This window comes from Chelonoidis abingdonii, chromosome 1 (assembly GCF_003597395.2).
Source record: "Chelonoidis abingdonii isolate Lonesome George chromosome 1, CheloAbing_2.0, whole genome shotgun sequence".
Taxonomy (NCBI): Eukaryota; Metazoa; Chordata; order Testudines; family Testudinidae; genus Chelonoidis; species Chelonoidis abingdonii.
In genome coordinates this window covers 370,351,125-370,423,213 of record NC_133769.1, presented here as the reverse complement: position 1 = coordinate 370,423,213, position 72,089 = coordinate 370,351,125, and the positions used below count along the sequence as shown (strand labels likewise).

The following is a 72,089-nucleotide window of genomic DNA, read 5'->3' as shown; positions in this document are numbered from 1 at the left end:
TCACTCAGGTACCAAGGGGCTGCAAGGATCTGTTGTCCACTTCTGAGAGCTGTGCAGAGCTAGGGCAGGCCAGGAGTCTGCCATAACCCCTGGCCTCAACTGCGCAATTGACCAGACTTTTAATGACCCACTTGGCAGTGCTGACCGGAGCCATCATGGTCCCTTTTCAACAAGGTGTTCCAGTCAAAAAACAGATGCTTGGCAACCCTAATCAAATAGCGAAGTTTTCTCCCTTTGAACTTCTATCTGGGAAGTAACCTCGAGGCTTTCCAGACCTTCTTGAAGAAACATGGAAGAGCAAAGACCCCAGGCAATGAGCATAGTCCAATACATTCTTCAACTAAAGAAATCAAGTCTTTATGGGTGTCTGGTAGAAAAATTTGATAAATTCACAACAGATACAGGAGAATGCCTATAACAAAGGAAAAGCAGCAGAGAATCCTGTGGCACCTTATAGACTAACAGACGTTTTGGAGCGTGAGCTTTCGTGGGTGAATACCCACTTCGTCAGAGTGGGCTTGCATCAGTTCTGGATCAAGTCATTTGGCTTTCACAGTGTGAAAATAACACGCTCCAAAACGTCTGTTAGTCTATAAGGTGCCACAGGGATTCTCTGCATGCTTTTACAGATCCAGACTAACACGGCTACCCCTCTGATACTTTATAACAAAGGAGTCCATCTGTGATTGTTCAAATTGGGTGATTGAGTGTTATTGTTACTATAAAGAGTGCAGTTCAAATTACTGGCTCAGTGGCAGGGACCATTTGAGGTAGTGAGGGAAGTATGAGGTCCAGCACCCAGAGAAGAAAAAAGAGACTCAGAAAATAACATAAAACTGGATACATTGGATCATACCAATGGTCCAGCTAGTCCAGTACTCTGTCTTCTTACAGTGGTAAGTGCCATGTGCTTCAGACAGAAAGAGCAGAACAGGGAAATTATCGAGGGATCCCAGCATTTGGAAGTCAGAGACTAAGACACTCAGCGCGTGAGGTTGTGTCCCTGAACCTCTTGACTAATATCCTCCATAAACTCATCTAGTTCTTTTTTGAACCCTGTTGCCATCTTGGCCTTCACAGCAGCCCCTGGCAAAGATTTCCACAGTTTGATTGTGCTGTGTGTGGTATATTTCCTTTGGTATGTTTTAAATCTGCTGTCTATTAACTTTGCTGGGTAACCCTGAGTTCTTTTGTGATGTGAAGGAAGAAAATAAAATAATAAAAAAAACCCAAACACATGTCTATATTCATTTTCTCCACACCAGTCACAGATTCATAGATTTATATCATATCCCCCCTTAGTCGTAAGAATGGCTACAATGGGTCAGTTCAAATGTCCATCTAGCCCAGTATCTTGTTTTCTTACAGTGACTAATGCCAGGTGCCCCAGAGGGAATGAACTGAACAGGAAATCATCAAGTGATCCATCCCCTATCACCCATTCCCAGCTTCAGGGCTCAAGAAGCTGCTCCTGCCCATGGCACAATACTGTGCTATGGGGGTTTCTGACTAAGCAGGGGCAATCTGTGCTGCCCTTTGTCAGAGAGAAGCTATCAGATCACAGTTCCTATTACTCTCTGTTAAACAAACAAACAAACAAATCCCCTCTCTGTTTGAAATACTGATGTGTGAGAGCCTTTCCATTGCGTGTTTGGGATTCAGGGCAGGGCTCGTCAGCCGGGAGGGGAGGAGGAGATGCTCAGATTCTATGACAATGGGCAGCAACATAGAAATGCTGATAGATAAATGAGTACATCTAGCCCTTTGCTCTTCCTTTTCTCTCCGGGTTTTCGGTAGTGACTGACCACTCTATTGGGACTGCAAGTCTCATTTTTCCCCAATGACCTGAGCCTGAGGTATTAGAGAAGATGAAAAGGTGGAAGTACGCATACCAACAGGAAGAGTCTAATCAATTGAGATGAGCTATCCTCAGCAGGAGAAAAAAAACTTTTGAAGTGATAATTAAGATGACCCATAGAAGGTGCGAGGAGAGCTTAACATAGGGAAATAGATTCAATTAGTGTAATGAGCAACCATTCCCAGTCTCTGTTTAGGCCTGAATGAATTGTATCTAATTTGCATATTAATTTGAGTTCAGTAGTCTCTCTTTGGAGTCTGTTTTTGAAGTTTTTTTGTTGCAAAGTTGCCACCTTCAAGTCTATCACTGAGTGGTTAGAGAGGTTGAAGTGTTCTCCCCACTGGTTTTTGAATGTTATGATTCCTGATGTCAGATTTGTGTTCATTTATTCTTTTGCATAGAGACTGTCCGGTTTGGCCAATATGTACATGGCAGAGGGCATTGCTGGCACATGATAGAGCAATATATCACATTGGTAGATGTGCAGGTGAACGAGCCCCTGATGGCGTGGCTGATGTGATTAGGTCCTATGATGGTGTCACTTTTAATAGATATGTGGACAGAGCTGGCATCGGGCTTTGTTGCAAGGATGGGTTCCTGGATTAGTGTTTATGTTGGATGGTGTGTGGTTGCTGGTGAGTATTTGCTTCAGGTTGGGAGGCTGTCTGTAAGTGAGAACTGCCTGTCTCCCAAGATCTGTGAGAGTGATGGATCATCTTTAAGGATAGGTTGTAGATCTTTGATGATGCGCTGGAGAGGTTTTAGTGGGGATGTAGGTGATGGCTAGTGGCGTTCTGTTATTTTCTTTGTTGGGCCTGTCCTGTAGTAGGTGCTTCTGGGTACTCTTCTGGCTCTGTCAATCTGTTTTTTCACTTCAGCAGGTGGGTATTGTAGTTTTAAGAATACTTGATAGAGATCTTGTAGGTGTTTATCTCTGTCTGAGGGATTGGAGAAAATATGGTTGTATCTTAGAGCTTGGCTGTAGACAATGTATCATGTGGTGTGTCCTGGATGGAAGCTGGAGACATATAGGTAAGCATAGCGGTCAGTGGGTTTCCGGTATAGGGTGCTGTTTATGGGACCATAGCTTATTAGCACAGTAGTGTCTAGGAAATGGACTGCTTGTGTGGATTGGTCTAGACTAAGGTTGATGATGGGATCGAAATTATTAAAATCACAGTGGAATTCCTTGAGGGCTTCTTTTCCATGAGTCCAGATGATGAAAACGTTATCAATGTAGCGCAAGTAGAGTAGGGGCATTAGGGAACGAGAGCTAAGGAAGCATTGTTCTAACTCAGCCATAAGGACGTTGGCATACTGTGGGGCCATGCGGGAACCCATAGCAGTGCTACTGACTTGAAGGTATATATTGTCCCCAAATGTGAAATAGTTGTGGGTGATGACAAAGTCACAAAGTTCAGCCACCAGGTTAACCGTGATATTATCTGGGATACTATTCCTTATGGCTTGTAGTCCATCTTTGTGTGGCATGTTGGTGTAGAAGGTTTCCACATCCATAGTAGCCAGCATAGTGTTTTCTGGAAGATCACTGATGGATTGTAGTTTCCTCAGGAAGTCAGTGGTGTCTCGAAGATAGCTGGGAATGCTGGTATGTTCTCTGTATGTATAAACATCTCCTGCTTGTGTGTTCCATTCTATGCATCCGAATAAGTGAGCTGTAGCTCACAAAAGCTCATCCTGAAATAAATGTGTTAGTCTCTAAGGTGCCACAAGTACTCCTGTTCTTTTTGAGGATACAGACTAACATGGCTGCTACTCTGAAACCAGGTATTAGAGAATAATTGCTTCACTCCCAGGGGAGTCTCTCAGGCTGAAGTTCTCCAGGGTCTATTATCTGCTTTTCCCACTGCTCAAGGAGCTGAGGTAATTGTCCAGAAGCCCAGGCCAATCTGAGAGTCTGCAGGGACTGTACAGGGGAATCATAAAAGTTGCTGCCCAGCATCCTGAGGGTCAGATTCATAAACTGATTCTCAGGGCTCTGCCCTCTTGTCTCTGTAAGCAGATTTCCTCTCTCTGCTGAAAAGGATTATGGTGAGTCATCTGTTTCTGATTAAAGTTAGTGCTAAGGGGCTCAGGAAGGGTCTCAGCGTTAAAGTCAAGAACCATCTAGGCAGGAATTCAGCAATACAGTGACTTGAACTGTATAGTATTGTGGGGAAAAAACCAAGAATTTACCTGGTACATTTGGATTTACAAAATTGCAAATTTTAGGCAAATATTACAGTGACCTAGAGAAATTTGAGGATTGGGCCAAAATAAATCTGATGAGGTTCAACAAGGGAAGTGCAGAGTCCTGCACTTAGGACAGAAGAATCCCATATACCGCTACAGTCTGGGGACCAACTGGCTAAGCAGCAGTTCTGCAGAAAATGACCAGGGGATCACAGTGGACGAGAAGCTGAGCATCAGTCAGCACTGTGCCCTTGTTGCCAAAAAGGCTCACAGCATATTAAGCTGTATAAGTAGGAGCATTGCCAGCAGATCGAGGGCAGTGATTATTCCCCTCTATTCACTATTGGTGAGGAGTGTTGCATCCAGTTTTGGTCCCCAACTACAGAAAGGATGTGGACAAATTGGAGAGAGTCCAGCAGAGGGCAACAAAAATGATTAGGGGGCTGGGGCACATGACTTACAAGGAGAGGCTGAGGGAACTGGAGTTATTTAGTCTGCAGAAGAGAAGGGTGAGGGGGATTTGATAGCAGCCTTCAACTCTCTGAATGGGGATTGCAAAGAGGGTGGAGCTTGGCTGTTCTCAGAGTTAGCAGATGACAGAACAAGTGGTGGGCTGCAATACATTAAAGCTTTGTGTCATTTTGGGGAAGAGCTTCTCATGCTGGCTCCATTTAGTCTCCATGGCCTCTCTCCCTCCTGCCGGGTCTGTCCCTTTCTCTTTCCCTGCACAGGCAGAGCAGCTGCTGGGGTTCCCTTCACTCCCACAAAGGCAGTTCAGGCTGATCTCCCACTTTGCCCTGGTGCAGTCAGACACTGAGTCTCTGGAGATAGTTCTGTGAGCTATCGCCATGGGATCTTGCATCTGGTTTTGGTCCTAGGTGAGGGGCATCATCATGTGGCAGGGTGGAAATTGTGGGGGTGGTGGAACTACATGGGCAGGCAGGCACTGACAGGGGTTATGGGAGTGGGTTGTACTGAGACAAGTGGGTTTTGGGGGCAGAGGGATAGGTGTACAGAGAGAAGCAGGCAGCTGTGGGGTTCTGGGCCTTGGCAGCAGAATGTACATGGACAGGCAGGCAGTGCTGCTGAAATATTTTTTTCTTTGTGATTGTTAATCCAAGGACAGTGCTGGGACCTTTCTTGGCTCTAGGTGCACAGCAGGGGTGGAGGGGTGTCTCGGGGTCTGTTTGTCCAGGTAAGGCACAGAACTTTAGCCTGGGTGTCACAACCTTTATTCAGTTTTGTTTCCAGCTGTTGTTGTTGTTATGTAACTTCAGGCATTTTCCCGGTGGAAAGAAGCATTGATTTTTATGTGACACTGAACCCCATATTCTTCATAGTGATATTATTTTGATATGGCTATAGAATAAATATGATATATTTTATGTAAGATGGCTCATGTAAGATATAATTGGAAAAGTTATGATTTTCCGAGTATGATCCTATTTGTAGGCATGAACCATTTTTTAAATCTGAAATTATGAAAGTTGTCTTCATATCAGTACTTCAAATGTAGTTACATCTGGTAATGCCCAATAGGCAAGATGCTTTCAGTATAGATAGCTGAGTGGGAAGGGTCTATTCAGGCATTAAGCTGATAGGGGAAATGGGAGACCTTCGGAGAAAAGTATCTCCCATCTGGTGAGCCTTCCTGGCTCAGGGCAGGATGTACAGCTCTGGGGTCCTAGGCTAGGGAGCTGATGATTATTGTGGTTATAATCTCACTATTGTTGCTTTAGGCAGTGGCTGGTCAGAGAGCCTGTGAGTATCTGCAGCTGGCTGTGTCCCTGCCTTTGTGAATGCTGGTGAAGGTGAAGTACCGGGAGCTGGTCTGAATCTTGTCCCAGAAGCACATTGACAGAGAGAGCCCAGGCTGGTGAGTCAGAGGGCTCAGTGGTACCCCAGTTCAAGGTGGCATCTTGGGAGCAACCTGTCACACTTTCCTTCTCAGCTGCTTAAATCTCCCATCTTAGATGAATCATAGAATATCAGAGTTGGAAGGGACCTCACGAGGTTATCTAGTCCAACCCCCTGCTCAAAGCTGAACCAATACCAACTAAATTATCCCAGCCAGGGGTTTGTCAAGCCAGGACTTAAAAAATTCTAATAATGGAGATTCCACCACATCCCCAGGTAACCCATTCCAGTGCTTCACCATCCTCCTAGCAAAATAGTGTTTCCTAATATCCAACCTACACCCCCCCCCCACTGCAACTTGAGACCATTGCTCTTTGTTCTGTCATCTGCCACCACTGAGAATAGTTGAGCTCTATCCTCTTTGGACCCCCCCTTCAGTTAGTTGAAGGCTGCTATCAAATCCCCCCTCACTCTTCTCTTTTGCAGAATAAATAAGCCCAGTTCCCTCAGTCTCTCCTTGTAAGCCATGTGCCTCAGTCCGCCAATAATTTTCATTGTTCTTCGCCGGACTGTCTCCAAGTTGTCATTATCCTTTCTGTAGTGGGCGGCGCAAACTGAACACAATACTCCAGATGTGGCCTCACCTGTGAAATAAAGGGGAATAATCACTTCCCTTGATCTACTGGCAATGATCCTGCTAATACAGCCCAATATCCAATTGGCCTTCTCGGCAACAAGGGCACACTGCCAACTCATATCCATCTTCTCGTCCACTGTAACCCGTAGGTCCTTTTCTGCTGAACAGCTGTTTAGCCAGTTGGTCCCCAGCTGCCTACCCTCCAGCATATCTACCTCTTCCCCCAGGTTAGTGTCATCTGTGAACTTGCTGAGGGTGCAATCCATCCCGTCATCTTGATCATTAATAAAGATGTTGAAAAAACCAGGCCCAGGACCAAAACCTGAGGCACTCCACTTGATCCCTGCTTCCCACTAGACACTGAGGCGTTGATCATACTCTGACCTGCTGTCCGTACTCTCCTCCCCCATCCCAAGCTGCCACAATTCCAACTGCACACAGGTTGCAGTGTCTCCTCCATACTCCCCACTCATCCCTGCCTCCTACAACCTCCAAGCTGCCCTATATTCCCCACAACTCTTCTTCTGCAAGGGGTGAGATGCCTCCCATCACGTCTGTTCCTTTGGGGCAATCAGTGACTGTGTCTCAATGGTCAGATATATCAGACACTACTGGCAAATGCAAAGGCAGGCATCTGCATGGCTTCTCTTGTTACACCAGTACACAGTGCATGGTGCTTCAAGGACTGCTACACAGGAACAACTCACAAGCTGAGAAGTTTGCACATTATATAGTGAGAGCAGGCAACTCTGGGACATGTGAGGGCAGGAACCACTGGTAGCTGACTGAACCAATGTGCCACTGGGAGAATGGTGGTTAATTCAGGATGCTCTGGGAAGGGCAGCACCAGCTTTTTTGCTGCCCCAAGTGGGGAAAAAAAAAAGCTGATTGGAGGCACTTGGGCGATGGCAGCTCAATCACGCTGCTTCATACTTCGGCAGCAGTTCGGCGGTGAGTCCTTCAATCCTTCTCTTCCTCTTCAGCATCACTTCAGCAGTAGCTCAAAGAGGAAGAGAGCGACTGAGGGATCCGCCACCGAATTGCCACCGAAGAGGGAACCGGAGGAGCTACCACTGCAGTGCCTCCGAAAGCCGTTGCAGTGCTGCCCTAAGACTGCCCAGGAAGCTGTTCTTTCCCGTTTGCTGTCCCAGACTCCTGCTTGCTAGGCTGGTGCCTAGAGCTGGCCCTGGCTCTGGGGCCATTTACTAGTCAGCTCTGTTAGTCCTTCATGGTGAGGGCTGTCAATTTATTCCTCAAAGTCGAGATTTTATGGGCTCAAGTCATTATTTTTCTCAGCTATAGTGTTCATCCATGCAGTACTTCATGGGATCCCTCAGCCCTGCAAAATATACATTTCCAAGGCAGCGCAGTAGCATGAGATTTTCTCCCCAGAGAGTTAAAGGCAACATGGTCACAAACAGAAAAAATGCCTTCAGTAAGCTCAGGCATGAGCTTGCAGGGGTAATGCCTCCAGCTGACTCCTGGAGACAAGTCTGGAGATTCTGAGGCCAGAAGGGACCTTTGTGATCATCTAGCCTGTATAACAGAGGCCTGTATAAGATAACCCCAAAACTATTCCTAGAGCAGATCTTTTAGAGAAACATCCAATCTTGAGTTAAAAATTCTCAGTGATGAAGAATCCACCAAGACCCTTGGTAAATTGTTCCAGTGGTTAATTTCCCTCACCACTGAAAAATGTACACCTTATTTCCAGTCAGAATTTCTTTAACTGCAACATCCAGCCATTGTATTCTCTTACACCTCCATATGTTAGGCTGAAAAGCATATTATTTTATATTGGTTCCCTGTGTAGGTACTTATAGACTGTTAGCAAGTCATCCCTTGACCATGTTTATTAAATAAATTAGATTAAAATCTTTCAGTCTATCACTATAATCAGGTATTATAATCTTTTACTAATTCTTGTGATATCTTTCTGAACATAGCCCCAGACCTAGCTGGGTGCCTGCAAGATAGTGTCTCACCAAAAGACAAAAGGGAAGTAACAGAGTTGCAGGCCTGTAGCCCTAAATACCAAGACCCTTGTGTCTGTTTCCATAAGGGAATCTTGGCTCCTTTCCAACCTAGGAATTGCCTTGTGCATCTGACCTATGGTCCATCTAGTTTGGTGTCCTCTCTCTGACAGAGATAGCTACCTGTGCTAGTGTATCAAGATATAAGGAACCAAGAAGTGGGCGGATAAAGGGGTGACATAATCAGCTTGAGGATGTCACTATAAGGCAGTATAAGGGAGGTTTTCCAATTATTTAATAATTAATTGTTCTGACTCTTCTCTGAACCATCTTGAGAGCATCAATATCCATCTTCAATCCTGGACACCAAAATTGGACAGAGGATTCCAGCAGCAGTCGCACCAGTGCCAAATATAGAGCTAAAATAAATTCTCTACCTCTCCTTAAGATTCCCCTGGTTATCATCCAAGGCTCATATGAATTCCTTGGTCACATGGTCACACTGAGAGCTCATGTTTAACTAATTATGCGTTCATACCCCATATATTCTACAGATTCATGGTGCTTCCCATGTGTGTCACCTATCACGTAAGCATCACTTACATTTGTTTTTCCTATATGTAGATATCTACATAGCTATCTTTGAACGCATATTGTCTGCTTCAAACTAGTTTACCATCCAGTCCATATTGCTCTGAATTAGTGACCTGTCCTCTTTATTTTTTGCGATCTCTCAATGTTTGTGTAATCTGCAAATTTCATTGATATTCAAGACTGGGAAGGGTTAGCAATTGAGTTGCTGACACATGTTTCTGCTTACACTTGTCGGTTAAGAACTGTATCTTCTGTCTCAGACAAAGCTGGGTGCCTGCAAGAAAGTGTCAAAAAAAAAACAAAAACAAACAAACAAACAAAAAACCACCATAGAAAGTAATAGAGGTGCACTCCTGTAGCCCTAAATGCCAAGACTCTTCCGCCTTTCCATAGCCCAGCATGATAATATCTGTTTCCATGGGGAAACGTGGCTCCTTTACAATATAGAAATTGCATCATGAATCTGACCTGTGGTCCTTCTGGTCCAGTGTCCTTCTCTGACAGTGACAGCTCCGGGTGCTGCAGAACAGCAAGAGTTTGGCTTTTACCCTGAAACATATGAGTGTATAGGCTTTCTAAAATATTTATTTAGTTGTAACTATTGAAGCTGGTTAGTTTTATATCCATACAAATGTCCCTCCGCTTCCTGATTCTTACATAGTTCACAGCTTCAACTACCTCTTGTGGCAATGAGTTCCTCAGTCTAGTTAGGCACTGAGTGAAGAAAATTCTTTTTTTTGTCTGTTTTGAATTTGCTACTTTTCTGTTTAATTGAATGTTGACTTGATCTTGTGTTATCAGACAGGGAGAACACATTCTTGATTTACTCTATACCAGAAAGTATTTTATAAACTTTTCTCATATCCCCTCTAATTCATCTCAGTTGTAAGGTAACAATCCCAGTCTTTTCAATCTCTCTTATTATGAGAGTTTACTAGGGACTTTGAATCTTCTGATTGCCCCTGCCTGAACCCCTCTAGTTCTGCAATATCATGTCACAGGGGTGCCTAGTACTACACAGAGGAGTCTAGAGGAGGGTGAAACATTGACTTAGTGACCACATGGCATTGTATTTTCTATATAATTCTTCATTGCACTCCTCCTAGATCCCAATACTTTGTTCAATTTCTGTCCGTGCTTGCACTGTGAGCAAGGTTTCACGGAGCTGTGTACCATGACACCTAGGTCCCTTTCCTGAGTTCATATAGCTAATTTATTACTTTGAAAGGTGTTTGAGATGTTCAATCTTTTCCCTCCAATGGGCATACACCCTGCAGGTATCTACATTCAAGTTCATTTGTCATCATGCTGCCCATTTACCTGGCTTGGTGATCTCCCTCTGAGGACATCTCTGGACTTGACTCTGACCTAAATAATTTGGTGCCATCTGTAAATCTTTCCATCTCACTGCTCACCTCCATTTCTAGATTGGTAATAACTACAAAATATTTACTGTACATTTTATAATAAAGTATGTAACCCACCTCACTGTGTTTCCCTATCATTACAGGCAACTTGAGTATTTCTGAGCCCTATCGATGCATCAACCATCTCATGGCTGGAATCAACCTCACAAACTCTGTCCCTTCAACATTCATTCTAACAGGCATCCCTGGCCTGGAAGCTGAGCATCTCTGCATTTCCATCCCTTTCGCTATCTTCTACTTTATTGGAATGTTGGGAAATTTCACACTTCTGTTTGTTGTAGGCAAAGAGCAGACCCTGCACAAGCCAATGTACCTGCTGCTGTGCATGCTGGCACTCACAGACATTGGCACGACTACCTCCATCATGCCAAAGGCACTGTTTATATTTTGGTTCAATTTGAATATTATTACGGTGGGTGGCTGCCTCACCCAGATGTTCTTCCTTCATGCAGTTTCCATTATGCACTCAGCCATCCTCATGGCAATGGCCTTTGATCGCTACGTTGCCATATGTAGGCCTCTGAGATACACCACCATCCTCACCAATGCACGGATAGCTATATTAGGGCTAGTGGGTTTGATAAGATCGGTTCTCTTAGCTCTTCCCTTGCCCCTGTTCCTGAGCCAGCAGCCATTCTGTCCTAACCGTATTATTTCCCACACACACTGTGAGCATATAGCTGTGGTGAAGCTGTCATGTGCTGACACCACTGTCAACAGGACATATGGCTTGATGATGGCCTTTGTAGTCATGGGATCAGACTTGATGCTCATTGCCCTGTCCTACAGTCTGATCATCAGGGCCATCCTCAGAATCTCCTCCAGGAAAGCTCACCAGAAAGCCCTTAACACCTGTACAGCCCACATCTGTGTGATCCTGACATCTTATTCGTCCGTCCTCTTCACCACTCTGACACACCGGTTTGGTCAGGGCATCGCTCCCCATGTTCACATCATCTTGGCTGACCTCTTCTTCCTTTTTCCCCCCATGCTCAACCCTATCATTTATGGGGTCAAAACCAAAGAGCTTCGGGACAAAGTGGGGAAATACACCTGCAGGGTGATCAGCCGGGCCACTGAATTTAAGCCTGCCAGACAAGTGGGGGAAATCAGATCTCCCTGTTAATCAAGAGTGCTCTCTCCTATTTTTGCTGTTCTCAGAAATGTGGAAGTTCACAGTCTGAGAAGTTCCTCACACCTAACATTTTATCACTCCATCACCGAGCTCTGCTCTCTCTGTTGCTAAGTTCACTGTCTCTGACCATCACTTGATCTCTTTCTGCATCACCTGTCAGCCCCCTACTCCAATGACCCTGTCACTTGGCCTTTCCATGACTTCCAGACCACCAGAGGATACTGCAGCTTTCTGATACAAGGTGGCTTTGCATTAGACCCTGTGTAACAGGGTTCTTCATCAGTTTGATGAACTGAAGCTTTACTTTCTGATAGCCAAAGAAAAATAAAACAATGCTGAACTTATGACATGTATCATATGTGATCTGGCGAACAAAATATGCCTGATTTTTCTGCATCCAGTCCTTCAGAAAGCCTGGACGATAAACCAAAAGGTTCAGATGGAAATGCAAATACAGGAAAGTTAATGCAGGAATTGAGGACATTCTGCTAGAGCTTGTTGGTGAGAGTTATGAAACTGTGTGTTTTTGTGAAATGCACTGCTGTGACATCAACCTTGAGCCAAATAACTTCAGTTTCAGAGGCAACTTTCAAAATCCACTCTAACCGTTCCTGTTGTCGAAGATGTCAAAAGTAGGTATTGAGATTTCATCTTGGAGTTTGTGAAAGATTCCATCGAACATCCAGGTGATTGAATTACTTGCAGTGCTAAGTCCTACTTGATCAGCCCTTCATTACCTAGATTGTCTGATGTGTCAATTTTGTGATTGTTTTCTGGAGATCTTAAACTATTGGAGCAGCAGGGGAGAGTTTTGCTTGTAGTTCACTGGCCTCATACTCAGAACAACCAAATAGAGCAGTTTTGGGTTGGAGATCTCAAACACACAGATGCTGCTGGGGACAAACAGTTTAGTCAACTTGGCTTGGTTGCTTTGTCATTGCTGTTGCTACACTTAAGCAATGCCACAGTTGAAAGATTATTTTTTCAAATAAACTTGATAAAAACTATACTGTGCAATAAGATGTGAGAGAAACTTTAGAAAACATTTTTAACATTAGGGCGTACAGGCAAGAACACAAAATGTGTTGTGAACATTTTCCACCAACAAAAGAAAAGATTGCTCTAGTAACTGCTGATAAATGACCAGCGGCAGAAGCATTTTACTTCCAGCAAAGGCAGCCAGGGTGAAATAATTGAATGCCATTGCTGAATGCTATAAGAAATAAACAAAGTAACGTTGTTGTTATTGAACTACATAAGTTTTGGGCTATTTTGAGGTCTATTTTTAACATCAACATTTTCAGAGCTTTGTTAGAAACCTTTGCTAATCCTCAGTCAGGATACAAGTATCAATACTGGGGGTTTGATTTTGAATTTGATTTTCATCCCACAGCTTTTATGCTAATTTGGACAAACTCTTGCTGTGGCAAATCAGAGGCTAGGGACACCATTCCTGTCCATTCTGGTGAATAGCCATTGATGGACCTATCCTCCATGAATTTATCTAGTTTTTTCAACTCTGTTATGATCTTGGCCTTCACAACATCCTCGGCCAAGGAGTTCCACAGGTTGACTGTGCATTGTGTGAAGTGTTAGGGGGCTTATTCCTTCACCCTCCCACTTCTCTGGTCCTTCTCACATGAACAGAGAGCAACAATACCTGAAATCCAAAGGCGCAAACAATTCAATGTTTATTGGGGTGAACTTCCAGAAAGCATGATTTCAGTTTCCTTCCTCAGTGTCCCCTTCCCAGCTCTGACACCAGAGAGCCTTGTCTATGTCCCTGTTTCTGGTCCCATCTCCTAACCCCATTTCCCCCTTTAGTAAAACATGATCCCAATTCCCCCATCCCCAGTCCCTGTTCCCATTCCCCTCCCTTACTTCCTGATTGACTGCAGGTTATATAGTAAAACCTGAGTTTTGCTTCGCTATTCCTTAACCAATCATTTTCCTGCAATTTAACTAACCAATCCTAACATGTTGTAATATGGTTATTTAACCAATTATACCCCACCACCTTCACTGGTTTACACTCAACAAAATTAATTATACAGCAGACAGGAACAATCACAGAACCATACAGAGACCATACAAATAAATATATAAAAAAATACAGAAGTGAAGATCTCACAATAACATCTATACAGATATAAGGGTTCTCCAGTTGTGTCTATTGATAAGGGAGTTCTTGCCAGACAGGATGCTATTAAACTAAGTTTCCTTTTACATCTTCTAGGCTCTTCCCTTTCTCTGGAGGTGATAGGAATATCAGGACAGGACTGTATTCCTAATAGCCCAATAGCACCTTATTTCATTGTGACTAGTTTGGAATGTGAGGATGTGACCCTACACTTCCCAGCTTATGGCTGCCTAACTACATCTTAGCTGAAGGCCTTAGCCTGTCACAGTAAGAGAAGGTCATTCTACAGACAGTGATCTTTGATTCTTTCTTTTATATCTCTATAACTAGCTAAGTGATAAGAATACACCTACATCTTAATGTATAGGCCTTTCCAGACAGGCCTGAATATCTATATCCTAACATGAAGAAACACTTCCTTTTATTTCTTTTAAACTTTCTGCCTATTAATTTCATTTGGTGACCCCTACTTCTTGTGTTATGAGTAGTAAACAATACTTCCTTATCTACTTTCTCTACATCAGTCATGATTTTATAGACCTTAATCATATCTCCGCTTAGCCATCTCTTTTCCAAACTGAAAAGTCCCAGTCTAATTAATCTCTTCTCATACAGAAGCCGTTCTGAACCCCTAATAATTTTGTTGCCCTTTTACTGAATCTTTTTCAGTTCCAATATATATATTTTCAGATGGGGCGACCACACCTGCACACAGTATTCAAGATGTGGATGTACCACAGATTTATGTAGAGGCAATATGATATTTTCTGTCCTATTATCTATCCCTTTCTTAATTATTCCCAACATTCTATTTGCTTTTCTTTGTCTGCGCCTGGACTTTGAGTGGATGTTTTCAGAGAACTATGCACAATGACTCCAAGATCTCTTTCTTGAGTGGTAACAGCTAATTTAGACCCCATCATTTTTTAGGTATAGTTGGGATTATGCTTTCCAATGCATATTACTTTGCATTTATCAACATTAATTTTTATCTTTCATTTTATTGCCCAATCACCCAGTTTTGAGACATTGTTTTGTATCTCTTCACAGTCTGCCTGGGTCTTAACTATCTTTATTAATTTTGTATCATTGCAAATTTTTCCATCTCATTGTCCACCCCTTTTTACAGAGCATTTATGAATATATTGAATAGGACTGGTCCCAGTACAGACCCGTGGTGGACACCACTATTTACCTCTCTCCATTCTGAAAACTGATTATTTATACCTACTCTTTGTTTCTTATCTTTTAACCAGTTACCAATCCATGAGAGCACCTTTCCTCTTATCCCAGAGCCTTTGGTGAAGGACCTTGTCAAAGGCTTTCTGAAAATCTAAGTATACTATATCCATTGGATCCTCTTTGTCCACGTGCTTGTTGATCCCCCTCAATGAATTCATGTAGATTGTTGAGGTGTGATTTTCCTTTACTAAAACCATTTTGACTCTTCCCCAACAAATTATGTTCATCTATATGTCTGATGGTATTGTTCTTTATCATAGTTTCAACCAGTATGCCTGGCACTGAAGTCAGGCTTACCGGCCTGTAATCGTCAGCATCAGCTTTGGATCCCTTTTTAAGAATTGGTGTCATATTAGCTATCCTCCCATCATCTGGTACAGAAGCTGATTTAAATGACAGGTTATAGAGAAGAATTAGTAGTTCTGAAATTTCACAATTGAGTTCTTTCAGAACTCTTGGGTGAATACCATCTGGTTCCAGTGACTTATTACTGTTTAATTTATCAGTTTGTTCCAAAAACTCCTCTAGCGATCATAGAATCATAGAATATCAAGATTGGAAAGGACCTCAGGAGGTCATGTAATCCAATACCCTGCTGAAAGCAGGACCAATTCCCAACTAAATCATCCCAGCCAGGGCTTTGTCAAGCCTGACCTTAAAAACCTCTAAGGAAGGAGATTCCAGTGCTTCACCACCCTCCTAGTGAAAAAGTTTTTCCTAATATCCAACCTAAACCTCCCCCACTGCAACTTGAGACCATTACTCAATACCTCAATCTGGGACAGTTCGTCAGATCTGTCACCTAAAAAGAAAGGCTCAGGTTTGGGAATCTCCCTCATATCCTCAGACATGAAGACCAATGCAAAAAATTCATTTAGTTATTCCACAATGGCCTTATCATCCATGAGTGCTCCTTTAGCACCTCTATTGCCTAGTGTCCCCACTGGTTTTTTATCCAGCCTCCTAGCAGAAAGGTAATGAGAATAGGGCATGAACTATAGGGAATCGAAAGAGGATAGACTTATCTGTGTCAGTCAGAAGTTATGCCATAAACAAGCCAGACATAAATTTTATCAGAGGCTATTTCACAAAGATGGGAAAAGATCAGCGTGCATCATTTCCGAGATCTAGGCTCTCTAGCACCTTCCCGTTAGGACTCTGCTTTAAGCTGGAAGAAACCCGTCATCCAGCCATCCAGCACTGGAACATTTAGTGTGGGCAAGATTCCTGACTCACTCTGTACTGCCAATGGCACTTGGTCAAGAGAACTAGGGGTATCTGATATACCAGAGTCTCTTCCTCTCAGCACCAGAACTGTAGGAGTCTTTTCCAATACTCTGTTGTGCACTTCCACTTTCTAGTAGCGAATCAGAAAACGAGCCAGAGGATGTCGTCTCCCACCACTCTTCCCATGCTCTCTACAATGCCCATTGTCAAGGACCTCCTCAGGTATACCCTCACCTGACTTCTTCATCAAGATGGTAGGGCGGCCATGAGCATCCCACTGCCCTAGAAGCCCTACTGGGGTCTCTGGATGGCATATTGCCCCCACACTTCTTGGGCTTCCCCACACCCATGAGCCCCTGAGACATTCTTCCTTTGCTACAGCATCCAGAATGCTGGAACCTCGGAGATTATGGAGGAACAGGACAGCAGATTTGAGGAAAAGGCAACAGCGAGAACCAACATATCTTCCTTCTCTACAGATGAAAGAGCAGTAATACCCCATCACAATCCTTAGCTGATGATTTTTGACTCCTCCAGGACTTGGTGAAAACAGGCTTACACACCATGTCATTAGTGCCCTATCATGAGTAAAAGGAAAGGGAAACTGCAACATCAATTCCCTACCGTGCAGAGGAGCCAGCCCCTCTGGCTCCGGTTATCTCTACAGTGGTGACCCGGGGTGGAGAAACAAGACATAAGAGCAAAGTGTTCTCCTCCAAGAAAGTACAATACCTAAGTAAATGCATGGACCTCTTGACTTGCGAGACTGTGCTGGACTGGATGGCCAGGGTCTCAGCCATACCGGATCTGGTGGCGGGAAACATTGCGGCTTGTCATAAGTAGATAGGTAAGGTAAGGGTTAATTTTCTTTTTCCTGTAAAGGATGAACAAAGGGAACCAAACACCTGACCAGAGGACCAATCAGAGAACTGGATTGTTTAAAAGTCAGGGGCGGGAATTTGTATACTCAGGGTCTTTGTTGTTTCCTCGCGCTGTGAGAAACAAGCTTTCTTCTAACTCCCTCTTATTTCAAAGTTTCCTCCTAAAAGTCTGTGAGTACAAAAGGAAACAAGTACATAGGCTGTTATATGCTTTGTGTTGTTTTTACATGTATGTGATTTGCTGGACTGGTTAATCGGGCATCTTTTAAATCAGACTGTTATTCATATTTTCTATAAGCAAGAGCCTGTATTGAGTTTCTTAATGCAAGATTATTGTTTGTATTTTCTTTCTTTTTTTTATTAAAAGTTTTCTTTTGAAACCTGTGGAAGTTTTTTTCCTAGTGAGCGGAGGGAAGGAATCTCTGTGCCCAGAGCTCTGTCTATATCGGAAGTGACAGCAGAGGGGGAGGCAAAGCCCAAACTCTGTGTCTCACCTTCTTATTGTCCAGCGTACGGAAAAGGCTCAGGACAAAGGGAGGGGAATCTCTTGTGTGAGCCGACTACGTGAATGCATAGCCTCGGGAAGCTAGATTGCCTCTCCGTTTATTACAAGGAGTGAAGTTATACAGCATTGCACACCGACTAACCCAGGAAAGGGGGGGGAAGCTGGAGGAGAGATAGGGAGACCCAGGCGGTCTGGGTCTTGGGGGTTTCTCCAGGGAAAGTCTGGGGGACCAGAGGAGGCAGGCGCTCAATATTCCTGTCTGGTGGCCAGCGAGAGAAAACCCAAGCTGGTATGGAGCTTGGAGGAGTTCAGGTAAGCCCCAGATTTTGGACGCTAAAGCCAGGTTTGGGAAAGGAGGCTTTATTACACGGCCTCTCTCATCAGTAGTGTAAAATCGATAAGATTATCTTAGTCCCTCCCAGTAGAGCTGCAAGCATCCAGTGTCTCTGACCCCCCTACTTATGTGTGAGGAGGTTATCAATTTTCCTTCCCACATAGCAGCCTGATAGGTTGCTTTATTCTGAACAAGCAACGGTAGGTGCATCCAGAGCATTACCTGAGAAGGAAAAAAAATCCTTTATTACTGTCAGGAGGACCAAATTGGAGACTGATGAGTTAAGAAGTCAGTAGTCCAGGGGTAAAAATCCTGCCTTCTTCTCAGGCTTCTTGCTGGGATCGTCTCAGTCCTCTTGGCTCTTGTCTTCTTCGGGAAATGGACACTAATTCGGGAGGGTATGACTTCAAAGAAAGGCCTTCTCTGTTAATACCAAAGGAAAAAGGGTAGCGCCATCACCAGGAGCAAGGAAGGAAATCACAGTTGTGTTTGCCAGCCATCAAAAGAGTAGCCCACCAACCAAGTAAAGGAAACTTCGTACCCAAGGCTCACAGGCTGGACAACATCGGCAGTTTCCTCAGAAGCAGACAACGATCATGAGGGCTTCCGCAGCACTGTATGGAACCAGCTTTGCCCTATGAGAAAAGTGAGATATCAATAAAAAACAGAAGTCCTTGTGGCACCTTTAGAAACTAACAAATTTATATTGAGCATATGATTTTTGTGGCCTAAGCAGCCCACTCAGTGGATACATAGAATGGAACATATATAGTAAGAGATCTTAACATATCTAAGTAGTTACATGAAAAGGTGGAGGTATACATATATCTATGTACATGAAACTCCAAGAGGCTAATATATTGTAGAGAAAAAACTGTCTAGTGATAATCAAGTAACGTCATTACAGACAGTTTGACAAATGTGTGAGGATACTTAACATGGGCAAATAGATTTAATGTGTGTGATGCGTCTCAAGACATTCCCAGTCTCTATTACAAACCTAAAACTGATGGTATCTAGATCTCCTACTGGTTTTTGAATGTATGATTCCTGACATTCACACCTCTCTGGTCACTTCACTAAACGCGACTCAAAGGTGGCAATTTTGAAACAGAAAACTTCACAAAAGACTCCAGTGAGAAAACTACTGAACTTGAATTATAATATCCAAATTAGACACACATCCATCTCTGTAACTGTTCCATTTTCTAATGTAACTTTTTTGAGACTAGAACTGCACACAGTATCCATATTTGGGATTTATAAGTGCACACACTTAGCCGATGTTTCAGAGACACTGTCTATGATGATTCAAAATCTCATTCTTGAGTGGTAACAGCTAATTTAGATCCATCATTCTGTATGTATAGTGGGATTGTGTGTTCTAATGTGCTTTATACTAGCATAGGAGGGTCTACCTCACAACCTCGTTGTGACATGTGCCCCACATTCTCCATGCTTTATATGATATGATATAAATTTGACATCTGTGATGATTATGCACATGATGATCTGTCATAGTATGTGACGTTATTGATAGTATAACTTGAGGTTACCATATAGAACATGGTTTGCAGCCAAGGTCTGTAGTGGCACCAAATCTTATGTAAAGGGGAGTCATATAAGGTGTCTAAGACCAGGTAATGGGTTGCTGTTATGATTATGCTGTCTGTATGTCTGTGTCATTTTGTAGTTGAAGTTATAAGTATTGGCTGTATACTGTCTGTATTTCAAATTGGTGCTGTAGTTCTGGGTAACACCACCAGACAAGTTGGTGTTAGCTCTGCTAGCCTCTGATGGCCATTAGGACCATCAACTTACACAATTGACCCTTGAGAGGAGCAGATACGCCGTAATTCAGCAAAGTATGCAGGGACTTGCCCATATGATCCAGACTCCATTGCTGAAGTAATTCCACAGTAAAGAACAAAGGGGGTTCTTACACCTGGAAAAACCTATATAGGCGATGCCTCATCTCCATCTTGTACCTCAATCCGTTTCTCACCTCTGGAGGGACTTTTGCTACCAACTGAAGCCTGCACAAAGGACTGAAAACCCACCTCCAGCGGGGATGTACTCCAAGACTTGATTGTGAACCGCAGTTTACTCCATCTCTGCTACAAGCCTGAACTAAGAACTTTGCCATCACTGTATGTAATTGATTCCATTTAACCAATTCTAGCTCTCATCTCTATCTTTTTCCTTTTATGAATAAACCTTTAGATTTTAGATTCTAAAGGATTGGCAACAGCGAGATTTCTGGGTAAGATCTGATGTGGATATTGACCTGGGTCTGGGGCCTGGTCCTTTGGGATCAAGAGAACCTTTTTCTGGGGTGTTGGTTTTCATAACCATTCATCCCCAGGACGAGTGGGACTGGTGGTGATACTGGGAGATTGGTATGTCTAAGAAAATTGTTTGTGTGACTTGTGGTTAGCCAGTGGGGTGAAACCGAAGTCATTTTTGTCTGGCTGGTTTGGTTTGCCTTAGAGGTGGAAAAACCCCAACCTTGGGCTGTGACTGCCCTGTTTGGGCAAATTGGTCCTGAATTGGCACCTCAGTTGGGCCCCACCAGAACCCCATCGTCACACACGTGTCAATGAAAAAATTATGATATGCTGAAATTATTTATTCTATTTGTGTGCATGTATCATTTTTGTATGTGATGCTATGAATATTGACTATGTATCTGTATTTCAAATGTAGTTACACCTGGGTGATGCACACTAGGCAAAATGCTTTCAATCTGGAAAGCTGGTGAAGGACCTATCCAGAGAAATGGGCCATTAGGGAAATAATAAGCCTTAGGAGAAGCTTATCCCCAATCTGGTGAGAAAGCTTCATACAGTCAAAGGATACTGGTTCCTATGACTCAGCAGCGCTTGCGTGAGCATGTGACCAGACCACATGATACTGAATTCTATTTTAGGTACCAGTATTTTTTCCATGAACTCAACTGGGAACTAGTTTTGGAACAGAGGATTCCATCATCGATTAAAACTATATGTGGTGGTGTGCGACGTCATTTAGTGGCCTCACCTCCCACAAAAAAGAACTGGAAATAACTGAGGAACAAAGACTAAACTGGAGGAACTGCTGGTCCCACTCCAGAAGGATTTCTTGTTTGTTCATGGAAACTGGTGGACTGCTTGGATCACCAGCCAGGGTGAAAAATTGCTAATCCATATCCAACCTAGCTTGTATTTTAGGCTTAATATTGGGTTTTTAATTATTTGTCAGGTAATCTGCTTTAATCTGTTTACTTTCACTTATAATCACTTAAACTCTGTCTTTCTGTAGTTAAACTTGTTTTTTTTCCCCTTTATCTAAACCAGTGTCCCCTTGAATGAAGTGCCTGGAGAAAATCTCCGCTTGGTTAGCACAGGCTTGTTCCATATCCTTCCCACAATGAGGGAAGGGCAACCTCCACTAATCATCTTACATTGTACAGAGCCATGCGTAATTCAAGAGGAGCTGGGAAATTGGCTGGACTCTGCTGTTTGTACTTGGGTGGCTTAGGTAAGACCTTACGTAGCTCAACTGGAGTTTGTGGCGCCATCTGCTATTGTGTTGGGCGATCACAAGGCCTGGAGAGGCTGAATCACCAGAAAAGCAGGGTAAAAAAGGAATAGCCCAGATGTGTAGTTAGAAGAGCGCAGCAGTTTCCATGGCTCCCAGTTTTCAGCTCGGGGGTAACAAAGCACATACCTTCCAGAGCCCAAATTTGTTCCTATGGTGCTTGTATGGGAGAGGAGCTGTAGCTCAAAGAAAAGATCCAGATATAGTAGTTGTTTGATTTCTTTACCACCATGTTATGACCCCAGCATAACACATTTACGTAAAAAACCACCACACTGAAATGGCCCTGTGGAAACATTTCAGGAGATCTCCACGGCTGTTCACTTGTAAAATGAGAGATTCCATGTGAGATGAACTCCAGGTCATTTTGGCCTGGGATAGGTGAAGGAATCACATAGTGAGTGGAGAAGTTCCATTATGTTAATTCTGACCCAGGATATCAGAACTCATTTCTGCATCGATTTCTGAAAGATCACCACAGTATTGACATTTGATGCTTCTCCAATTTAGAGATTTGATGAATACTGTTAATGTTAGAATCCTGTAAGAAGGAAGCCTTTCCATGTCCTTTGGCTTGCATCAATTCATGATCCTGTCATTTGGCCTTCCCAGGGTGGCAGAGACTTTTTGGATGCTCAGGGAATGGGCATTAATTTCATGTGTGGTATGCAGTGGTACGCTGCTACGATCAATAGAAAATGGGCTTTGGTCCAGTATCTTGTGGCAGCATTGCCACATATAGTGCAGACGGCAGCACATTACACACAGAAAAAAAATTAAAAAAAAGCCATTGTCAATTGCTAGGCTGGACAGTCTGCAAAGCTCAATTTTCCCTGACAATCTGAACCCCTGAGATTCATTTCTTCACTCCCAGGGGACTCTCTCCAACTGAAGTTCTTCAGGGTCTATTTTCTGCTCTTCCCACTGCTGATGGAGCCAAGGGAATTGTCTGGGAGCCCTCTATAACCTGAGAGTCTGCAGGGATTGCTCAGGGGAATCATAAAGATTGCTGTTCAGCACGCCGAGTGTCAGATGTGAGATTCATACGCTGATTCTCAGGGCTTTGCCTTCCTGTCATCATAAGGAGAATTCCACTCTCTCCTGAGCGAAATTTTGGTAAATTGCCTGTTTCGGCATTAAAGTTAGTGCTGAGGTCTCAGGAAGCATTCAAGGGTTCAATCCAAAATCCCTCTGGGCAGGAATTCACCAGCACAGTGACTTGAACTCTTTAGTATTGTTAGAAACATGAAGGGATTTACCTGCTAAAATTTGAACTACAAATGTATTGGGAGTAGTTTAGACAAATATTTGTTTTGAAAATCATTTCCTTGTCTCTTTCTGTGTCCTTCTATCTATCATAGTAGCTTCCTTTTTTTGGGTGGTGTGGTTTTCTGTTGGTTCACTGAAGTTTTCCAATTCACTAACTTCACTGCCATGTTGGGAAGTGCAGCTACAGCCTGTGCAGTGGGTATTGATTTTACCAGAAGGTTCAAAAGAAGAATGTGTTTTGGAATCCCCATTTTTCAGAACCAGTCTCAGAACACCACATAAACTGTGGTTTTTTCTCAGACTTTTTCAGGGCTCTCTGTTGCTGAACCCAAAGCCACGGTTTTCACAACCAGGAGTTGAATGTTAAACACTGAGAGTGAAATCTTGGTCCCACTGTTATCAATAACAAAACTCCCAAAACAGCCAATATTTCACACTAAATCCACATATAGAGAGTTAAATGAATTTCCTGATTTTCACCAGCCACAAGGTTCCAGTGACTTCAGCTGGAGACGTCCTGTGGCTGCTGAGGATGGGAGAGCTCATTTGGATGGAAGAAGAACTGACGGGAAATATCAAACTGACAGACTTGGAGGTTCGAAATCATGAGGATAACATTTTTTTCCAGGATGAGAGAGATCTGCTTTCTCCGTGGCCCTCCATAGATTCATAGATTCATAGACTCTAGGACTGGAAGGGACCTCAAGAGGTCATCGAGTCCAGTCCCCTGCCCTCATGGCAGGACCAAAAACTGTCAAGACCATCCCTGATAGACATTTATCTAACCTGCTCTTAAATATCTCCAGAGATGGAGATTCCACAACCTCCCTAGGCAAAATTTATTCCAGTGTTTAACTACCCTGACAGTTAGGAACTTTCCTTATAAACCTAAATCTCCCTTGCTGCAGTTTAAGCCCATTGCTTCTTGTTCTATCATTTAGAGGCTAAGTGAACAAGTTTTCTCCCTCCTCCTGATGACACCCTTTTAGATACCTGAAAACTGCTATCATGTCCCCTCTCAGTCTTCTCTTTTCCAAACTAAAAAACCCAAGTTCTTTCAGCCTTCCTTCATAAGGTCATGTCTTCAAGACTTTAATCATTCTTGTTGCTCTTCTCTGGAGACCTCTCTCCAGTTTTCTCCACATCTTTCTTGAAATGCGGTGCCCAGAACTGGGACCAATACTCTCAGTGAGCCATAAACTTGAAATGCGCAGAGTAGAGCAGAGAATGGACTTCTCACACATGTCTTGTACAGACACTACCTGTATAGCATATCCAGAATCATGTTAATGCATCCCGTTTGCTGTTTATTTGCAACAGTATCACACTGTTGACTTCATATTTAGCTTGTTGGTCCACTATGACCCCCTAGATCCTTTCTGCCATATCTTCCTAGACAGTCCCATTCTGTATGTGTGAAACTGATTGTTTCTCTAAGGTGGAGCCATTTGCATTTTGTCTTTATTGAAACTTCATCCAGATTTACCTCAGACCATTTCTCAATTTGTCTAGATCATTTTGAATTTTGACCCTGTCCTCCAAAGCAGTTGCAATCCTGCCCCAGTTTGGTTATCGTCTGCAAACTTAATAAGCGTAGCTTTCTATGCCAACATCTAAGTCAGTGTGATGAAGATATTGAACAGAGCCGAGTCCCAAAACAGACCCCTGGCGGAACCCCACTTGTTATACCTTTTCAGCAGGATTGGGAATAATTTAACACTCTCTGAGTATGTTATCCAGCCAGTTATGCACCCACCTTATAGTAGCCCCATCTAAAGTTGTATTTGCCTAGTTTATCGATAAGGATATCATGCGGGACCATATCAAATGCCTTACTAAAGTCTAGGTATACCACATCCACTTGCTTCTCCCTTATCACAAGGACACTCGTTATCCTATCAAAGAAAGCTATCAGATTGGTTTGACATGATTTGTATCTTTACAAATCCATGCTGGCTGATTGCCCTATCATCCTACCACCTTCCAAGTGTTTGAGATGATTTCTTTAATTACTTGCTCCATTACTCTTCCCTGGCACAGAAGTTAAACTAACTGGTCTGTAGTTTCCCTGGGTTGTCTTTAATTCCCTTTTTATAGATGGGCACTATATTTGCCCTTTTCCAGTCTTCTGGAATCTCTCCCGTTTCCACGTGACTTTTCCAAGATAATAGCTAGAGGCTCAGATTACCTCCCTATTAGCTCCTATTGAGTATTCTAGGATTGCATTTCATCAGGCCCTGGTGACGCTGAACTTTGCAGGCATCTAACATTTTCTAAGTGATTTTTAACTTGCCTCTTTTTTTATTTATCTTCTAAACCTACCCCCTTCCATAAGCATTCACTATGTTAGACATTCCTTCAGACTTCTCAGTGAAGACCGAAACAAAGAAGTCATTTAGCATCTCTGCCATTTCAAGTTTCCGGTTACTGTTTCTCCTCCTCACTGAGCAGTGGGCCTACCCTCCTCCTTGGTCTTCCTCTTGCTTCTAATGTATTGACTAAAAAGTCTGTCTTGTTCCCTTTAATTTCCCTTTATTCTGGCCCATAGCCTATAGTTTGAGCTCATTTTGATTGCCTTTCCTTTCTAATCTTGCAAGATTCCCTGCATTCCTGTGCTAGAGTTTGCCCTATTAATTCATCCTTTGTAATCTGACCTAACTTTCCATTTTTTAGTATGACTCTTTTTATTTTGTAGGTCATGCAAGATCGCTCTCGCGGTTAAGCCAAGGTGGTCTTTTGCACATTTTTCTTTCTTTCCTACCCAGCGGAAATAGCTCTTGCTTTTGGGCCCTTAATAGTGTCCCTTTGAAAAACTGCCAAATCTCCTCAGTTGTTTTTGCCCCTCAGTTTTGATTCCCATGGGACCTTACCTATCAGCTCTCTGAGTTACAAATCCGCACTTCCTGATCCATGCTCTCTATTTTGCTGTACTCCCTTCTACCCTTCCTTAGAATTGCAAAACTCTATGATTTCATGATCACTTTCCACCCAAGCTGCTTCTCTACTTTCAAATTCTCAATGAGTTCTCCCTATTTGTTAAATCAAGTTCTAGAACAGCTTCCCCCTAGTAGCTTTTTCAACCTTCTGAAATAAAAAGTTGTCTGCAATGCAGTCCAGAACTTATTGGATGTCTGTGCCCGCATAACTGGTGTGTTATTTCCCCACATATATATCTAGGATAGTTGAAGTCCCCCATCACCACCAAATCTTGGGCTTTGGATGATTTTGTTAGTTGTTTAAAAAAAGCTCATCCACCTCTTCCTACCTGGTTAGGTGGCCTGTAGTAGACTCCTAGCACGACATCACCTTGTTTTTTACCCCTTTTGTCTAACCCAGAGACTCTCAACACTTCCGGCTCCTATGTCCATCTCCACCTCAGTTTCCAAGTGTGTACATTTTTAATATATAAGGCAACACCTCCTCCCTCTTTCCCCTGTCTATCCTCCTGAGCAAACATATACCATCCACACCAACATTCCAATCTCATGTGTATTATCCCACCAAGTTTCAGTGATGCCAACAATGTTATAGTTGATTTATTTATTAGCACTTCCAGTTCTTCTGCTTATTACCCATACTTCTCGCATTTGATATATAGGCATCTAACAGATACTGTTTTTGATTCTTGCCTCCCAGTTTTGCCCTGACCCTCCTTTCTCTCTGCCATTATAGCCCACGCTCCCTCTTGTTTTGAACCCATCTCCCAGGTCTTCATGTTCCCCACTTACCCTGTGGGCTTTGCTCACCTGTCCCTGTCGAAACCTAGTTTAAAGCCCTTCTCACTAGGTTAGCCAGTCTGTGTGCAAATAAGGTCTTTCCCCTCCTCGAAAGGTGAACGCCGTCTCTGCCTAGCAGTCCCTCCTCAAATAGCATCCCGTGGTCGAGGAAGCCAAAGCCCTCCTGGCGACACCATCTTCGCAGCCAGGCATTCACCTCCATGATGCATCTGTCTCTGCCCTTTGACAGAAAAAATCAAAGAGAATACCTCCTGTGCTCCAAACTCCTTCACCCGTGCTCCCAGAGCCCTGTAGTCACTCTTGATCCACTCAGTGTCACACCTCGCAGTATCATTTGTGCCCACATGGCATCTCTAGTTCTGCAGAGAATGAGAAACAGTAAAAGACAGTAACAAGAAAAGTATTTTTCCAACTTAGCAGAAACCAAGAAGAAATCTCACCAGGATGGGCCAAGAACACACAATGGCGGAGGCCAGGGGTGACATGAAGGATCCAAATCATAGTGGTGTGGAGTCCTTAAATCAGGTGAACAGAGAATGCACCTCCTGCCTAATGCACATACCAAACTGGCATAAGAAGGCTTCCTGGGGCAGAGGGTGTCTCAGACTGTAAAGTAACGTGGACTGCATTGAAACAGATTGTTTCTCACACCATCCCCCATCAGTAGCCTCAGGAAGGGCTGTCTGGGTTTCTAATGGGATGCCATACATTAAACTTTGTCATTTTGAGACAGAGTTATTCAAGGTAGCTTCTTTTAGTCTCCACATCCTCTCTCCCTCCTGCCAGGTCAGACTCTCTCGCCTTCCCTACACAGGTTGAGCTGCTGCTGTGGTTCACTTTGCCCAAGAAAGGCAGTTCAGGCTGATTTCCCCCCTGCCCCTTTTCCCCAGTGCAGGCAGATACTGAGTTTAACCTAGTGTAATCACCAAGGAGATGACCTAGATTCCCGAGGCTTTGTCTGCTGGCAGCTCAGGGAGAGGCACTGTCCGTGGTAGGGAGGGGGAACCAAGGCAGGCTTAGAGTCTGCCCAGCAACTGGGGGTGAGATGCCCTTCCCAGGGAGTTCGGGAAAGGGGAAAAGCCATTTTGGAGTCAGTCTGGAGCCATCCAGGGCAAAGGCAGGACTTGCTGTGTGGGGAGTTGGGGAGTCCCAGGCCTGGATGCCAGGTTACCCCTGAGAACTGGCCTCTAGGGACCTGAAAGCAAAATCTCTCAGCTGCTAGTCCAGGGCTGCTTCCTGCTGGGAGTGTGTCTGGACGCTGGGCTGGGAGATGACAGTTTGGAATTTAGTGTAGTTGTGTAACCTTTGTGGGGAGGGGAAATCCTGAGACCGATGCAGCGTGATTCCTGCCTGAAGAGGATCCCAGCCAGCAGAGACCAGCCCCTCTGCATTGACTGAGGAGTCTAGAGTCAGCTCTGACCCTGAGGATCATTCACGGAGTTTGTGAGTGCACCATCTTTTAGTTAGTCAGTCAGGGAACTTGTTTTGGGGACCCCCTACTGCCTGAACTGTGTCCACAAGCCAGGGAGTGAGGGTTGGGAATTTTATAACCTGCTGCATATTAAACCTGTGGAGGGATTTACCATCTTCTCCCACTTGTAAGTCCTTTGGGCTATACTGAATCTGCTAGCCACACGGCTAAACCACAGAGAAGAATTTTGTGATCATAGGTCATCAAGGGCCCCAACAAAGTATGCGTACCAATGGGACACTGATCTTACATTTGCTACATCAAGTCACGTGACTGGGGAAAGTCACAGGTATTAGTCAGACTGGGCACCAGTAACCCTAGAAATAGTGTTTTACCCTGTTATGTTATACTTGTCTCCTGTTTAACATAACTGTTGTGTTGAATATATTGTATGTGTTTGTCTTATTTCTTGGAAGTCTCCAACTATCTGGCAAGTAAGTGAGGATTACCCCATAGTTAGAGTTTTCCTCCCAAGCTGCCCCGATGACCCTGTCAGGCACAAGCGAGTGGGGTGGAGGCACCACCAAGGAAATTCATAGGGGAAATAAAGGAGGTAAACTCTGCTGAGTCGGTGGTGGGATCCAGAAGAACCCAGACCTGTCCGTCAAAACCGTTAATCAGATTGGCATCAAATAAGGTTATTGGGTGGAGAGGAGGCGCTACATTAGTCTGTGGAGATATTTCTGTGAGCTGTCACTGTGGGGTCAGGCCTGGGTGAGGTGTATCATGGCATGGCAGGGCTGGAAGTTATGGGGTTGCAGGATCTACATGGACAAGTGGCCAACATTGGCAGTTGTGAAGCAGTGAACACGTTGTGCATGCGCAGGCAGGCAATGCTGGGGTTTGTGGGGGAAGGCATGGGGTGTACATGGACAGGCAGGGAACACTGGGGGTTGTGGTGGCAGGAAGGGAGATATACATGGAGAGGCAGGCAGCGCTGGGAGCTATGGGTCAGGCAGAGGGTGTGCAGGGACAGGTGAGTGGCATTGGGTGCTGTGAGGCACATAGCGACATGTACACAGACAGGTGGGAAGCACTGCAACATTATTTTTTTCTTTGTGCTTGTTGGTCCAAAGCCAGTCCTGGGAACTTTTCTGGCCTTGAGTGCTTTTGGATGGGTGTTGGTGGAGGGGGGTTGCCCTGGCAAGGCACAGAACTCCAGCCTGGCTGTCACAATGTTACTCAGTTTTATTTCTAACAGTTCTTGTTATTTATTATGTATCTTCACTCTTTTCATCGATGGAAAGAACCATTGATATTTTTTCTGACACTGCACTGCATATTCTTCCTAGTGGTATTATTTTGATAAGATTAGCATAATTATGATGCATTTCATTAAAGATGAGTCACGTAAGATGTGATTGGAAAAGTTATGCTGTCCCGAATAAGATAATTTCATGTGTAGTCATGTATCATTTTTGTATCTGAAGTTTTGAATATTGACAACATATCTGTATTTCAAATGTAGTTACACCTGGGTGACGCCCACTAGCCAAGATGCTTTCAGTCTGGATAACTGTTTGTGATGGGCCTATGCAGGTCACTGAGCCACTAGGGAATATAATGGACCTTAAGTGAAACTTATCTCACACTTTGTGAGCCTTCCTGAGAACAGCCTATAACTAGTGGATAGTACAGGGGTTGGCAGCCTTTCAGAAGTGCTGTGCAGAGTCTTCATTTATTCTCTCTAATTTAAGGATTCGCATTCCAGAAATACATTTTAACGTTTTTAGATGGTCTCTTTCTAGAAGTCTATAATATATGACTAAACTATTGTTGTATGTAAAGTAAATAAGGGTTTTAAAATGTTTAAGAAACTTCATCTAAACTTAAATTACAATGAAGAGCCCCCCGGACCAGTGACCAATACCCGGGTAGTGAGTGTGCCATTGAAAATCAGCTTGTGTTCTACCTTCGGCACGCGTGCCATAGGTTGCCTTCCCCGGGGATAGTATTTTCACTTGTTTTTAGCAGACCAGGTATAATTTTTTAAGTGGCTTCCTTCTTGCTTTTGGGCTTCTGGAAGTGGCTGCTGCTTTTTTTCCCCCAACCAGAGCGCATTATTGGCTTCCGTTTGGAAAATTGCTCCAAAACCAAAAGAAAGAAACTGGAGATTGACAATCTCCAGGGCCGATGGGGAGAGGCCCACAGTCCAGGTGTTTTTGAGAACTGAAATGTTTTACCCTGCATTTGGGGTGTGTGTACCCCAGAATGTGATCAAGCCAGTTGCAACCATATTATGTGCACTCAGTCATTATGAATTACTAAAATAAACACCACATAGTTAGGGCTTAATTGGAAAGTAGTTTTTTTAAATTCCAGGTCAAAATCTAGCTGTCAGTTTCTGCTAATCAGAATAGAAGGAGTGGATAGATTAGTAAATAAGTGATAATGAAAAAAAATAGATGAAAATCTTGGGTCTAGATGCCTCTGATACTAGAGGTTTATTGAAAGTTAGGAAAAGTGATTATCAAGTAGATGATATAAAAATTTGCTAATACAGTGTGCTTTGGAGTAATCCTCTAAAACCATCTTGAGAGTCATTTTTCCTGACACTCTTTCTCCACAATGGGTGAGCAACCAGCCCCTGTATGGGAATGAGGCTGCTTATGGACCAGGAGGCGGCAGAAGAGGGAGAGGCTGCAGCTGGGACAGTTCAGCCCACACCAAGTAGGTAGAGGATGGGATAGTCAGAATCAATTTCAAAGGGGAGCAGATGTGATGTGCAACATCAGTTGGAAGTATATGAAGTTAAGGGAAGTATATATGGACAAATGGGATGGGAAACCCACTGAGGAATAAACCTCTTAAGTTGTTTCAGAGGAAGCTCATTGAGTTAACAGGACCAAGCATACTATTTAAGTGCACAGAACTGTTAAGATGGAGGATACTTACGCTTCTTACAATGTGGCTTTGCACATTTGCCAAAGCTGGTAAGCCACAGAACACAGGTGAGAAACTACCACTTCCAGTTTTAAATGATACGTGTGCAGCGATGTTAGGAGAGAAACAGCATCACAGCTAGATGAGATCCCACTTTCCAACGACACAGGAGTGGGTGGGTGAGATTCTGTGGCCTGCGTTGTGCAGGAGGTCAGACTAGATGATCATAATGGTCCCTTCTGACCTTAAAGTCTATGAGTCTATGAGACACAATCAATCACCATGTTGTGGAGATGCCCACTGATGTAAAATTGCAGCTCGTAGAAATTATTCAGCAGAGCTTTGTGACTGTCAGGAAGGAGTTTAAATTCAGCCAGAATAAAAAAGAAAAACTGCTAAAAAGCAAGGACACTGACAACTGTAAACAATTAATAAGCTTATATGATCTAATGCCTGCCCAGTAACTCAGTTCTTAGAACAGAACAAGTCTTCCCTTCACAGCCCACTGGATATTTGTAAGCACTTATCTTTACATCCCCCCGCCCCCCGCTTCTTCCCCCGCAAGGTAGTCATAAAAGTTTAATGCAATTAGAATGATCTTTATATGTGTGTACTGTTCTTATTTCTATCTTTCTTCAGGGTTCTTTCTTGACTTGTAACAATGTCCTTATGTACAAATAAATGTACATATAAATGCAAATGAATTAATCAAAAATGTATATAACTGACCACTATGGCACCATATTTTTGAAGCTGCTTCTCGGTCTTCCCAGTACCGTAAATAAACTCCCTTCAGTATTCTGAGCTTGCCTGATTTTAGGGGAAAATAATCTTTTTGCCTAACAGTTTTGGTGCAGTGAACAGGGGAGGATCGGGAATCCTCAGAGAGTTTCTCACAACCAGGGATAAAGGTGAATATCTTTTTACTTACCACTCTGGCACACACCTTGATTTGGGACTCCCCGAGCCATCCCTCCATATCCCGTTTTTGATATGAACCATATATAGGATGCACAGGCAAAAGGAGTGAATGGGACTGTGTTTGCGGACAAGGTTGTTGGGATGCAGGGATTGCTAGAGGCTAAGGTTGCACTGCCAGGTACCGAGCACCAGGGCGTGTTCTGCAGTGATTGTTGGGGTGCAGGGATCGCTGAAGGCGAAGGTTGCACTGCCAGGTATTGAGCACCCAAGTGTGTGCTGCAGTGACTGTTGGGGTACAGGGATTGCTGGAGGCAAAGACCACACTGCCAGGTACTGAGCATCCCAGTGTGTGCTGCCGTAAACTGAGTACAAGGGTGTGATCAGTCAGTCTCCCCTGAAGTGCAGCTTAACTGGCTTTCAGGAAACTGGGATACAATGTTTTACGAATTGTCCCAAAATGTGTCAACAATACCCTCCATGGGGCAGGCGGGGGCAGGGGGGTATCCATTGGTGTACCCCAGGATGCACCAATGATACCCTCTACAGAAGGCAGAGTCATTCATTGGCCCTGGGGCACATCAATGATGCCCTCCACAGGAGGGAGACTCATTGATTTATAAAAGGGAAACATAAAAATGTTCAAAAAACAATGGCAAAAAAAAATGCAATGAGGGTATAAGTACGACAAATAGCATGTTGTGGTGGTCTGGTCAAACAAAAAATAGCTTAGGGAAAGGGATCATAATAATGTATTGCAAATATAAAAAAAAATTCCAAGATCTAAAAACACTCCCAAAGACTCTTATGTCAGAGCTAAATCAAAAGACAAATTGCAGCCACAAGCTGAGCGAGCTTAAAGCCAAAAAAAAAAAAAAAGGCTCTAAAAGCAAAACTAAAAGGAACAAAAAAACCCTCCTCTTCACGTCGTATTGTTGCTAGCATGTAACAGAAGGGTAATTTTCCTAACCCCGACTCATGAAAACCAAAATGAAATTAATTAAAAATACCTTTAAAAACAAATTCAAAATTGGAACCTGGCACACACGGGGGAAGAGCAAGATAATTGGCCTCCTCTTCCTGTCCCCCTTTTAACCCAAAATTCATTGGCAGTGCTCCCTTGGCTCCTCTCCAAGAGACCGCTCGGTGGTCAGGGACCGGTGAAAACGGAGTGGCTCATAATACTTACAAGTACACTCCTCTCAGCACAGAGGAAATAAGGGACTTACTAAAAAATCTCCCTAATCTAAAGCTCCAAACCCCAAATTTAATATTCTAAAAAAAATAAGCCAAATGGTTACCACATATACATCACCTCTCAGGGATCTTTATATCCAAACAAAAGCTAAGCGCCCCAATCTATCATGGGCCAAGATCCCTACAGAAGGACACCAAAACAGTGTTTGGGCGTCTGTTAAATTTAAATCTAAAAATAATATAACCAGTGCCTGCACTGAGTTTAAGGAAGCCGTCCAAGAAGCCTTGGGGAATGAAGCTGGTAACTGAGGATTAATCTTGGCTGCGTACAAGGCAAGGATGAGCCTGCTTCTCAATACTGTGAAAGAAAGTGGGAGATGTATTCCAGCCATGCAGGTATTGCAGACCCAAAGAAAACTGACCAGGCATTTTTAAAGATGTTAAAGGAAGGTTTTAGCTCCCACCTGCAAACAGCCCTTAATTTCAGAGTGAACCCAGGCTCTGATTAGGAATCCATCTGTATGTGGGCATCTGAATGAAAAGCCAGACAGGCCGAAGAGATAAGGAGCAAGGCTCCTCGCATTGGTGTGGTAACAGCAAAAGATAATGTAGGCAGCTATAATTGTGGGTGTCTTGGGCATACCCAAAAGAACTGCAGGCGCAAAACCCAAAAGCCTAGTCAGGGACAGAATCATGGCCGGCTGAATCCCTGCAATACTTCACTGACTTTTCAGTCTGGTCTTGGTCCTGCCCCCACTGCTCCCCTACACCTCTCAGTATTTTGTGTGCGCAGACACTGGACATTGGGCAGCTGGCTGTCCAAGCCAAATAGCCCTGGGTAACCAACTACAGCCCCACTCGGTATCTCAACCCACTGCCAACCCTTACTCACACCTGAGTAAAGAGGAAATGGCCAAGCTTTTACTTCCATGACCCGCTAGGACTCAGTGGCCCCCCCCTTGCCTGTCCATACTGCCGATGCAGATATAAATCCCTTGAGGCCACATTTACAACCACGGAAAAGAGGGCAGTCTTGCAGAATTCTTGTGGACACGGAAGCATCTGTTTCCATTACTGACCTCCCCTTCCCCACTACTAAACAGAGTGTTACTATTTCAGGGGGAGGAGGTGCACAGCTCACGGCTTATAAAAGCTCCCCTGTTCTTATAAAATCTAATCGATTCTTCTGGATTCAGTCTTTTTTTATGTAGCTCCAAATGCAGAGAGGACTATGTTGGGCATGGACGTCCTCTGCGACCTTGCAGCAACTCTTACCCTTGCTCAAAGTACAGTTACGAATAAACATATGCTTACTCATACTATCCCCCTCTGCAATGACACATCCCTCTCTTCTGTTGCAACTGCCAAATCTGTGGCTCCTACTTGGGATACATCTAACCCTTTTCAAGAATTATGTTCCAGGTTCGTCTCTGTTTCGGCAGAAAATAAGCTGTATTCCAGTTCGATGCCTGATCATCTTTGCCCACCCATCCAGGTTACCAGTCAACTTCCTCCACCTACCAAGCAACCCCTCTCAAATCTGAGGCCGTGGACTCGGTAGGTGACATTATTCACTCTTTACTTCAGCAAGGCATACTGGTTCCTTGTATAAGTGCACCCTCTTAAGCCCTGGACCCTTCTTGGGTGAATGTACAGGAGGGAAATCAGGTCATAGTATTGGCCATACAAATACCTGTCTGAAAGTGCAAGAAATTCCAACATGGGTACTTAAAACCAAAATTGAAATGCATAAATAAATTCATTTTGCTTATTTTGTATCCTTTTAGGTAACAAATGTGACTCCTCAAGTTAATCCTCCTGGCAAACTTACCTAATGCAGCCCCCAGAGATCTACCCTTGGTACATGTTACGCAAGATCCCTGTTTCAAAGCTGGCCAGTATATGCAACTCCCAACAGGATACAGCAGTGAATGGGTACAGAAACCAGACACTTGGCTTGCCCCTAGACTGGACCACCTGGAACCTTACATGGTTACAGCTCGCCTCCAAAAACATCCACACTCCAAGGTCGCAATCTGACTAGCACAGCCTGGGAGCAGTCTTTGGCTCCCTCCCTGCATCTCATCCCATCTGAACTGTAACTGGGTATTTAGTTTCAGGGGATGTGGGCACACACATATAGGACCCTCCAATTTCAAAATGCAGAATCACAGAATGTTGGGTCTATCATAAGCTTTCCCAAATCTGGACCTTAGCGTCCAGAAATCTGGGTGCCTGCATGAAACCTCTCTAAGCTTAATTACCAGCTTAGATCTTATCTCACTGCCATCAGACAGAGGATTACAGTGCCTGTCTCACTCTGGTCTCCCCAAACCTTCCCTGGGGGGACCCCAGGAACCCAAACCCCTTGGATTCTTAAAACAAGGAGAAATAAACCATTTCCCTTCTTGCTCTTTACTTCCTCCCAGATTTTCCCACCCTGGGTATACTAGGAGATTTTCCTGCTTCAATCCCTTGAAATACGAAACCTAGAGGACAATTTACCTTCCCCACTGAGGCTATGCAGATTCAAACCTAGTCAAGCTAACACAAAGAGATTTTCTCCTCCTTCTTCCTTAGCCTTAACCAGAGAAAACTCAAACAAGTCTTAAAAAGAAAACTTTATATAAAAGAAAGAAAAAGACATAAAAATATAATCTCTGTATCAAGTTGACAATACACAGGGCTATTGCTTAAAAGAACAATATGAATAAACAGCCTTATTCAAAAAGAGATACAATTTAAACATTCCAGCATCTACACACATGGAAATACAAAACAAAACATATAAAAGCCTATTGTTTTGCTACCTTTGTACTCACAACTTTGAAACTGAAGATTAGAAGCTTGAAGATAGAAAGAAACCTCTCATAGCCGAGAGACAGACAAAAAAACACAGAGTCAAACATTCCCTCTCCTGAGCTTTGAAAAATCCAGTTTCCTGATTGGTCCTCTGGTCAGGTGTTTGGTTCCCTTTGTTAACCCTTTACAGGTGAAAGAAACATTAACCTTTAGCTATCTGTTTATGACAGGGTCAAATGCCAAACCACCCAAGTCCTTAGACATACCAACACCGGCTTAGCTTATGCTCTCACTGCAATTAATGTAGCCATAAAATTTTTTTTACAAAATCATTTAAAAAAACCCTCAAATGCTATAGTCAACCTGGCCAAGTCACAAGCTAATGGTCATGCTTGTGGTGTGCTGTTCTGTAAACTGTTTAATATTGCAAAAGAACCAACAACCTCATGTAGTGGGGCGGACTGCCCCACTTCCAGAGCGTGAGCGCTGTGGCAGGCCAGGGCAGCTGCACAGACAGGGAGCCAATTAGGGGATGGCTTATTGTGAGCCAATCAGAGACCAGAGTGGAGACAGCCAATAAGGGCCGGGCTCAGCCCTATAAAAAGGCTGCCCAGAGCGGGAGCAGTCAGTCTGTCTCAGTCCTTTGAGAAGAGAGGGTCAATCTCTGAAGGTGGGAGGCTAGCACCGTGGACAGCGAAGTGCTGACCAGGCTCTGGGAGCAGAAAGGAGCTCTAGCCTGTAGCCTGCCAGGCCACAGACCTTGAAAGGAAGGGCCTAGCAGGTGCAAGCGGCTGTAGGAGAAGTAGCCCAGGGAAGCAGACAGGCGAGAGAGAGAAGGATGACAGCGAAGCTGCTGCCAGAGGGTCCCTGGGCCAGGATCCAGAGTAGAGGGTGGGCCTGGGTCCCCCTCTTCCCTCCTTGCAGTACACCAAGCCAGGAGCCATAGAGAGCGGCCACTATAGACTATGCCAGATACCTGACCAGAGTGATTAGATGCAGAGGGTGTGGGTGGACATGGTGGCACACACCCCTGAGACAGACAACCAGTGGGAGCTGCTGGAAGTGGCACATAATCTGGGAACTGCAAAATGTGACCACCACAGTGCCAGGCAAACGCTTCCATGTGCCTGCAAATTACTAACTCATTTATCCTAGATAAGGGGCACCTCCCCGGCCCTGTGTTCACTAAAATGACAGCAACTCCTCAGTAATATAACAACCTGTACCTAAACAACACACCAGTTCAACTAACCAAAAAGCTACTACTCAAAATGGTCCTGGCTGCTGTGTCTGCATTTACCACTGTTCATAACTACATCACCAAAGGTCACATTCAAAGCCAGCTCTCCAATCTACTCATCACCCAACTAAAAAATCCTGTTCATAATGCATCTTACAGCCCCATCTCCTAACAAACTATTGTTCAAACCACAGCTTCTGCTGCTTCTATATTTATGTTATTAATCTCTCTTGTCTAGCCCTGTTTGTAAGCAGACCCCCACACTTTAATGTGTCACTTTTTTACCACAAATATTCGGCTTATAATTGAGTAAAAAAGTGATGCATTAAAGTGTGGGAGTCGGCTTACAAATGGGGCTAGAATTGAATACCATATACATTGCCATTATGTTTACTTGGAGCGTCTGCAGGCATGGAGCCCCTCAGTTCCCTGTGGCCACAGTTTGCTGTCCCCATGACACTTCCTGCAGCTGCCATTGGCTGGGAACTGTGAACTGCTGCCACAAGGAGCTGAGGGGCTCCATGCCTGCAGGTGCTTCACGTAAACAAAACGTCTCACCGGCAGCTTACCCTGATGGCCCAGGAGCCAGCGTTTGCCAACCCCTGAAATATAGGATTGGTTTATGAAAGGGTGATACAGTTTTTGCTATTTTTACCTAACCTTCTTGGGTGGTCAGCTTATAAACAAATGGGCTACTGAATGAGTATATATGGTACTTTAAACACATGCTTAAAAATCATACTGTGTTTTCTACCTTTACTCCCTTCCCCCAGTTCCTGTCTCCCTTCCCCATACCACCTTCCTCAAGCAACCCTAGAACAAATCATGCATATCAAAATATTTAAAATGTTAACTTTATCTCACTTAAAAATTCAATTTCTCAAAAAAAAGGGAATTGTCAGGAAGGAGTTAAAATTCAGCCAGCAGAAAAAACAAAAACTGCTAAAAAGCAAAGACACTAATAATTGTAAACAATAAGCTTATAAGGTCAATACCCACCCAGTAACTCAGTAATGCCCAATAACTCAATTCTTAGAACAGAAAAATCCTTCCCTTCACAGCCCACCGGATATCTGTAAGCACTCATCCCTTCCCCCTCCCCCCTCAAACCACGTCCTTCCCCCACCAGGTAGTCATAAATGTTTAAAGCAATTAGAATGACTTCTGTGTGTACGCACTTGTCATGGTATAATTCCCAAATCTGGACCTTAGCGTCCCAAAGATTGGGTACCAGCATGAAAGCCTCTAAGCTTAATTACCAGCTTAGATCTGATAGGCTGCCACCAACCAGGAATTTCAGTGCCTGTACACTGGGTCCCCCAAAACTTCTCTGTGGGACCCCAGACTCAGATGCCCTGAGTCTCCTAACAAAGGGAAATAAACCATTCCCCCCACTCTCTCCCCACCAGAATTCCTCTCTGGGCTAACCTGAGAGTTACTGATGCAACCTCTTTACTCACAATACAAGAGCATGTCTTCTCTCTCCAGAAAGAGACAATCCAATGACAAGGAAACAGAAAAGATTCTATCTGTCCCCCCTTAGCTTCTTCCCGCCTGGGACACAGGAAGTTAAACACAGAGAGCAGTTTTTCCCTCCTCCTGTCCTTTCCTTTCTCCCACCAATTCCTGGTGGGTCAACTAGAAAAAAAAATCAACAGGTCTGAAAAGCAAAACTTTTAATAAAAAGAAAGAAAGAATAGAATAACATTCTCTTAATCTAGATGGTAAGATACAGGGTTTTCAACTTATAGAAAATGAATAAACAATAGAAAAGGATAAACACCTTATCCAAAACAATATAATTAAAGTACTTATAGCCAAATACACATACAGACTCCACCAGCCAGATAAACAAATGCAAATACAGCAAAACAATTTAAAAACTATACTTTTGCTAAGTTGTACTTACACTGGGAACAGAAGATTAGAAGGACTGGAAAATGACCTCTCATAGCTGACGAGAGCACAGAACAGACAACCCAAGACCAAGAAACACCCACAAATTCCCTCCCTTAAGCTTTGAAAAATCCGGTTTCCTGATTGGCCCTCTTGTCAGGTGTTTGGTTCCCTTTGTTAATCCTTTACAGGTAAAAGAAACATTAACCCTTAGCTATCTGTTTATGACAGCACTGTCATAAACAGATATGTTCAGTGTTCTCTCTTGACTTGTAACAATGTCTGTCTCTGTATGTACATATAAGTGCAAATTAATAAAAAAATGTATATAACTGGCCACTATGCCACTATATTTTCCAAGCTGCTTATCAGTCTTCGTGGTACCGTAAATAAAACCCTTCAGTATTATCTGTGCTTCCATGACTCTTGCGGGTGCAGGAGAAGAAATCATCTTTTTGCATAACATGACATTATTGACATAAACTGTAACCATACAGATCATTGTTGCAACCACTATTTTATATTTGCAACAAATATTGTACAACCGTTGTCATGTGAGGTATTTATGAAGAAGATATGATATGCTGATTATAATTATGCTAGCTATATGTGTGTATCATTTTTGTATTTGAAGTTATGAATATGGGCCAAGTACTTGTATCTCAAATGTATTTAATTCCAAGTAGCCTCAGTGATACATTTGGTCAGCTTCTTGAGAAAGGACTATTTTCAGTAAATGCCCAGTCAAGAAACACTTGGTTGACAATGAACTTTGGGAGATGCCAATCCACATCCGAGCTTTCCTGAGCACGTTCAAACTAACATGTAAACAATGTCATTGGCCTGTAAAGAACTGAGTCATACGTGGACATGTAGCTTGCCTATGTGACTCCAGGCTCCATCTCTCTGCTGTGATTTCCACAGTAAGAACAGAGGGATGTCCTTCCATAGGCAGAGAATATAAAAGGCCCTGGAAACCCCTCCATTTTGTCTTCAATCCTGCTTCTAACCTCTGGAGGAACCTTGCTACAAACTGAAGCTCGGAAGAAAAGTCTGAATGGCCCATCTCAGCGGGTGATGTACTCCAGGGATATGATTTGAACCTGAAGTTTATTCCATCACTGCTACAAATCTGAACCAAGAACTTTGCCATTACTAAATGTAATTGATTCCATTTATCCAATTTTAGCTCTCATCTATATCTTTTCCCCTTTATGAATAAAGCTTTAGATCTTAGATTCTAAAGGATTGGCAACAGTGTGATGATTTTTTTTTTGGTAAGATCTGATTTGTATATTGATCTGGGTCAGGAGCTCGGTCCTTTGGGATTGGGAGAACCTTTTTTCTCTTCCTGGGGTATTGGTTTTCATAACCATTCATCCTCATAATGAGTGGCACTGGTGATAATATTAGGACACTGGAGTGTCCAAGGGAATTGCTTGTATGACTTATGGTTAGCCAGTGGGAGAAAAAACAAAGTCCTCTCTATCTTGGTGGATTGGTGTGTCTTATAAGTGGAGAAACCACAGCCTTGGGCTGTAACTGCCCTGATTTATGCAATTTTTCCTGAATTAATACTCTCAGAAGTGTTTCACCAAAGGCAGGATCATTACAAGCCTATATTATGCAATTCAGACATTGGCTGCTGAGAAGATGGAAGAAGAGCTCAGCAATGTTCTTTCAGTTGCAGTAAGTATTGCAGATTTTATAAGGCCATTGTAGAGCAACTAAATGAAGTCTTTGCATCAGTCTTCATAGCTTGAGATGTGAGAGAGATTCCCAAACCAGAAACATTCTCTCTAGGTGACAGATCTGAGGAACTTTCCCAGATTGAGGTGTCATTAGAAGAGATTTTGGATGGATAAATTACACAGTAATACATCCCCAGGACCAGATGGATACAAGTACCACGACTGTTCACCCCTCTTCTTAAATGGTCTAGAAAAAAAAAGGATAAACAGTGATGTGGCAAAGATATCTATGTGCAAAGCAGAATGCAAAGAGTTAAAAAGGGATCCCACCAAATTCTGTGAAAGGGCAACAAAATGGCAGATGAAATTCATTATTGAATAATGCAAATAATGCACACTGGATAACATAATCTCAACTATGCATATAAAATGATGGGGTTTAAATTAGCAGTTACCACTCAAGAAAGAGATCTTGAAGTAATATTGGATAATTCTCTGAAAACATCCACTTAATGCATTAGTAGGAGCATTGACAGTGGATCAAGGGAAGTGATTATTCCCCTCTATTTGGCACTGGTGAAGCCATATCTGCAGTACATCATCCACTTTTGGGCCCCCCACTCCAGAAAGGATGTGGACAAAAGTGGAGAGTGTCCGGTGGAGGGCAACAAAAATGATTTGTGGTCTGGGGCGCAACTTATGAACAAAGACTGACGGAACTGGAGTTATTTAGTCTGCAGAAGGGAAGAGTGAGGGGGAATTTGATAGTAGCCTTGAACTACCTGAAGGGAGATTCCAAAGAGGATAGAGCTCAGCTGTTTTCGGTGTTGGCAGATGACAGAATAAGGAGCAACGGTCTCAAATTGCAGTGGGGGAGGCTTAGGCTGGATATTAGGAAACATTATTTCACTAGGACGGTGGTGAAGCACTGGAATGGGTTCCTTAGCGAGGTGGTGGAATCTCCATCCTTAGAAGTTTTTAACGCCTGGCTTGATAAAGCCCTGGCTGGGATGATTTAGCTCAGGTTGGTCCTGCTTTTTGCAAGGGGTTAGACTAGATGACCTCTTGACTTCTTCTCCAATCCTAATCTTCCATGATTCTATAAACGCACACATGGACGGGCATGCACACACACGCTCAGGGACACGCACACACAGATACACACACACATTCCCAACCTCCAATCTCCATCCATGGGGGTAGTCTGAGAACCCCTGACAGATTGGACCTGCTGGGGAGATGGTGGGAGGGAGACACCTCATTGAAGAATCCCGCCAGAATTGGGTCTGAGCAAAGGCTCTGAGCAGCTCTTTAGCTGAGGAGCAGCGTCAGCATACAGGTTGCTTTGTGCAGGGTACTGGCAGAACGTTAGGTGATTGCATGATCAGGCAGCAGATAAGCCAGGTTTGAGAGAGACAGCAGCACCTAAAGTCAGTATTTACCTAAGTGCCTTTGTGTATCTAGCCCTGGATGCCTCTCTGGAAGATACTTTAGTCAAACACAAGTTAAGATGGTTCAAAGCCAGGGGAGCTGGCTGGTGACGCTTGGAGTAAACAGCCAAGGTCCCGGACATCCACTTCTCACTTTCAAAGAACTCTTTCCTTCTTTCTTTGTACAAGGAGCAGGCTCCCTGTAGCACCATCATGGGACAAGAACACGGTGTGGTTCTGTATGATGGAATATGACAATTGTCATCTTTGTTGCTGACACAAATATGCGATTGCAATAAATCTTGTACAAAGTATGTCATGTCAGGTGTCAATGAGAAAGTTACGATTCCTTAAGTCTGATTATCCAGTGTAAATATGTTTATTATCTTTCTGTCGGAAGTTATGATTATTGGCCATGGACTTGTATCTTACCCATGTGTTCCTGGGTAACACCCCTGAAGTAGATAAGGCCAGGCAGATAGGTACTGAGACCCAAGAAGGCCGCTGAGCTCTTACAATGGACCATAGAAGAAACACACCTCTGCAAAAATATAATCAATGGCTTCCCTTCTGACACATCAAAGCATGTGAGGACATGTGACATGCTCATGTGACCCTGGACTCCCTCTTGGGCCAGTAATTTTCCAGGCAACTGGGCTGTGGGCTTTGCTTGGGACTATAAAATTCCATGCAGAGGGCAAAGAATATAGAAGGACCTCGAGACACCCCCACCTTGTCTTCATTTCTCTGCACTGGGTTTCCATCAAGAAAGCTCTGAACAAGGACTGGTGACCCCAACCTCTCTGGGTAAATTCTAGAGACTTTTGCAAGCCAGCAGTCTATTCCATCGCTGCTATGATCCTCATCTCTGAACACTGAAAGACCACTTGAATGTATCTGATCTGTGAACCGTTTGTAACTCTTCTTTTCTTTTATTATTTAATCGTAAGTGTCTCTTGAGACTAGGAAACTATATGCGGTGAAATTGATTTTCACTGACTGCTCATCATGGTGTCCAGTGGCCGGGTGATGAGCCAAGGGCATTGATGCCTGCAGACACTGCATTTTTGGCTTCTAGTTAACCAGTGTGGTGAAACAGATGTTTACATTTGTTACTTGCTTGGTATAATCTAATGATAGAACAACCACCAGTCTGGGGTGAATCTGCCCTATTTCTCAGCAGTTTGTTCTGAATTCGGCATCCTCGGCTGTGTCCTACTGAGGCACAGTGACACATGGACACAGCTGACAGATGCTTCACATACTATTGCTCACTACTCCCAGGAGGTATCCCCCTTTTACAGATGTGGGAACTGAGGAAGCATGAAAAGAAGTGTCTTGAGCCGGAGTTCCTAGCTGCTGACCCCTCACTTAGCTTCTCTCAGACCTGTCTTGTACTGTCTGTGCACCCACTTACATCATTTGGCCCAAGTTATTTAACTAAATAAGGCATCAGCAGAGACCAGTGAGCTGGGAGGTAAGATGACTATGGTGTTTACTCTTCTCCTTCCAAAGGGCCCTAACGAGTCGCACACTCCATTGATGTGGTTCCTTGCAGCACACCGTTCAGTTCTATGCACTGTACAGAGTTCCAGGTAGCGTCTCGTCCCTGGTTAACAAGCAAGACAGGGCCGAAGAGTGAACTATGTAGAAACCTATTTTGTGGTCATAGTTTTCAACTATTTCTTTAATAAATTCCTCCTGTTTAAGAACGGCAACTCCACTGATCACGAGATACAAATAGCCTCAGTAAGTCTAATATAACCCAGAGGAGCAATGCCAGTTCATGGCCAGAGCAGTGCTGCTGTGGGGGGTGGCGGTGTCAGGACTCCCAGTTATTATTCTTAGCTCTGTCACTGACTCATTGTGTGCCCTTGGGTAAATCACTTTACCTCTTCATGGCTCAGTCCATCCAGGACAAGGGGATAATACTGCCTAGCAGCCTAGCTACAGAGCTTCTAAATGTAGTGGTCAAAAGTGGCATGTGCAGTGTATGTTAGACTCAGCTTCACTGCTCAGTTTCAGCCCCTGGGCAATGCGTCCCCTGTAGTTCCAGATAAGGAGCCCCATATGTGGGTCAATAGCTGGCTAATGGAAGCTGTGCTGTTTATCTCCTGCCCTGTGAAATATCAAAGCCACCCTGGCCTCTGCCCAACATCCCACCTTCCCAGCTAATGCAGGAGCTTATCCTTCTGCCTCTCTCAGCTGTTGTCCTCCTAGCTTCAAAGCAGATCCCTTGCATGCTCCCAGGGCCTGGCTCAGGGCAAAGGACTCCCAGTCAATCCTCATTGCCGGGCGCTCCCTTCTACAGCCGAGAGGAACAAAAGGGAGCTGAAAGCTAAAGAAATGAGACACACAGTAGTCTCTGCCCTCACCACTTTGTAGCTGAGCTTCAGGGCCTGTCATAAACATACTGCATCCAGCCCCATGTGCATGTCCAGTTTTTCTAAATAGTCCTCAACCTGTTCTTTCACCATGGAGGGCTGCTCACCTCCTCCCCTTACTGTGTTGCCCCGGGCAGCACTCTGGGAACTGACTATGTCTGTTAAGAATGAAGGAAAAAAAGCCTTCAGTACTTCAGCTTTTTCCACATCATCTGTCCCTAGGTTGCCTCCCCCATTCAGTAAGGGTCCCACGCATTCTCTGACTACCTTCCTGTCACTAACATACCTGTAGAACCCCGACTTATTACCCTTCACATCCCTTGCTAGCTGCAACTCCAATTTTCCTTTGGCCTTCCTGATTACACAGCTCTCGTCCCGGGGCTGCTCCTCTGGCCCCTCTGACTCTGGTCAGCACCGCTCCACTCCCAGCTCAGCCTGGGCCCCTTCTCTCTCCTTAGCAGTAGAGTCCACAAAGGATCACATGGAGTCTGGTTCATTTGCTATCAGTGGCATTGAGTAGCAAGCTCCATTGAACATTCAGTTTCCTGTATTCCTTTCAACCCGTGAAAGCTGGCTGACCCCCCTTAATAGATTACAAGCGGCTAGTGGGGGCGGGGGGGTAAGTACTGCTCATGAACACAGTAGCCTAAAATTTTGCACTATCTCTTTTCCTCTGCCTCAAAGCAGGAAAATCCTGCTCCAAACCAGTCAGTACTACCCAAATAACGAAAGCATAAAATTTTACACTTACCAATCAAGTATTAACATGCAAGGATCTTTGTCTAAATGTATATAAAAGGTTTGTAAAATTTGTGTAAAACAAAGTCTTTTGTACCAAGGTACAGGCTCTCCTTTTTCTGCAAAATAAAGTATTTTCCCTTATCCCTGTCAGGCTGTTAATTGGCTCTCAGCTAGGCAGACCCGATATTTCGGTAACAGTTTCTGGCGACCCTGATGGGACTCTCCTAGCTCGGACATCGGACTCCGGATGGCTGTGGCGAACTAGGAGCGGCGCCACTGGGGTGCTTAACCCCTCTTCCTCACTCCGCCGCAGCCCCTGGGGTTCGTGCTCCGATAAGGTGAGCCCTAATAGGATAAGGAAATACCATCTGGTTCTGGTTAGAGGCAGACCTCTTATCTGGTTCTGGTTCTGTTCTGTTTAACCAGTTACTGTTGTTTTTCTGCTCTGTATACATTTGCGCATTAGGAGTGTGGGCGGAACTGAACCTCTCATTCGTAATTCCTCAAAGTGGAAGCCATGTGTGCGAGGAAGCTCTGAGGTTGAATTGAGATCCTTCTGTCCCGTCCCCTGTAGCAGTCAGTATAATAAAAGTAGAAAAGCTGAATTAGACTGTAATTCCCTCTGTTCTCTGTGTAATTCCCTATTCTGTTTAAGTATCAGCAGACAGATGGGTGGGTCTCTGGGTAAACCTTCTAAATGGGTTTGAATTAAATGGCCTTTACCTGGTGTTCAGAAAAAATGTCAAATAAAATTAAATAGTTAAACACCAATGGGCCATATGTTTTTGTCCAGGTGACAAGCCTCACGAGGGAGGACTCGGGTCGTCTTGTGAGTAAGAATGTTTAAGGGAAGAGACCAGGAGGCGTGGGGGCTAGTTGAGAAGCCCACCCTCCTAGCTAAACTGGTAGTGGAACAAGTTGATGCCCATGGAAGGGGCGGTTCAGCGTAAAAAGCAGAATCGGGCCCAGGTGGGCAGGCAACAGACGGAGAGATTGGAAAACAGGTTGGAAATTCTAAGGGTATAGTGAAAGGAAGGAGTAAGTAAGTGTAAGCATGGGAATTTCAAATACCCAGGACAATACTTAAAATGGTTATTTAACTTGATAAAAGCGGCTGTTGGGAGACAAGCAAGTGATTTAAGGAAGAGTGAGAAGTTAACTCTGTAGTTGCTGGAGGGAACAGCAGTTAAAACTTTGTAAAATGCTAAAAAAAAAAGTTCTTGGTGTCTTTAAAATGTTTGTAAATAAATTCAAGCAAAAATATTATTAAATTGCAATCATTTAGCTATAAACAATTTAGTTAAATTAGCTAAAAAAATATATGCAGTGCTGTGTAATTAAAATTTTATTAGGCTCTAAGGGGCACTATAAGTAGTGATGTTTTCTTTCAATGTTTAAAAGCAAAAGTTAAAAGTAAAAAGCAATTAAAATTCTGGTAAAGTTAATTATGTCCCTTTTAAGGTAAAAATCTTTAAGGTGTAAATAGTTTTAAATCCAAAAGCAAGCCAAAAAGCATCTGTATTAATGCGAATTATCTAACTGATAAGGTAGAAGCCACTGAAACCTGGGCTGCCTATGAAACAAATACAAAAAAAATATGGGGTAATTCCTCTGTTTTGCCTAAAATCAACAAGGGTATTTATATATTTAAGTTATAATTGACCGCCCAGAAGGGGTAGACCTCTTTTTTTTGTTTTTCAGATAATCACAGAAAACTGATGCCAGCTGAACAGCATTCAACATATCATGCATTTACTAGCACAATAAAAATTATGTTTTGTGTTCTATGTTCTGTCTTGTGGTGTTTGTCTCTTGACCGAAATTGTTGTGTTTAGTGTTTTCATGGGATGGTCTGGTCTGGAATCAGGTAGAGGGGTTGGATTAAAATGGAAATACTTGTTTTATTCAACTTAAAATAAAAAGTGTTTAAATAAATTTAAAAAATGTGATATACTAAAGTCTAACACATTTGTTAAATAAAAACAAAAAACTTCCTTGGCCAAATCTTTTAATTAAAAATTGTTATTAAAATTTGCATACCACAAGCTGTATGATGCAAAATCTCAACTGCCTGACACACATCCCTTCTCCCAGTCCAGCTAGGGAGTCCATGCTATTCCCCAGGCATCTGGTTGCTCAGAATCTGAAAGTGTAAAAAAAAATTCTCCACACAAAAACCAAAGCTTTGCCAGTCAACGTGCCAGAGGGAAACGTTCCACAGGCAGCACTGTCTCAGAGGTATTAGCAGGAATGCTGTAAACAAGACACAAGATGTAATTCTTCCACTCTACTCCACACTGATTAGGCCTCAAAATCTGCAAGTGTAAAAAACACACAAATGCACAAAATAAAGCTTTGCCAGTCCATGTGTCAGGGGAAACATTCCAGCTAGAACCACCTTGAGGGAAGATGTGTGCTAGCAGCATTGCCTGGGTGGAAGAAGCAGAGTAAGAGGCCCCAGGGGTCATGGTGGCTAGTTCTCTGAAACACATCCACTCAATGGGCAGCAACAGTCGAAAAAGTATACAGAATGTTGGGAATCACTAGGAAAGGGGCAGATCATAAGATAGAAAATATTGTATTGCCTCTATACAAATACATGGTATGCCCACATCTTGAATATTGCGTGCAGATGTGGTTGCCTCATCTCAAAAAGGATATATTGGTATTGGAAAAAGTTAAAAAGGGCAATAAAATGATTAGGGGTATGGAACGGCTTCCGTATGAGGAGAGATTCATAAGACTAGGACTCTTCAGCTTGGAAAAGAGACTACTGGGGTGTGTATGTGTGTGGATATGATAGAGGTCTATAAAATTATAACTGGAGTAGAAAAAGAAAACAAGGAAGTGGTATTTACCCCTTCTCATAACTCAAGAACTGGGGGTTACCAAATGAAATGAATAGGCAACAATTTAAAACAAACAAAGGGAAGTATTTCTTCACACAACACACAGCCAAGCAGTGGAATTCCTTGCCAGAGGATGTTGTGCAGGTCCATCAATAGCCATGGTGGGAAGGGATGGTGTGTGTTTGCCAGCAGCTGGAAATGGGCGACAGTATGGCCCTTCTTATGCTCTTATATTCCCAGAGGTCCAGTTACCAGTAATTAGAAGCGTGGCAAACCAATGAGTTCTACACTCCAGGATACCCCAGATTGTCATAAGAACATAAGAACGGCTTTACCGGGTCAGACCAAAGGTCCATCTAGCCCAGTATCTGTCTACCAACAGTGGCCAATGCCAGGTGCCCCAGAGGGAGTGAAGCTAACAGGCAATGATCAAGTGATCTCTCTCCTGTCATCCATCTCCATTCTCTGATGAACAGAGGCTAGGGACACCATTCTTTACCCTTCAGCTAAGCTACACTGAATTTATCCAGTTCCATTTAAACACTGTATAGTGTCCCAGCCTTCACAACTCCTCAGGTCGGAGTTCCACAAGTGACTGTGCGCTGGTGAAATGAAACTCTTTTATTGTAAACCTGCACCTATTAATTCATTTGGTTGACCCCTATCGTATTATAGGGAATAAGTAAATAACTTTCTTATCCACTTTCCAACATAACTCTTGATTTATTATTTATCATATCCCTTAGTCTCTTCCAAGGCGAAGAGGCCTAGCCTCTTAATCTTCCTCTATGGGTACCTCCCAAACCCTGTATCATTTAGTTGCCCTTTTCTGAACCTTTCTAGTGCTAAATCTCTTTTTGAGGTGGGAGACATATCTGTACACACTAATTTGAGATTGTGCCGTACCATGGGATTTATATAAGGGCAATAATATATTTGCTCAGTTCTATTCCTAATCCCTGTTTCATGATTCCTAAGCATCCGTTTCTTTTTTGACTGCCTCTGCACACTGCGTGGACATCTTCAGAGAACTATCCACGATGACGCCAAGATCTTTTTCCTGACCCGTTGTAGCTAAATTAACCCCCATCATATTGTACGTATAGTTGGGGTTATTTTTTCCAACATGCATTACTTTACATTTATCCACATTAAATTTCATTTGCCCTTTTGTTGCCCAATCTCTTAGTTTTGTGAGATCTTTTTGAAGTTCTTCACAATCTGCTTTGGCCTTAACTATCTGGAGTAGTTTAGTATCATCTGCAAACTTTGCCACCTCACTATTTACACCTTTCTCCAGATCATTTATGAAAAAATTGAATAGAATTGGTCCTAGGACTGATCCTTGGGGAACACCACTAGTTACCCCTCTCCATTCTGAGAATTTACCATTAATTCCTACCCTTTGTTCCCTGTCTTTTAACTAATTCTCATTCCATGAAAGGACCTTCCCTTTTATCCCATGACAGCTTAATTTGTCGTGCTGACACAGCAGAGTAAGGTCAGGAAAGGGTCTAATGTCTCTGACTATTCAATCAGTGATTCACTGAAGAGAACACAACACCACGTCACCAGCCAGTTCTGCACAGAGTTCAGACTGAGAGCCAGAGCACCAGGAGAAAACATTACGTCCTTTTATGAGTAAAGAGCCGGAGCAGCCTGTCCCGGATCTGTTTGGTCCTCACCCCGTAGATGATGGGGTTGAGCATGGGGAACACCAGAAGGTACACGTTAGCAATGAGAACTTGGAAATGCAGGGGCACATTATGGCCAAACCGGTGTGTGAGGAAGGAGAAGAGACCTGGGATGTAAAAGGCTAAGATGACACAGAGGTGGGAGCAGCAGGTCCCCAAATCCTTGAGCTGAGCGTCCTTTATGGGGTGGCTGATGATGACCTTGAGGATCTGGGTATAGGACACAGCAATAAAAATCATATCCAGACCCCTCTCACAGAATACCACAAAGAGACCGTAGTAACTACTGATGCGGGTGTCGGCGCAGGCCAGCTTCGCCACGGCTATATGCTCGCAATGCATGTGGGGGATGATGTTGGTTCTGCAATATGGCCATTGACTCACCAGGAAGGGATAGGGTAGTATGAGGATGCTACCGTGAAACACCACGGCCAGGCCTATCTTGGCAACCATGGAGTTTGTCAGGAGGGTGGAATATCTGAGAGGATTGCAGATGGCCATGTAGCAATCAAAAGCCATGACCACAAAGATCCCAGACTCCATCACTAAAAAGCAGTGAATGAAGTACAGCTGGAAAAGGCAGGCACTGAAATCGATCTCCTTGGAACTGAACCAGTAGATGCTCAGTGTTTTGGGCAGGGTGCGGATAGAGGATGAATCACTAGCAAAGCACTGTGAAAAATGGCCAACTAGCTGGGTGGTTAGAGGGGTGCAGCAGTTTCCTCGGCTCCCAGATTGCACCCTGAGATGAAAATGTGTCACTCTCATACTCTTTGGAACCCAGGTAAAGGCCCCAGGCACTTGTGACACAAGCTTGGAGAAGGGTCTGTATCCCAAATAAAAGAGTCAGATGTAGCAATTGTTTCACTCCTTTTCCACCATGTTGTCACCCAGCAGGGCACAGCTACCTAAAGAACCACCATAGTGAAATGGCCCAGGGCAACAGATTGGTGAAATCCTGAGGCTGTGCTTTCCCACTATGTGGGACAAAATGTGAGAGGAAATCCAGGATATTTGGCTCTGAGAGCAGTGAAGGAATCAAACAATGAGTAGAGAAGTCCCATGGTACTAGTTCTGACACAGGTTAGTGCAACTCTTTTCTGTATGGGTTTCTGAAAGATCAACACACTAATGAAATTCTATGCTTACTTGATGCAGAGAGAAGATGAGCCATTAGAACAACTGGGAGCTGCCAGATATATCTCCACTTTTGACCTCACAAAGGGATACTGGCAAGTAACTTTGATGCCATAATCCTAGGAGAAGAAAGTCTTTTCCACGCTGTCATAAACAGAGAGATAAGGGTAACATAGAATGCCACCTGGGAAGCTGTTCTAAACAATTTTACCTGTAAGGGGCTATGAAACTCAAATAATCTAGTTGGCAACTGACCAAAAGGACCAAAAAGAAAGAAGATACTTTCAAATCTGTGATGGGAGAAGTTTTGTTTGGTCCCTCTCTAGCCAGAGAAAGAGACCAGGCAGGTGAAACATCTCCTGAAAACATATCTGAAATTATCCATTTAGATTTACAAAAATTGTAAGTAAGGGCAAGGAAATACATTAGATTATCTTTTCTTTTAGCTTGTGAATGTTCCCTACATTAAGATGGAATTTTATTCCTGTTTGTTGTGGTGTTTGTTTTTTTTGTTTTGTTTTGTTTTTTGGTAACTTTGAAGCTAAGCCTAGCAGGGAAACCTTTGTGTTTTAAATCTTTTTATTACCCTGTAAAGTACCTTCTATCCTGATTTTGCAGATGTGATTTCTTTTATTTTTTCTTTAAGTAAAGTTCTGCCTTTAAGAACCTGATTAATTTTCAGTGTCCTAGAAATAAAGGGTCTGGTCGGTACTCCAGCCTCCCCAGGAAAGGGGGTGAAGTGGTTTGGGGGAATATTTTGGGGAAATAGAGACTCCAAGTGACACTTTCCCTGAATTTTTGTGTAAATCACTTGGTGGTGGCAGCCACACCGTCCAAGGACAAGGAAAGGAATTGTACCTTGGGGAAGTTTTAACTTAATTTGGTAGAATATAAGCTTACAGAGTCTTTCATGCAGGTTTGTACCCCTGAGTTCAGAATGGGGAGTGAACCATGACACACACTATTTGGCTTGCAGAATTTCAGGATCACATCTTTTGGCCTCCACAAGGCATCAGTGAATTTCAGAGTGTAATGGAATGGATATTACAATTGCCTGTGTGGTATGCAGTGATATGCTGCTAAAATGAATTGAAAATTATTTTTGGTCTTGTATATTGTGGCAGCAGTCTCACACATAATACAGATGACAGTACATTGCACAGAGAAAAGAAAACAGTCCTCAGTTGTTAGGCTGAACAGTCTGCAAGTCTACATTTCTCCTGAGAATCTGACCCCAGGGAATTGGCAAATCTTTTCACTCCCAGGGAGATTCTCCAGCTGAAATTCTCCAGGGTCTATTTTCTGCTCTTTTCTCTTGCTGCTCTTTGGATCCAAGGGAATTGTAAGTAAGTCCTGGCCAATGTGAGAGTCCAAAGGGACTGTTCAGCTGAATCATAAAGGTAGTTGTCTGATGTTGTGAGTCTCAGACATTTGAGATTCATAGGTTGATTCTCAGGACTCTGCCTTCCTGTCACTGTAAGGAGATTTCCTCTCTCTGCTGAGCAGGATTTTGGTGAGTTGCTTGTTTCTGTATTAAAATTAATATTAATGACACGAGAAGGGTTCCAATGTTCAAGTCAAGAACCGTTTGGGCAAGAATTCACCAGCACAGAGATTTGAACTGCTTAATATAGTTAAAAACACAAACTGATTTACCTGGCAAAATGGGAAATACAAATGTTTTGGAAATAGTTATTTGTTTTTCCAATCCTTTCCTTGTCTCTTACCGTGTCCTTCTATCTATCTCAGTAGCTTCCTTTTGGGGTCTGTGTGGTTTTCCCTCTGGTTCACTCAAGTTTACCAATTCAGTAACTTCACTACACTGTAAGGAAATGCAGTCAAAGCCTCTGCAGCGCATATCTGTGTTACCAGAGGGTTCACCACAAGAATGGGTTGCACAGGGGTCAGATTCTGCTCTCACATTCTGCCTTCCATGGCCACTGCAGAGAGCAAAATCAGGGTCCACTTGTTTAGAATCTCTGTCTTTCATATACAGTCTCAAAATGCCACATAAACTGGGGCTTTCCTTCCGACCCAGCGCTCTCTGTAGGAGGAACCAAAGCCGAGATTTTTAAAGCTGGGACTGAAAGTTAAACACTAAGGGTGAATCTGGTCTCAATGGCAAAACTCCCAAAATGTCCAGGAGTTCACCCTAAATCAACACCTAGGGACAGAACTAAATGACCTGATTTACTCCAACCATGAGCCTCCAGTGACTTCAACTGGTGGGGTCCCATGGCCTCTAAGGATGGGTGAGCTCATTTGAACTGAAAAAAAAAATAGAACTGACAGGACAGAAGAGTTGCTGACATTTCAAAATCACAGACTTAGAGATTCAAAATAATTAGGATAACATTTTTTGTGTATGGACAGAGGGGGTTGCTCTCTCTGTGCCCCTGCATCTCCAATTCAGCAGAGAATGAGAAGTAAAAAAATCAGCAATAATATAAGCGTGTCTCTGGCTTAGAGGCAACCATGGAAATATGAGCTGGGGTGTTCCAGAAACGCACAATGTTTGTGTGTGTGTGAGCAGCGGGTCGGCCAGCAGAAAATACGGTATTTAGATCACAGTGGCTTGGAATCCTGAAATGAGGCGATATAGAGAATGCACATCCTGCTTAATGCACAGACCAAAGAAGTGTAAGTGGGCCTCCTAGGGCAGGAGGGTATCTCAGACTGTAACATATTGTGGACCGCTCTGTAGCAGAATGTCTCTGACAGCATCCCTCCTCTCATGAGAAATCTCACTACCGCCTCGTCACACTCTGCACAATTGCCAACACAGAAAAGCAGCCTCAGGAAGGGGTGTCTGGGTCTCTTGGGGGCTGCAATACATTAAAGCTTTGTGTCATTTTAAGGAAGAGTTACTCATGCTGGCTCCTTTTAGTCTCCACGTACACTTTTCCTCATGCTGGGTCTGTCTCTCCCTCTTTCCCTGCACTGTTTGAGCTGCTGTGGGATGTCCTTTCACTTCCCAGAAAGACCGTTCATGTTGACCTACCCCTTTTCCCTGGTGCAGCCAGTCACTGAGTTTAACCTAGTCCAAGGAGATATTGCTGTGAGCTGTCGCTTTGGGATCTGGCATGTGGTTTTAGTGCTGGCTAAGGGATATCACTGATGTTGCAGGCCTGGAAGTTGTGGGGGATGTGGAACCTACATCAAGTGACCAGCAGTGGGGGATATGGGGCAGAGAATGGGATGTACTTGATCAAGCAGGCAGTGCTGACTGTTGAGAGTGTGTGGAGTAGCATGTAATATTGTGATTCATAGAATCATGGAATATAAAGGTTGGAAGAGACCTCAGGAGGCATCTAGTCCAACCCCTGCCCAAAGCAGGACCAACACCTACTGAATCATCCCAGCTAGGGCTTTGTCAAGTTGGGCCTTAAAAACCTCTTAGGATGGAGATTCCACCACCTCCCTAGGTAACCTATTCCAGTGCTTCAACACCCACCTAGTGAAACAATGTTTCCTGATATCCAACCTAGACGTCCCCCACTGCAACTTGAGACCATTGCTTCTTGTTCTGTCATCTGAGAGCAGCCTAGCTCCACCTTCTTTGGAACCCCCCTTCAGGTAGTTGAAGGATCCTATCAAATCTACCCAAACTCTTCTCTTCTGCCGAGGAAATAACCCCAGTCCCCTCAGCCTCTCTTCATAAGTCATGTGCCCCAGCACCCTAATCATTTCCATTGCTCTATGCTGGACTCTCTCCAATTTGTCCACATCCTTCTGTAGTGGGAGGACCAAAACTAGGTGCAATACCCAAGTTGTGGAGTCACCAGTGCCGAAAGGAAGGGGATAATCACTTCCCTCGATCTACTGGCAAGGCTCCTACCAATACAGCCCAGTATGCCATTGGCCTTCCTGGAAACAATGGCACACTGCTGACTCATATCCAGCTTCTCATCCACTGTAAACCCCCGGTCTTTTTCTGCAGAACTGCTGCTTAGCCAGTTGCTCCCCAGCCTGTAGTGGTGCATGGGATTCTTCCTTCCTAAGTGCAGGACTCTGCACTTGTCCTTGTTGAACATCATCAGATTTCTTTTGGCCCAATCCTCTAATTTGTCTAGGTCCCTCTGTGTCCTATCCCTACCCTCCAGTGTATCTATCTCCCCTTCCCCCCCCCCCGCCAGCTTAGTGTCATCTGCGAACTTGATGAGAGTGCAATTCATCCCATCATCCAGATCCTTATTACAGATGTTGAACAAAACCAACACCAGGACCGACCATTGGGGCACTCCGCTTGATACCAGCCTCCTACTGGACATCGAGCCATTAATTGCTACCAATTGAACCCAACAATCTAGCCAGCTTTCTATCCACCTTGTAGTCCATTCATCCAACAGCTAGTTATAATAGCTGGCAACCATTAGGAGAAATTGGACACTTCACGAACCCAGTAGCCTGAACTTTTTAAACTGTCTTTCCTTATAAGTCTTGAGGCAGTTAAAGCTGGTCCTAGGCTGGTTTTTGCAAAACAAATTGCAGAAGTGCAGGGTATGCTAACCACCAGTCAAATGCGAGCAACCAAAGCCTGTGTGTAAGTGTGTATAAAAAATTCTTGGTTTTTGTATGGAGTAAAGTTTTTTTATATTTAAATACAAAACTCTCCTTTCTTCTGCAAAATAAAGCAAACTTTCCTTATCCCTGTTTGGCTGTCATTAGCTCTCAGTTAGGCAAACCCAACATTTCGGTAACACACTTTTTAAACTTACTGGCAAGAATACTGTGGGAGACCATATGAAAATATTTACTAAAGTCAAGATATATCACATCCACTTTTTCCCCTCATCCGTAGTGCCAGTTATCTCATTATAGAAGGCAATCAGGTTGGTCAGGCATGACTTGCAGTTGGTGAATCCATGTTGACTGTTCCTGATCACCTTCCTCTCCTCCAAGTACTTCAAAATGGATTCCTTGAGGACCTGCTCCATGAATTGTTAGGGACTGAAGTGAGGCTGACTGGTCTGTAGTTCCTCAGGTTCTCTTTCTTCCCTTTTATAAATATGGGCACCATATTTGCCTTATGCCAATCATCCAGGACCTCCTCCAGTTGCCACATATTTTCAAAGTTAATAGCCAATGGCTCTGCAATCACATCAGCCAACTCCCTCAGCACCCGTGGATGCATTACGTCTGGATCCAGGAACTTGTGCATGTCCAGCTTTTCTAAATAGTCCTTAACCTGTTCTTTCACCACTGAGGACTGCTCACCTCCTCCCCATGCTGTGTTGCCGAGTGCAGCAGTGTGGGACCTGACCTTGTCTGTGAAGACGGAGCTAAAATAAGCATTGAGTACTTCAGCTTTTTCCACATCATCTGTCACTATGTTGCCTCCCCCATTCAGTAAGGGTGCCACATTTTCCCTGACTTTCTTGTTGCTAAAATACCTGTAGAAACCCTTCTTGCTACATTTCACATCTCTTGCTAGCTGCAACTCCAACTGTGTATTGGCCTTCCTGATTACACCCCTGCATGCTCTAGTAATATTTCTTACTCCTCTCTAGTTATCTGTCCAAATTTCCACTTCTTCTAATCTTCCTTTTTGAGTTTAAGTTCCCTGAAGATTTCACTGTTAATCTGAGCTCGTAGCCTCCAGTATTTGTGAGTACACAGCCAGCACTCGGACCTTTCCTGGCCCCCAGTGTGTTTGGGAGGTCTCAGGGGCCCCTTGCCCTGGCAAGCCACAGAATTGCAGCGTGGGTGTCACAGCCTTTACTCAATTTTATCTGAAGTTATCAACACTGACTATGTTTCTGTATTTCAAACATTGTTAGACCTGGATACAGCCCACTAGGCAACATTCTTTCAGTCTAGTTAGCTATTTGGGGAGGGCCAATTCAGGACAATGAGTCATTAGGGAAGAGAGTAGGCCTCAGGAAAAGCTTATCTCCACCTTGTGAGCCTTCCTGGGAATGCTCCAGACAGTCATGAAGTAATGCAGGTTTTGTATTTACAAGTGCATGTGACCTGGCCACATATCTCTGGATTCCATTCTGGGATGTCTCTACTTTTATCACAAACTGGTCAGAGAACCAAAGTTTGAAACAAAGGGTTTCTGATATTTGTTAAAGTTATATAAGGCAGGGGGTGACACCATTGGTGGTTCTTCAATCCCCAAACAAGAGGACTTCTAGAAACACCTAAGGAAAAAAGACTGAACTGGACCCAGGCTAAAGGAATTTCTAACCCCTGTATGCAAACCTGAAAAACCAAAGCTGAGTTAAGTAACTTATTTTATGATTTAATGCAAACCAAGTATGTCTTTATGTGAAGAATCTGGTTGGAAAAATCTCAGCTTGGTCATGAGAATGTGCATTCTCCTCTCCATGTTGAGAGAAGAGTGAACTGGGTAAAAAATTCATACTGGAAGGAGTTTGCAACAGGGCAGGAGAGTACAAGTTGGAGGTTATAGGTAAGGGAGCTGGCAGTTATTTTGGCTACATCCTCTCTATTATTGGTTCATGCAATGGCTGGTTGGACAGCCTGCATGTAATCGCCCTTTGGTGTGTCCCTGCCTGTGTGACTACTGGTGGAGGCACAGGACCAGGAGTGGGTCTGCAGCTTGTCCCAGTAGCACAATGAGAGAGGGAGCCCAGGCTGGTGAGTCAGTGGGTTCAGTGGTTCTCCACTTCTAGGTGTCACACTGGAGAGAACCCAACACAATTTACTTCTCAGTTGCTTAAATATCCCACCATTCTGTGACCCCATGTCAGAACTCTCCATCCTCATCCTAGACTGTCCTGATTCCAACATCTTGCTGGTCGTCAGTATCTCCTCCACGCTCCCCAGTCATCCGTGGCCCCCACAATCTCCTAGCTGCCCCACGCTCCACAAAGCTCTTCTTTTGCAGGATGTGAGGTGACTGCCATCACACCTGCTCCCTTGTCTTACCAGTAAGATATCTCACACATGATTGGCAAATGCCAAGACACCAGCATAAGCTTCTCTTGCTACAACCATACACACTGCATGGTGCTTCCAGGGCTGCTACACCGGAAGAACTCAGAAATCAAGGACTATGCACAGTATATAATGAGAGCAAGTAATTCTGGGACTTGTGAGGGCCTAGATGAATACAGCTGCCACCTGCAGTAGCCAATGCTAGCAGCCTGAAACAGTGGACCACTGGGAAACAAACTTTAAACCTGAGATGCTCTGGGATCATTTTTAGCCATCTCTATTCGTCATTAGTGGCCGCTGTTGTACATTCATTCCTCAGTATTGAGATTTTCTGGGGTCAAATCAATATTTTTATATCATCTCCAAATTTCATTAATATTCAGACATAAGCAGGGTAAGTAGCTGAATTGCTGGCACATATCTCTGTTTACACATGTCAGGTAACATCTCTTGTGTCAGACAAAGCTGGGTGCCTACAAGAAAGTGTCTCACCAAAAGAAACAAGGGAATTAACAGAGGTGCAGGCCTGTACTCTTAAATACCAAGAAACTTTTGCCCTTCATGCCCATTCTGTTGAGCATAAAGTCATAGCCCAGCATGATAATGTCTCTTTCCAAGGGAGAAACTTGGTTCCTTTCCAACATAGGAAATGCATCGTGTATCAGACCTGTCTAGATGCTGTAGAAGAAGGTGCAAGAAACCCACCCATAGATGTGTGACTTGACCATGATGAGGGGGTCACCCTAATGAATAACACTGAGAGATTGGCTTGAGCCCTGAAATATGTGGACATATGGATTTTCCAAAATATTTATTTAGCTGTAACTATTATGAGTAGATAATCTCACTTTCCATATAAATGTCCAAACCTTCCTATTTCTTGCTTACCTCATGGACTGAACTACTTTTCTACCAGTCAGTATTTTCTAGATTTTCTCATGTCCTGTGCTATTCATCTCCTTTCTAAGGTAACAATCCCACTTTTTTCAGTCACTCTGTGCATGACATTTTCACCAGATCATTGATCATTCTCATTGCCCTTGCATGAACCCATCTAGATCTGAAATATTTTGTGGGAGAAGGGTGCCCAGTACTACACAGAGGGGTCCAGAGGAGGGTGAAACATTGACAGGCTATTTTCATGGCATTGTATTTCCTGTAGGATTCCCCATCCCATTCCTTCTGGAACCCAAAGTTTTACTCAGTTTCTCTTCATACTTGCACTGTGAGCAGAGTTTCGTAGATCTATGTATCATGACACCCAGATCCTTGTTCTGAGACCATACAGTTAATTAGAACATTGATTTGTGTTTGAGGAGTTCATGTTTTTCCCTGCAATGGAAACACACTTGAAGTTATTGATATCAAATTTCATCTGCCGTCATGCTGCCCATTCTCTAACTTGATTGGCTTTCTAGATATGTAATAACTATAAAAATATTTAATATTCTATTTCCTATAAAGCATGTTACCCACTTCTCCATGCTTCTTTCCCTTCACAGGCACCTTGAGAATTTCTGAGCCCTTTCAACCCACCGAACAACTCATCGCAGGTATGAACCTCACCCCCTCTGACCCTTCAACTTTCATCCTAACGGGCATCTCTGGCCTGGAATCTGCCCATGAATGGATTTCTATCCCTTTCTGTATATGCTACATTATCGGCCTGCTGGGAAATTTCATGCTTCTGTTTATTGTAGGGAAAGAGCCAACACTGCACAAGCCAATGTACCTGCTGCTCTGCATGCTGGCGCTCACAGACATTGGCACGTCTACCTCTGTTGTTACAAAGGCACTATGTATATTTTGGTTCAATCTGAAAGACATTACTGTGGGTGGCTGCCTCACCCAGATGTTCTTCCTTTACATGAGTTCTATTATGCAGTCAGCCATCCTTGTAATAATGGCCTTTGATCGCTATGTTGCCATATGTAGCCCTCTGAGATACACCACCATCCTCACCAATGGACGAATAGCTAAGCTAGTGCTACTGGGTTTTTTAAGAGCTGTTCTCTTCTCTCTGCCCATGCCTCTGCTCCTGAGCAGGCTGCCTTTCTGTGCCAACCGCATTATCCCCACCACATTCTGTGAGCACGTAGCTGTAGCGAAGATGTCGTGTGGGGACATCACAGACAACAAGACGTATGGCTTGGTGACAATTTTTCTAGTCACCGGGTCAGACCTGATGCTCATTGCCCTATCCTATGGTCTAATCATCAGGGCCATCCTCAGAATCTCCTCTAAGAAAGCCCACCAAAAAGCCATCAACACTTGTACAGCCCACATATCTGTCATGCTGATGTATTATACTCCCGGCCTCTTCTCCAACCTGACGCACCGCTTCGGTCAGGGCATTGCTCCCTACATTCACATCATCTTGAGCAACCTCTATCTTCTTCTTCCTCCCATGCTCAACCCTATCATTTATGGGGTCAAAAGCAAAGAGCTTCGTGACAAAGTGGGCAAATACACCTGCAGAAGTTAATTGCTGGGGGGCAACTGCCTTGAAACCTGTGTAACAAGAGGGGAAAGGAGATCTCCTTGTTACTCAAGGGTGCTCTGTCCTAGTTTGGCTGAGCTCAGCAATGTGCAAGTTCACTCTGAGAAGTTCTACACACCTAAGTCTTATCGCTCTATCATCAACCACTGCTCTCTCCATTGCTGAGTTCCCTCTCTCTGACCATCACATGAACTTTTCCTTTCTAACCCATCAGACCCCAACCCCACGTACCCAGTCACTCGGCTTTTCAATAACTCCGAGAATACTCGAAGATATAGCAACTTTCTGATGCTAGGTGGCTTTTCTATTTATGTGGACAAACTCCTGCTGGGGCTTGTAGCTTTTTTTTTTTTATTTTAGACCAAATCTGTACTGGGTATGTAATGAAAGCTTTAATTTGTTATTTAATGTATAGAACAATGTGTTCGTTAAAAAAACAACACCACCCTTCGAAGAAATGGATTGGGCTACTTTTGGGTTAGTTTTTATGCGATTTGGGATTATTAATGTAGTAGAATTCTGGCAAACCTGAGTAGCACTTAAATGTGAGCTGAAGGCAGAACAGCAACAGCGAGAAAGACAAGGGCCAGAAAAACAGCCCAGGAGGCAGAGCCGGGCTGGAACTAGTGAAGCAGCACTGAGCCAGAAGAGTAAGATCTGTGCTAGAATCAGAGCAGCAGTGATGAGGCAGAGCTGGGGAACTGCAGCTGGAGCAGACCAGAACCAGAACAGACCAGCTGCGCCAATGGGGAGCCAGGGCTAAGCTACATCAGGGAGCTTCAGGGACAGAGCCAGAATAGCAGATGCCCGCCATGCCCCAGTTTATAGCAGAACAAAATGAGTAGCTGGGAGAAGTCACCAGACAAGAGGACCTTGAAATCTAGACTCAGAAAGTGAAATGTGAATTTGATGAAAGGGCAGATGCTGGGCAGAAGGGTCCTGCCACCAAGAGCCTGAGGGCATATGGCCACTGCCAGAGGAAGTGTCTGACCTGTGGTATCACTGCAGTGCAGACACAGACCCGGCAGGAGGTCTGGGACATGTGAGGAAATGACAGTGAACTTTCCTTACATCCCAGAGACAGGGGTTTGTGATGTCCCTGTGCCCACACAGTGAGTTTTCTTGTTTCCACCATCCTTTCCCATTTTTTCCTTATTTTTCTTATAGTTGTTAATTAAATGATATTTGGTTAGAATTTAAAGTAGTGATCAGTGGATCAGGGAAGCGTCCAGTGTCAATACAGTACCCTGGAGCAGGGACACCCTAGGCCCTATCTTTAGGACTCTGCCACCCAGGAAAGTGGAAGGGTAAAGGATTCTGGGTAAAGGGACTGGGAGTGGGGACTCAAACCCTTTCTGTAGACATTTCCCCTAGGGTACAGCAGAAGCCAGGGAAGTTCCCCACCATTGTTCTCCACTTCCAGTACGAATGTGAGACAAACTGCTGGGTGGGATTTTAGTGATCTTTAACGAGATGTGCAACTTGTAAAATCTTCATTTGAATGAAAAAATCTGAAATGTGTAAGTTTGGGGAGTGCTCTTTCTGCCTAAGGTGAATTTAACATCACTTACATCCCAACGACTGGTATCCTTTAAAACCATTTTCCTGTATTATTTTAGGATGGAGTTCAAGCAGTAACCTGGCATTGGTTATTTGCCCTTTTGAACATTATAAGAAATGAAATCTGGGTCAAGGAATTGACTGCAGTGTGATCATCACCAACCAGTATGAATCACTCCTTTCTTACAGGCTATGTCTACTCTGACACTTTCAGTGTTAAAACATTTGTGGCTATCGGGGTGTAAAAAAAACCAAAAAACCTGAGTGACAAAAGTTTTAGCACTAAATTGCGCCACTGTAGACGGAAAAAGGTTCCACTCCTCATTCCGGGTGGTTTTCCTATAAGGTGAGCTGTGTAGACATAAACTCCAATTTCAGTTTTTAGACACAGCTGAGGCACCCATAGAAATATATCTCTGAGCACAAATCCCATTGAAACTTATATGCCTTTAGCATTAAAAAAATTAAGGAAAATTTTAGTTTTCTTTTTCTCGTTGTGGTTCAAAGAAAGATTCTGCAAAGATTCTTTCAAAACTGTTCCAATGCAAAGACACAGACCTATGCAAAGCAGCAGGAATACTTCCCAAAGCCACTGAACTTGTAGCTACATTTCAAACTGAGTACAAAGAAGCCAAACATTCAGGCAATAAATTAGAAGAATAATGGAGCAGACAAATCAAGTCTGAAGAGAAGTGCATGAGAAAGGCAAAAAGTCCGGGAAGCAGCTTGTTTTATGGCAGGCGAGGGAGGACAGCTGACTATGCTGGGCTTCACTGATTCCCTTTATTTGCTGTTTGGATTACCAAAGCATGGGAGAGCCTTTGGACTGAGCTAGCCCTATAGGTTAACTGAAGCACCTGTAGTCAATTAAGGCCCTGTTAGTAACCTAATAAATCCCCCTGTTTCAGGCAGTCAGGAGAGAAGGCGGAAGGAGAGAGGACTGAATCTTGGAGGTGTTCTGTGAACGTGGAAGATGAGAAAACTAGAGTAAGGGAGACCTTGCCCCAGCAGGGGAGGGAGACTCCCTACCCTAGCATTTAAGGCCTGAAGGTATCCTACCCAAGGGGGAAGAGGGTAAGACCCCGCAGGAGTTGAGAGGGGATGAGACTCAGAGTAAGGAGCAAACCCAACCCCCTCCCGTTTCCCTCCTTTACCATCTTCCTGGGCTACTAGTGGGGCCCTTGGTGCCCCATGAGCAGCAGCAAAGGGTGGCATCTTAGCCCCCCTGCCAAGAAAAGTGCAGGACCCACCATACTACATCAAGCCATCTTTTCACATGGCCCAAAAAGAAAGGAGAAATATCTTGTTACATGCAGCCACCAGAAGGTGACTTGGAGATGATTAGACATCCTTCACACTGCCTTACCCCAGATGGAGGCTGTGGTAGGTTCAGTGACAGAGACCCCCATGGGATTGTCACCTGACGTGCTGAAATTACCACTGAGCCCATTATCCATGCCAGCCTTGTCCCCCAGAACCCTGTCTATTGAGCTAGACACAGTAACCTTGCAGGTAAGCAAAACTATTTGCAGGCTTTTGTTCAGGTACATAGGAGCCATCATGTTCCTAAATAATCATTAAGGGTCCTTACTTAGCATAATTACAATAATATCTTAGATTTATATTTCCTATTCCTAAGTTTAAATATAAGAATGATACATGTGTAAGCAGAGTCAGGAAGAGCTCTACCCTGGTATCTGGTGGTGAATTGTGGTGTGTTGTGGAAAAGAACTTCAGGGGCTGATCTCGTTTGCATAGGCACACCCACTCCGCCTGGCATGAGTCCACAGCTGCCCAAATGGTCACTCTGGCTGCTGTGGGATCCCCAATTTCTCAGTTATTGGGGCAGGAAGAATAAAGTGTTGTCCTTGATTCACATAATCAGGGTAATGGAACTGTTTTATGACAGAGGGATGCACCATCAACTAAGTAGCACTCGATAGACAAGGGACATGGGTTCCAAAATCCAGTGAATTGAGGGAGGTTGGAGACAGGTATGTGTACTTGATGGTATGGGTCCCTTCTGAGGGCCTGAAACACCAATTGCAGTTCCTCCTTCTCCTCCTCCTCTCCCCATTGTAGAATATGTGAGCTAATTTTGATTCTATGAGGAGTCTAGTTACAGTCTGCTTAGCTGAATTCATTTTGGGCCAATGGTGCACCAGCATTGAGGTTCCCCGACTACAAGCTGAAGTAACCAAAGAGATGATATTGCTGAATGCTTGGGGTGGAGCGGTGGGGGTAAAGATATATTGCTGGCAGAGCAGAACAGTTTGTGGGATGTGGAGTGGAGCAGAGCATGTTCATGGGATGGCTGGAGCAGCTCACAGGAATGCTGATGGAGTGGAGCGGCTGGGGAAGTGGCTCGCGGTGAAGACTGCAGAAGAACCCCACGGAGAGGTAGGGCAGTCGGCCTCAGACCACGTAAGGTGCTCCTTAACATCCCTGTGCCCCTGTGACGATGTGGTTCTGGCGGGACCCAACTGAGAGTGCCAATTCAGGACAAATCACTTAAACAGGGCAGTTACAGCCCTAGGCTGGGGTTTTCCCATCTCTAAGGCAAACCAAACCAGACAGACAGAGAGGACCTTGGTTTTACCCCACTGGCCAACCACAAATCACACAAGCAATTTCCTTAGACACTCCAGTCTCCGAGTGCCACTCGTCCTGGGGATGAATGGTTATGAAAACCAACACCCCAATAAAAGAAAAAGGTTCTCTTGATCCCAAAGAGTCAAGCCCCGGACCCAGGTCAATATACACATCAGATGCTGTTGCCAATTGTTTAGAATTTAAAATCTAAAGGTTTATTCATAAAAGGAAAAAGATATAGATGAGATTTAGAATTGGTTAAATGCAGTCAATTACATACAGTAATGGCAAAGTTCTTAGTTCAGGCATGTAGCAGTGATGGAGTAAACTGCAGATTCAAATCAAGTCTCTGGAGTACATCCCCCACTGGGATGGGTCATCAGTCCTTTGTGCAGAGCTTCAGTTTGTAGCAAAGTCCCTCCAGAGGTAAGAAGCAGGATTGAAGAACAGATGGAGATGAGGCATCAGTCTTTTATAGGCTTTTTCTAGCTGTAAGAACACTTCTTTGTTCTTACTGTGAAAAATTACAAGAAAATGGAGTTTGGAGTCACATAAGCAAGTCCCTGCATACTTTGCTGAGTTACAAGGCATATCTGCCTTCTCTCAATGGGTCAGTTGTGTAGCTGATGGTCCTTAATGGGCCATCAAACAGGCTAGGCAGAGCTAACACCAACTTGTCTGGGTTATTTCCCGGAAATNAAATACATACAGTATACAGCCAATACTTATAACTTCATCTACATTATTGATACAGACATACAGACAGCATAATCATAACCAGCAACCCATAACCTGGTCTTAAACACCTTATATGACCCCATTTACATAGGATTTGGTGCCACTACAGGACCTTGATTGCAACCATGTTCTATATGGTCCCAGATTGTATCAATAATGTCACATCCCCCCCATTTCCACCCTGGCTGGGTGGTAAAACTCTGAAGATAAACTTTTGAGCTCTGGGGCTGCACTGACCAGGGACAAAGACCTTTGAGTTGTTGAACTTTTGGGTGTTTTTGGGATTGCTGGACTTAAGACCCTGAGAGGAAAAGGACACTGCCAGACTTACTTGGGGATGGGTCATTTGCTCATGGTTTGTGTTATAAATTCTATTTATGGTGTTTCCCCAACATAATGTCGCATTGTTTCTCTCCTCTATTAAAAAGATTTTGCTACACTCAGCCTCCGTGCTCGCGAGAGGGGAAGTAATGCTTCCTAGAGGCTCCTGGGGCATGGTATGTAATTGTCCCAGGTCACTGGGTGGGGGATCGAGCTGGTTTTGCATTGCGTTATTGAAATGGAACTCCTGGATACTGTACCCAGCCCTTGTTGCTGCCAACTCAGATGGGCAGAAAGGTTACACATACACACGAACAGGAAAACCACTTTAGATTATTAGTTTTTCAATGATACCTTACATGAGACCTTTTGCATAAAGCATATTCCAGTTGTGTCATATTCATAGTCATAAGTATATTTTCATAAAGCATATACAGTGCAACATCATAGAGACCTTGGGACATTCTCAGGGAGCTCGTAGGAAGTGGCCTCAGAGGGCCACCTTACAATATCTGTGGGTATAATAGGCCAGGAGAGGCTAAATCTCTGCTGTGGTACAGCTGCTTTCCTTTGGCGTTTGAGAGAGTGAGTGCCTTGGCCACGGTGGACCCTTCTGTGCTCTGCCCTGATGCCACCTCCCGCTTCTAACCCTGTGACCCCACCTATGCTTCACCTCTTTCTGTCCCTTCTACACTCATTCACTGAGGTCACTGCTGCTTTTTGCTGAATCCTTCTTTACCTGTAAGAGGCCTCCACAGCCTACCACTAGCTGAGTCTCTCTTTCCCCTCCTCCACCCCCGTACTCTCCCCCAGGTGTCAAGGTGTTTTTCTGATTCCCACTTCTCCTCCACCCCTCCCTTGTGGATGTCCCACCTCCCACACCCTGACACTCCTCTCCTGAGGTCCTTAATGCCATCTTATTTAAAAGTGGGCTTGGGCGTCCTCACCTCCTGCATTCCAGCCCCGTTACCTGAATTACTCCAGGTTCAGCAGCAGGAGTCCCACAGCTGAGCCAGGTGTTGGAGCCAGACAGCAACCAAAGAGAAAAGGCATATAAGTGGAGCACTTTGCATTTGTCTTTGTTAAACTTCACCCTTTTACCACAGACCATTTCTCGAGTTTGTCCAGATCACTTTGAATTATGACCCTATCCTCCAAAGCAGTTGCAATCCCTCCCAGTTTGGTATCGTCTGCAAACTTAACAAGTACTTTCTATGCCAATATCTAAGTGGTTGATGAAGATATTGAACAGAGCCGGTCCCAAAAGAGATCCCTGCAGAGCCCCTACTGCAGGCCAAAGGGCATGGAAAAGGCTTTCTTCTCCAAGTCTTCTGGCCTCAAAGGTGTTTGCTAGTATCCTCTTGTGAGGGCTAAAGAGGATACATATCTGGAAGTTCCCAACTGTTCTAATAGTTCACCTAGTCTCTGCATCGGTGATGCATCAAATTTCATAGATTCATGCCTGTTACATGGTCCCAGCTCAGTCAGAGCTGAGACCCCAGGCTGTGGGGGACAGAGGGAACATCCCGGCAGGAACCAGAAAGTTCTGTCAACATGCCGTAGTTTCTAGTCCACAACTTATAGTTCCCAGAGCTGCTGTTGAACCACACTGGACTGTGGGCTACAAGAGCAAAACAATATAATTCTGCGTTTATACTTCAGTCAGGGGTGTGAGGCTGGGGAGCTGGCAAATTGGATGGTGTCTGCTTTTTGTATTTGGGTGGCTTAGGTAAGCCCTCAGATAGCTCATTTGGGTGGGTAGCGCCATCTGCTGTTGTGTTAGGTGATAATCGGGTTGAGAGAGGATGAATCACCCGCAAAGCAGTGTGCAAAATGACCAACCTAGTTCCCTCAGCTCCCAGATTTCACCCTGAGATGAAAATGTGTCACACTCATACTCTTTGGAGTCCAGGTAAAGGCTCCAGGCACTTGTGACACAAGCATGGAGGAGGGTCTGTATCCCAAACAAAAGATCCAGATGTAGCAATTGTTTGACTCCTTTTCCACTATGTTCTCACCCAGCAGGGCACAGCTACCTAAAGTAGTGAAATGGCCCTAGGGCAACAGATTGGTGAAATCCTGAGGCTGTTCTTTCATACACTGTGGGATAAAATGTGAGGGGAACTCCAGGACATTGGCTCTGGTTCTGACACAGGTTAGCACAACCCATTTCTGCATGGATTTCTGAAAGATCAACACACTAATGAAATTTTATGCTTATTCGATGCAGAGAAAAGATGAGCCATTAGAATAGTGGGGAGTGCCAGATATATATCCACTTTTGACCTCACAAAGGGATACTGCACATAACCTTGATGCCATAATCCTAGGAGAAGAAAGCTTGCTTCAATTCAGGATCACATCTTTTGGCCTCCACAGGGTGGCAGTGAATTTCGGAGTCTAATGGAATGAATATTACAATTCCCTGGGTGGTATGCAGTGATACTCTGCTATGATCAATTGAAAATGATTTTGGGTCTTGTATGTTGTGGCAGCAGTCCCACACATAGTGCAGATGACAGTATATTACACGCAGAAAAGAAGGCCATCAGCAGTTGTTAGGCTGAACAGTCTGCAAAACTAAGTTTCCCCTGAGAATCTGAGCCTTGGGAAATAGCAAATCATTTCACTCCCAAGGCAAGCTCTCAGGTCTATTTTCTACTCTTCCTGCTCACTGCTCAAGGAGCCAAGGGAACTGTAAGTGAGTTCTGGCCAACCTGAGAGTCCACATGGACTGATTAGGTGTATCATAAAGCTCGTTGCCTGGCATACTGAGTTTCAGACATTTGAGATTCATACGCTGATTCTCAAGGTTCTGCCTTCCTGTCATTGTAAGGAGATTTCCTCTCTCTGCTGAGCAGGATTTTGGTGAGTTGCCTGTTTCTGCATTAAAGTTAGTGCTATGTACTCAGGAAGGGTTCCTGGGTTCAAGTCAAGAACTGTTTGCACAAGGATTCACCAGCACAGAGACTTGAACTGTTTAGTATTGTCAGAAACACAAAGGGATTTACCTGATAAAATTGGAAATACAAATGTGTTTGAAATAATTTAAACAAATATTTCTTTTTCAGATCAGTTCCTTGTCAATTACTGTGTCCTTCTATCTGTCTCAGTAGCTTCCTTTTTGGGCTGTGTGGTTTTTCCCTCTGGTTCACTCAAGTTTTTCGATTCAGTAACTTCACTGCACCGTAAGGAAGTGCAGCCAAAGCCTCTGCAGCGGGTATCTGTGTTACCAGATGGTTCACCACAAGAATAGGTTGCACAGGGGTCAGATTCTGCTCTCACATTCTGCCTTTCATGGCCACTCCAGAGAGCAAAATCAGGGCCCACATGTTTGGAATCCCTGTCTTTCATATATGGTCTCAGTGCCACATAAACTGGGGCTGTCCTTCCAACTCAGCACTCTCTGTAGGAGGACCTGAAGCCGTGATTTTTAAAGGTGGGAGCTGAAAGCTAAACACTAAGGGTGAATCTGATCCTAATGGCAAAACTCCCAATACATCCAGCAATTCACCCTAAATCTACACCTAGGGATGGAACTAAATGACCTGATTTACTCCAACCATGAGCTTCCAGTGACTTCAACTGGAGTGGTCCCATGGCCTCTATAGAAGGATGATTTCATATGGACCAAAAAAGAACGGACAGAAAAGAGTTGCTGAAATCTCAAACTCACAGGTTAGAGATTCAAAACAATTAGGATAACAATGTTTTGCATGGAGAGAGGGAGTTGCTCTTTCTGTGCCCCAGCGTCTCCAATTCAGCAGAGAATGAGAAGAACAAAAAATCCGTAACAATATAAGCATGTCTCTGGCTCAGAGGCAGTCATGGAAATATCAGCTGGGGAGATCCAGGAACGCATGATGTGTGTGTGTGTATGAGACAGAGAGAGAGCAGGGACTGGGCCAGCAGGAAGTACACTATCCAGATCACAATGATGTGGAGTCCTAAAATCACAGTGATATAGAGAATGCACATTCTGCCTAATGCACAGACCAAAAAGGTTTAATGAGGCCTCTGGGGCAGAAGGGTGTCTCAGACTATAATGGAATGTGGACCACACTGTAGCAGATTGTCTCTGACACCATCCCCCATCCAGACCATCCCTCCTCTCATGAGCAACCCCCACTATGGCCTTGTCACACCATGTGCAATTGCAAACACGGAAAAGCAGTCTGAGGAACGGGTGTCTGGGTTTATAGGGGGCTACAATACATTAAAGCTTTGTGAAGTTTTGAGGAGTTACTCATGCTGGCTCCTTTTAGTCTCCATGTCCTCTCTCCCTCCCACCAGGTCCATCCATCTCTCCTTCCCTGCACAGGCTGAACTGCTGCTGAGGGTTCCCTTTGCCCCCAGGACAATCTTCCCCTTTTCCCTGGTGCAGACAGACACTGAATTTAACCTAGTCTGAGGAGATATTTATTTGAGCTGTGATCTGGCACCTGGTTTGGGTCCTGGCTAAGGGGTATCACTGTGTTGCAGGGCTGGAAGTTGTTGGGGTGAGGAACCAGATTGACAAGTGGCCAGCACTGGAGGATGGGGGCCAGAGAAAGGGATGTACATGGTGAAGCAGGCAGTGCTGAGTGTGTGGAGTTGCATGTACTCTTGTGCCTGTGAGTACAAAGTCAGTGTTGGGACCTTTACTGGCCTCAAGTGTATTTGGGAGGTCTCAGGGTCTCCTTGCCCTGGCAAGCCACAAAATTGCAGTGTAGGTGTCACAGCCTTTACTCAATTTTATCTGAGGTTATGAACACTGACTATGTATCTGTATCTCAAACATAGTTAGACCTGGATACAGCCCACTAGGCAACATTCTTTCAGTCTAGTTAGCTATTTGGGGAGGGCCAATTCAGGACAATGAGCCATTAGGGAAGAGAGTAGGCCTCAGGAAAAGCTTATCTCCTACCTTGTGAGCCTTCCTGGGAATGCTCCAGACAGTCATGAAGTAATGGAGGTTTTGTATTTACAAGTGCATGTGACCTGGCCACATATCTCTGGACTCCATCGTTGGATGTCTCTACTTCTACCACAAACTGGTCAGAGAACCAAAGTTTGAAACAAAGGGTTTCTGATATTTGTTAAAGTTATATAAGGCAGGGGATGACATCACTGATGGTTCTTCAATCCCCAAACAAGAGGACTCCTAGAAACACCTGAGGAAAAAAGACTGAACTGGACCCAGGCTAAAGGAATAAAAGAATTTCTAACCCATGTATGCAAACCTGAAAAACCAAAGCTTAGCTAAGTAATTTGTTCTATGTTTTAATGTAAAATCAGTGTACCTTTAAGTGAAGTGTCTGTGGGGGGAAATCTCAGCTTGGTCATCAGAAGTGTGCATTCTCCTCTCCATATTGACGGAGGGGTGAACCAGATAACAAATTCATACTGGACAGAGTTTGGGCCAGGGCAGGACAGTATAAGTTGGGGGTTGTAGGCTAGGGAGCTGACAGTTATTTTGCCTATATCCTCTCTATTATTGGTTCATGCAGTGGCTGATCAGAGCGCCTGCATGTAATTGCCCCTTGGTGTGTCCCTGCCTATATGAATGCTGGTGGAGGCACAGGACCAGGAGTGGGTCTGCAAGTTGTCCCAGTAACACAATAAGAGAGGGAGCCCAGGCTGGTGAGGCAGTGGCCTCAGTGTTAGGGGGCTTATTCCTTCATCCTCCTACTTCCCTGGTCCTTCTCACATGAACAGAGAGCAACACCACCCGAAGTACAAAGGCGCAAACAATTTGATGTTTATTGGGGTGAACTTCCAGCAAGCATGATTCCAGTTTCCTTCCTCAGTGTCCCCCTTCCCAACTCTGACACCACAGAGCTTTGCCTGTGTCCCTATTGCTGTTCCCATCCCCTGTTCCCATTTTCCCCTTTAGCAAGACATGATTTTAATTCCTCCATCCCCAGTCCCTGTTCCCGTTCCCATTCCCTCCCCCCTTCCTGATTGACTGCAGACTATATAGCAAAACCTGTGTTTTGCTTAGCTGTTCCTTAACCAATCATTTTACTGAAATTTAACTAACCAATCCTAACATATTGTAACACGGTTATTTAACCGATTATATCCCACCACCTTAACTGATTTGCACACAACAAATGAATTATACAGTAGACTGAAACAATTACAGAACCAGACAGAGATCATGCGAATAAACATACAAAATAATACAGAAGTGAGGATTTCACAACTACATCTATACAGACATAAGGGTTTTCCAGCTGTGTCTATTGATAAGTGAGTTCTTGCCAGACAGGATGCTATCAAACTAAGTTTCCTTTTACATCTTCTAGGCTCTTCCCTTTCTCTGGAGGTGATGGAATATCAGGACAGGATTGTATTCCTAACAGCCCAATAGCACCTTATTTCAGTGTGACTAGTTTGGAATGTGAGGATGTGACCCTACACTTCCCAGATTATAGCTGCCTAACTACGTCTTAGCTGAAGGCTTTGGCCTGTCACACTAAGAGAAGGCCATTACACAGACAGTGATTTTGATTCTTTCTTTTATACCACTATAACTAGCTTAGCGATAAGGATACACCTAAATTCTT

At 44.0% G+C, this 72,089-nt stretch overlaps 3 protein-coding genes across 3 annotated transcripts; 2 read left to right on the top strand and 1 right to left on the bottom strand.

Annotated features, from left to right (window-relative positions):
• The first annotated feature begins 10,666 nt into the window (after positions 1 to 10,666).
• Positions 10,667 to 11,665, top strand: LOC116818293 (olfactory receptor 52K2-like). Its single transcript, XM_032769088.1, has one exon. The coding sequence runs from the start codon at positions 10,667 to 10,669 to the stop codon at positions 11,663 to 11,665; it is 999 nt and encodes a 332-aa protein (XP_032624979.1).
• A 38,050-nt stretch (positions 11,666 to 49,715) lies between these two features.
• On the bottom strand, positions 49,716 to 50,552 carry LOC116818297 (olfactory receptor 52R1-like). Its single transcript, XM_032769092.2, has one exon. It carries the CDS (start codon positions 50,550 to 50,552, stop codon positions 49,716 to 49,718), a length of 837 nt encoding a protein of 278 aa, XP_032624983.2.
• Positions 50,553 to 59,382: 8,830 nt separating this feature from the next.
• LOC116818298 (olfactory receptor 52N4-like) lies at positions 59,383 to 60,312 on the top strand. Its single transcript, XM_032769093.2, has one exon. It carries the CDS (start codon positions 59,383 to 59,385, stop codon positions 60,310 to 60,312), a length of 930 nt encoding a protein of 309 aa, XP_032624984.2.
• Positions 60,313 to 72,089: the final 11,777 nt, after the last annotated feature.

Coding starts and splice junctions, on each gene's coding strand:
- LOC116818293 (XM_032769088.1), top strand. CDS start 10,667: ATGGCTGGAATCAACCTCACAAACTCTGTCCCTTCAACATTCATTCTA.
- LOC116818297 (XM_032769092.2), bottom strand. CDS start 50,552: ATGAGAGTGACACATTTTCATCTCAGGGTGCAATCTGGGAGCCGAGGA.
- LOC116818298 (XM_032769093.2), top strand. CDS start 59,383: ATGAACCTCACCCCCTCTGACCCTTCAACTTTCATCCTAACGGGCATC.